The sequence below is a fragment of the Lactuca virosa genome, chromosome 6 (genome assembly GCF_052849685.1).
Source record: "Lactuca virosa cultivar CGN04683 chromosome 6, Lactuca_virosa_CGN04683_v6, whole genome shotgun sequence".
Taxonomy (NCBI): Eukaryota; Viridiplantae; Streptophyta; class Magnoliopsida; order Asterales; family Asteraceae; genus Lactuca; species Lactuca virosa.
The window spans coordinates 58,966,383-59,028,963 of NC_136431.1; the positions used below are offsets into that span (position 1 = coordinate 58,966,383).

At 38.6% G+C, this 62,581-nt stretch overlaps 1 protein-coding gene and 1 long non-coding RNA gene across 2 annotated transcripts; both read left to right on the forward strand.

Annotated features, from left to right (window-relative positions):
- The first annotated feature begins 16,452 nt into the window (after positions 1–16,452).
- On the forward strand, positions 16,453–17,577 carry LOC145118647 (uncharacterized). Its single transcript, XR_013713391.1, has 3 exons — positions 16,453–16,554; positions 16,967–17,030; positions 17,451–17,577. It is a non-coding gene; the product is annotated as an uncharacterized LOC145118647 (long non-coding RNA).
- Positions 17,578–33,103: 15,526 nt separating this feature from the next.
- Positions 33,104–36,977, forward strand: LOC145119591 (R-linalool synthase QH1, chloroplastic-like). The gene is made up of 7 exons (XM_079055268.1): positions 33,104–33,318; positions 33,387–33,657; positions 33,812–34,184; positions 34,292–34,510; positions 34,633–34,771; positions 35,975–36,223; positions 36,562–36,977. The coding sequence occupies exons 1-7, from the start codon at positions 33,106–33,108 to the stop codon at positions 36,859–36,861; spliced, it is 1,764 nt and encodes a 587-aa protein (XP_078911394.1). The 5' UTR covers positions 33,104–33,105; the 3' UTR covers positions 36,862–36,977.
- The last annotated feature ends 25,604 nt before the right edge of the window (positions 36,978–62,581 follow it).

The window sequence follows — 62,581 nt, forward strand, 5'->3', positions numbered from 1 at the left end:
TGGGAAACCTGGTGAGTACATAGGGTTTTCAACCCACAATAATATAATAATTATGTTTAAACAATCAAACAATCAACTCAATTCCCCATCCCCATTATCTTCTTTACTCTTAAGGATCTACCCTAAGAGTCGTCTATCATGCATTCGTTCATTCCGTAGTCCCTTGCTTCCAGGGTTATAGGACTGGCACTAAATCCATAGCTGCCAATGCTCGTTCGTAAAGCACTAATTCCATAGCTGCTATAGTTTGTTCATCGGGTACTAAATCCATAGCTACTGGTGTTTATCTAATAGGTACTAAGTCCATAGCTACCAATTCCTAACAGGTACTAAGTCCATAGCTACCCGTGTTTATCTAATAGGTACTAAGGCCATAGCTACCAGTGTCTAACAGGCACTAAGTCCATAGCTACCAGTGTTTGTCCAATAGGCACTAAGTCTATAGCTGCCAATGTTTACTCACATCATCTTTTATCTCTCATCATTCATCTACCCATGTCATACCCAACATATTTGTAGATATAAAATACATATACAGTTTAAATCGTTTAAAACCTGTATAAAAACGTTCATCCAGCATAGACAGCAAGTATTCAGATAATATGCACACATAGCATGTAGTTTATATAAAATAATTCATATTTATGTGTAAGATGAAAGTAACTATGCACTCACTTGATTAGGTGGTGATTCCGAACTCAGGCGGTGCTTCGTTATCTCAAAACAATTTTCCTCGACAAAACCTAGTATCAATACCACTAGGGTTTAGTTTTTAACGTTAACCGCGACTAATTAATAGTCTAGCTATTATTACTATTATATAAGCGTTAAATAACACTCAATATAACTCATAATAATAGCCCAAATAATTATTTTAAGGTCCTAATAATGTTACTATAATTAAATAAAAGCTATATTAAATATAGTATAGGCATAGCTCACTTACAACGGGTTTTTATTAAAAACCGGGCTTCGCTGGAGCAGCGTTTCCGAGCCGAAAGCTTTTCTTCTCGGAGCCGTCGGGCGCTCCAGGGGCTTTCTTCTCGTGCTAGGGAGGTTCCCTAGACTTGGGAGGGGTTTAGGGAGGTTAGAGAGAAGTTAGAGAGAGAAAGAAAGGCTTATGGTGTGAAGAAATTATGAAGAGTTCATCTCTTATTTATAGGAATTTTATAGTTAAGTAGCCTCCAAGCTTCGTCTGTATCTTTCGCGTACGAGCTCCGTTTTCTACGTTCTTTATATCCACGCATTGGTATTTACGAGTACTACAACTTTCATTTAGACCCCGTCGGCTAATTCTCCTTCTATCTCAGATTTACAAAAACTGTATCGAATTCGCGGCGCTCGAAAAGTAGAGACTAAGCTTCATCCATAACTTTAGCATACGAGCTCCGTTTTTGACGTTATTTATATCCACGCGTTGGTATTTACGAGTACTACAACTTTCATTTAGACCTCGCTGGCTAATTCTCATTCTATCTTGGATTTACAAAACTGTATCGAATTCGCCGCGCTCGAAAAGTAGAGACTAAGCTTCGTCCATAACTTTCGCATACGAGTTCCGTTTTTGACGTATTTATATCCACGCGTAGGTAAAACTAAAATCTACAACTTTCCTTTTTACTCCGTCGGCTAATTCTCTACCGATCTTAAATTTAACAGTAGGAGGTGATTACACTGTTAAATGTCCGTGTAAAATTCATAACTTTTACATACGGACTCCGTTTTCGTCTGTCTTTTTGTCGTTGAGTTCCTATTAATGAGATCTTCAACTCTCATTTAGGTCGCGTAAGCCAAAAACCGCTCGAACTAAAATTCGAGTTTCGGGTCGTGCACTACTATGCCAAATCTTAGAAAAATCATAACTTCCTCATACGAAGTCAGATTTGGGCATTCTTTTTATGGACGCTCTCGGTTTAACGTTTTCTACGACTTTCGTTTAGATCGCTAAGGCTAAAACTTGCTCTATCGTAAATTCACTATTTACGCTTCACGGTGTCGTGCCGTTTTGCTGTAAAACTTCGACGGGTCATAACTTCTTCGTTATAACTCGGATTTCGGCGTTCTTTATATGTACGGAAACCTTGAGACATATTCTACAACTTGGGTAATCTTTTGTCGAAAAGTCGTTTTCGACCCCTATTATCTCTAAATTGACTAGCCCGGATCTACGGGCGTTACACATTGTACCTTTACCAAAGGTACCTCCTTGTTATGCAGAAGCTTCATCTTCTTCTGCAGAATTGCCACTTGCCTCTCCACGTAATACAGGCGCTCATCGACCTGACTATCATCCAATGACACCACTGCATCCTCATCCAATATGCACTTTCGCAATTGTGAGACGTGAAAAGTGTTGTGAATCTAACTGAGCTCCTCCGGAAGATCCAGTCTATACGCCACCTTGCCAACCCTGGCAATAATTCGAAAGGGTCTAATGTATCGGGGACCCAACTTACCCCTCTTCCTGAAGAGAATCACACCCTTACAGGGTGAGACCTTCAGTTGTACCATGTCACCCACCTGAAACTCCAATTCAGATCGGCGCCAGACGGCGTAACTCTTCTGCCGACTCTAAGCAGTCTGCAACCGCTGCCTGATCTGTTGAATCATCTCGGTAGTCTACAGAACGACCTCGGTCTGACCCATCACCCGGTGACCAACCTCACCCCAACAGACTGGGGTACGACATCTCCGTCCATACAACAACTCAAAAGGCGGAGCACCAATGCTGGAATGAAAGCTGTTGTTGTAGGAGAACTATGCAAGAGGCAGGTAGGAGTCCCAGCTCCCACGAAAGTCAATAACACAGGCCCGCAACATATCCTCGAGGGTCTGTATGGTCTGCTCACTTTGGCCGTCTGTCTGCGGATGATAAGTTGTACTGAAATGAAGTCGCGTGCCCAGTTCCTCCTGGAACTTCTGCCAGGAACGGGAGGTGAACCGAATATCACGGTCTGAAACGATAGAGACCGGAACCCCATGGTGAGCAACGATCTCGCGAATATACACATCGGACAGCTTCTCGGCCGATGAGCTCTCCCGAATGGACAGAAAATGGGCAATCTTGGTCAATCGATCTACGATGACCCAAATAGCGTCGAAGCCCTTTGTCGTTCTCGGCAATTTGGTGATGAAGTTCATCGTGATCTGTTCCCATTTCCACATGGGGACCTCTAGAGGCTGCAGCTTTCCATGTAGCCTCTGATGCTCGGCCTTGACCATCCTGCAGGTCAATCACCTTTCGACGTACCAGGCGATCTCCCTATTCATACACGGTCACCAGTAACTCGGTCTCAGATCTCGGTACATTTTGGTGGCCCATTGGTGAATAGAGAAGCGAGACTTATAAGCCTCCTCCAGTACAATCTGTCTGACCCCACCAGACATCGGAACCCATACCCAACCCTAATGGGTCAACAATCCCCGACTATCCTGCACGAATCTGGTGTTCTCGCCCCAAATCCTCTCCAGCTTGCAGTTCTCCTGTCGTACACCCTTGGCCTGAGCTTCCCTGATCAAGCTCACAAGTGGAGAATCTACTAATATCCTCATACATGTCGTTGGAATAGAAGATCCAGCCGACTTGCGGCTCAGGACATTCGCAACAACATTCGCTTTACCCGGATGGTAAAGGATTTCGCAGTCATAATCCTTGACTACGTCCAGCCATCTGCGCTGCCATCGGCTGATCCATGATATGTCTCAAACTCTTATAGTCTGTGTATATACTACATCGGACCCCGTAGAGATAATGTCTCCAAATCTTGAGAGCGAATACCACCGCTCCCAACTCCAGATCGTGTGTGGGATATCTCGTCTCATGCAACTTCAGCTGCCGCGAAGCATAGGCTATCACCGTCCTCTCTGCATGAGGACTGCTCCCAATCCGGTGATCAATGCATCACAGAACACCACGAAATCCTCAACTCCCTCAGGGAGTGTCAAAATTGGGGCCTCGCAGAGTCTCAAATGCAGTCTGTTGCTCAGGGCCCCACCGGAAATCCACCGCATTCCTCGTCAGACGAGTGAGGGGTACTGCAATCTTGGAGAAATCATGTATGAATCTCTGATAGTACCATGCCAATCCCAAGAAGCTCCTGATATCCGAGGGAGATTTCGGAACCTCCAACTGCATAACTGCCTCGATCTTGGCCGGATCGACCAAAATCCCCTCCTGGTTAACGAGATGTCTAAGGAACTGAATCTCTCGCAACAAAAACTCACATTTCGAGAACTTGGCATACAACCGATCTCGCCTCAAGACTCCCAATAGCTTACGGATATGCTCCTCATGCTACTCTTTGGTCTTGGAATATACCAAGATATCATCTATGAACACGATGACTGAGCAATCGAGCATCAACCTGCATAATCGATTCATCAGATCCATGAATACTGTCGGCACGTTGGTGAGCCCAAGCGGCATCACCACGAACTCGTAATGTCCGTAACGAGTCTGAAACGCGGTTTTCTCCATGTCCTCCTCCCTCACCCTAACCTGATGGTACCCGGACCTCAAGTCTATCTTGGAGAACCAAGATGCTCCCTGTAGTTAATCAAAGAGATCATCAATCCGGGGAAGTAGATAACGGATCTGCACCATCAATTTGTTCAACTCCCGGTAATCGATGCACATCCGGTGTAAACCATCCTTCTTCTTGACGAAGAGAATCGGCGCTCCCCACGGAGAACTGCTCGGACGAATGAACTGCTTGCATATCAGCTCCTGTAGATTAGACGACAGCTCATGCATCTCAGGCGGTGCTAATCGGTACGACGCCTTGGCGATAGGGGCCACACCTGGCACAAGGTCGATCCTGAACTCGACCTGCTTCTCCGGAGGCACTCCGGGTAACTCCTCCGGAAAAACATCAGCGAACTCCCTGACGACTGGAACCTCTGAAACCGAGTCCTGATCTACAACTCGCATATCTACCACATACGCCAAATAACCCGCACACCCGTGTTGAATGTACTTTCGAGCCCTGGCGGCTGAGCAAAACCCTGAACCCAACCTGGTGCCCTCACCATAGATAACCAGCTCTCCCCCACTTGGGGTTCGAACTACCACATGCTGACCCTCGCAGTCGATCATGGCACCGAAGCGACTCAGCCAGTCCATACCCATTATCACACAAACTTCCCACATGGGAATCAGAATCAAGTCAATCGGAAAGGAAACCCCGAAGATCTCTAGTTCGCAACCGCGATAGACTGAAGACGCAGAAATCATGTGTTCGTTGGCGATGGAGACTCGCAACGGACACTCTAGCTCTCCTAAAGGCAAACCGAACTCCCTACTAAACGATCGAGAGACAAATAACCGACTCGCCCCCGAGTCAAACAATACCAGAGCAGGCAAGGAGTTCACTAAGAATGTACCTAACATAGGTACAACGTATAAGAGCATAAAATAAACATAATCAATAAGATAAGGGATAGGAAAACACCGGCCACCACATCTGTTGTTGTCCTTGCCTCCTCGGCCGTGAGCTGGAACGTACGTTCCCGAGCCCTCGGGGGCTCTGCTCTACCCTGGCTCCCGTCAGTGATCGTCAGTGTAGCTGGCGCGGGATCCTACGCCGGCTTGGCGGCGAGCAACGGATAGTTGGTCTTCACGTGGCCAACCTGATCACAATGGTAACAGATCCTCATACTCGGAACTGGGGCGGACTGATGGCAGTCCCTCGCACAATGCCTCTCCTTGCCACATTTGTGGCACCCACTACCAGATCGACAAACCCCAGAATGAGACTTCCCGCACTTCCTACAAGTGCGGCCGCGCTGACCTCCAGACCTGGAATTAGCGGTCTTTGACCGCATCGGCGCCGGCTGCGACTGCGCTGGGGCCTGCCTCTGCACTCTCAATTGCAGCTCAATATCAAGCTCAACCCGCCTAGCGGCCTCCTGTAGCTCCAGTAATGTATCACAACGCTGGGTATCAACAAACTGTCTGATGTCAGTCTTGAGCATGCTCAGATAACGTGTCAACTGAGCTTGCTCGGAAGCAAACTCCGTCAAAACATCACCCTCTCAGTAAACATACGGGTGATCTCCGTTATCGACTCCAATCCCTGTCTCAAATCCAAAAAACTTATATGCCAGCCGCTCTCGCTCAACCCGCGGAATGTATCCAGTACGGAACATCTCCCTAAATTGATCCTAAGTAACTGCAACAGGTTCAGAGCACACCAGACCTTCTAGTCAGTAGGACATGAGCATGTGAAAAAGCATCCCTCAATGTCAAATAGCCACCTCATGGCTATGATCAGGTCCTAAATCCCCTCGAAAGTCAGGGCCTTCGTGTTATTGAAGTCCTGGTACTGAAAAGACCGACCTGTCCCGCTACCTGCAGCTGTTATAGCTACGTAGGCTACAACGACAGCCGTCTCAGCTATGGCTGCATAGCGCTCATCGAAGTACTTGACCATGGCGGTCTTTATAGACCCACACATCTCTAGCAACTATGCCCGGAATAGTGCAGCAAACTCATCGTGTAGGATCTCCCGAATCCTAGCATCTAACTCCTCCGATCTCATCTGACATGTGGTCCCTGTCATTGCTGCTGGCCCGCCCTGACTGCCAGCTCCTGATCCTGATCCGGATCCGGTCTCAAATCGCCTCGTAGTCACCATTCTGAAAATACACCAAAAAGATATTAGATACTCCATATAATAACGGGGAACCAACTCCCAACTAAACCCTAGGGGTTGTGAGTTCCTTGCTACGGGTATGGGTCCTAAGCTTTTAGTAGTACGGGCCCATACTACTTTCCACACCTACCCATATTTTTCTCAAGGATCATCACAACACCCTAACAGTGTACATAAGCATAGGAAAACACTCAATCCTCACTCATAGAGGAAGGCTAAACATCTCACAACTGGCCGACTGACCCTACACGACTCATCCATGAAACTTCTACCAACCCTACAGCACTCGTGTATGCTATCCATACGTAACACTGGACCCTATAGACATTCGGATATCTGATCCTACCCTAAGCCCTTCATCAAACAAGAACATTAAATAAGGCCAAACCGAACATTCTCAGGGATCATACTACCTTCCACACATACCCATATCTATCTCAAGGATCATCACAACACCCTAACAGTGTATATAAGCATAGGTGAGCGCTCAATCCTCACTCCTAGAGGAAGGCTAAACATCTCACAACTGGCCGAATGACCCCGCACGACTCATCCATGAAACTTCCACCAACCCTGCAGCACTCGTGTATGCTAGCCATGCATAACGATGGACCCTATAGACATTCAAATATCTGATCCTACCCTAAGCCCTTCATCAAACAAGAACAAGAAATAAGGCCAAACCGAACATTCTCAGGCTATAAGGTCTTAGTTATGTACAACTATGATGAATACACTAAGCAACTACAGTAATGATGTCAATTTCATATAAGAAAACCGTAGGCTATCAGGCATCATATAATCAGGCAATTATATCATGTAATCCCTGAAGATCCCTAGCCTATCACTAGCATGTTGTTCTAACATATCACAATATTAAATAACCGTATGGTATTTTGGGGTCTACTTACTGGCTTCGGCTGATCGTACACTCTGCATCCTCATTTAGTATTTTGAAAACCATTGAAAATCATTTTGAAAATATTTTACTTAGTTTGAGACTGGATTCACACGAGTGTTCCTCCAATTCATTCAAACCAAGGCTCTGATACCAACTTGTAACATCCATAAAATTCATAAAAAATTTAACTTTTTCAAGCATCCAAAAGCCATTATTTATTACAAAATGTTTTCAAATTTGTTTCATATCAGAGAATCCCAGAAATCAAAATCATAAAATGTGAGGAGGTGCACTGTAATGACCGTAAAATAAATAAATAAATAAATAACTCAAATTATGTGTTATAACATGTATTTTGTCTAAATATATGTGAACTCGAGAAGTGAAATAGTAACAATTTTGATAACACAATATGCATATCAATGTATATTGCATCAAAACTAAAAATGTAGAATACTTCAGTAGGGAACTCATTATATGAAAGTAGTTGACTTAATATGAATTTGTGGATATAAAATAATCGAAATCCGAATTCATACAATGAATCTATGGAAAAATTTTAAACTTAAAGATATGATGTGTTTATTTGAGAAGAGACAAGGGACCACTAATATAATGTGGAGGATATGTTATGTCAATAGCATAGGAAGTAAATGATAAAACTTGTAAATATGGATCAAATAACTTGTGAATGTGTAACGTCATGAACAGGTGGATGGTAAACTCTTATTTGATACATCCCACGTGTTGGTAAATTAGGAAGTTACGTGTCTAGTGAAACTGCCACATATCCATGTGCAGCCGATAACTTTTTTTTTTTGTTCTAGCTCGTCAATTTCGTTTCATTTTTTTATGTAACAAAGAAATAGAGAGAGGCAGATAGGACAGACAGTAAACACTCCATCTCCTACTTCAAATTGAAAAGAGGAATACAATCAAGATTTATTGTTTTCTACTTAAGCTAAAGGTATTAAAACGTCTTTTTATTTATTTGATATTATTTAATGGATATTTGAGTTGCATAAGAAGCTTAGAATCTTATAACCAACTGCATGTTAAAAAATATATAAATAAATATATGTTTGCATATTCATCGATTAAATTATTAAACATGTCTAAGTTTAAATAAACATGTTTAATATAAATTGGAAGATTTGATCTTTTTCATCATACGTGAATATTGAAGGTTTGGAAATAGGATGCGACATATTATTTTGGAATGTATCAAGATTTTTTACTAATAAAAGTCAACATTATATTGACATACATAAGAATAATCAAGATTTAATTAGAGGAATTCTAAAGTACTAGTTAGAAGCATAATCGTTTATACACAAGCATTATAAGTTGTTGAATTATTGCAATGGATTAATTTATTAGGATCGAAGGAAAGGATTGCTCAACAGCGTGATAATAAAAGTTAATCAAACTAGCTTTCTTTAAGGTGAGTTATAAAACCTTGTAAAGTAGGAATACATGGCTTGTATGTTGTGCTTAATGAAATAAGTGCTTATTAAATTTGTTGGCACTTAGAATGTATTGTTCAATTGATTATATAGTTGTATTATGTTGTTACATAAATATTAAATAACACAAGAAAAGATAAAGAGAAAAGATATTGCAAGCTTGCCCAAGGGTCCTTATGGACTAAGATGGGACCATTTGGATGATTTGTTCTCCAGTATGGATAGCCGTGAATTATTGACGGGACCATAATATGGATAGCTGTAAATTATTTTCGGGGCCATAATATGGATAGCCGTAGTTATTGATGAGACTATATTTCGGTCGTTATGGTTTATAGTAATTTAATTATTATATTAAATTATAACTCACCAGACATGTTGTCTGATAATTGTTATGTGCCATGTGTTCCAGGTTCAGGTACAAAACCTTAGTACGAGTGATGATAGTGGCAGCAAGAGTATGGACTGGATATAGATTTTGCACATAGTAATCTTGTTGCTTTAATTATGGTTTTGATATGGTTGTACACCCGCTAATTTTCTGGGAAAAATGTTATATGGTTTTTGGAAACTCTGGTTTTTAAATGATGTTATATAATATTCTGATAAATTTCCAGAAAATAACATTATAATATATGTAAAAAGTTTTGGGTGTTACAAGTTTGTATCAGAGCTATAGTTTAAGCGAATTAGGTTTGGGCTGTCCACACCTAGGCTTAAACTGTGAGGATTGAAAAGAATCAGAGTGTGGTAGGATCATTTTCGTTAATATTAGATAGTACTCTGATTATTATAATGCTTTGTATAAGATGTTTTATGTTAATAGTAATATTTATCAAAGATATACGATGGAATTAGTTTAATAACAAGTACCATTTCAGAAGATGGTACGTACTAGAAGCGCCCCAACACACCCTCGTGAAGGCGAAGGGAGTACTGTAGGAAATCAAGGACCACAGTCAGTCACTATGGAAGCTATAAAAAGGCTTCTGGAAGAAATGAAGGAAGAGAATCGACAAGAAATGAAACGGCTGCTTGATGCACGTTTGGGACCACAAGTTCAACAACCTCCAGAAATCCATGTAATTGCACCATCGGGTGCTGGTGCACCGTCTATTGGTGGTGTACCATCTGTTGTTGGTGCACAATCTGCTATTGGTATATCCTAAGCACAAAAATCTTCTCATGTTGTTCATCTTCAAGAGAATACGAAGAAAGGTTGTTCTTTTAAATCGTTTATGGGATGTAAACCAAGTGAGTACGAAGGAAGTCATGATCCAAAAGTAACTATGAAATGGATCATTGAAACTAATCGAGTTCTTAGAGATAGTGGTTGTCGTGATGACCAAAAAGTTATTTATTCTTCCCAAATGCTTAGGGTTCAAGCCGTTATTTGGTGGGAAAGAGTATGCCAGACATTAGGAGTAGATGCAGAAGAAAACATGACTTGGGATGAGTTTGTCAAATGTATCAAAGCAAAGTATTGTGCTCCTCGTGACATTGAAAAATTGGTGGATGAATTTTTCGATTTGCAGAAGGAGAGTTAATTATAGAAGAGTATTCGAAAGAGTTTTCAGATATGTTATTGTTTTTGGGTGATGTACTCCCAACGGAGAGGGGTCGTATTAGTCGCTTTGTGAAAGGGTTACCCGCTGATTATGAGGTCAAAGTGAAGAAGGCGGAAACTCTTGATGATGCAATTGTAACGGCTCAAAATATTGAAGATATGATTAACCGAAAGGCAAGAGAGCAACGAAAAGCAGGTGAGAAACGGCCCCTGATTGAGCAAGTAACTCCAAATAAGAAAGATAGACTTTCAACTGGAAACTCAAAGTTTAAGGATTCTCCAAAATGTAAAAAGTGTGGAAAATCATATCGGGGCAAGTGTCGGGTAGGTAGTGATGCGTGTTTCATGTGTGGTGATCTGAACCATAAAGCATTTGAGTGCAAAGTTAGAGACACGAAGGATGTGGAGTGTTTTTCATGCCACGAGAAAGGACATATTAGCCCAATTTTTCCAAATAAGAAAACCGAAATGAGGGCCCCTCCGGCAAACAAGAAGTTTGAACCAGTAAAAGTTAAGGCACGTACTTTCCAGTTGATAGTCGTCGAGGCCAAGGCGGCACATGACGTGGTATCAGGTACAATACTTGTAAACTCCCTAACTGCAAGTGTCTTGTTTGATTTGGGTGCTGATTATTCAGTTATATCTCATGAATTTCAAAAGAAATTTGATAACCCCTTAGTACCCTTAAACGAAATATATATAATAGAAGTAGCAACTAGAGAACATGTTACAATACGCCAGGGCTACCGAGATTGTTGTGTAGAAATAGATGGGGAAAAATTTGAGGCCAACCTATTACCAATTGGAGTAAAAGGGTTTGATGTGGTATTAGGAATGGATTGGCTCGCAAAATATCATGCGAAGGTTACATGTAACAGTAAATTAGTGTCGATAAGGGCACCAAATGGAAGAAAAATAATTATTTACAAAGAAAGAAATCATCGAATGCAAAGTGTAATCACAACGATGAAAGATCAAAAATGAATAAGAAAAGGTTGTGAGTAATTTCTGGCATATGTGCTCGATACAAGAAAAGAAAATAACAAATTTGAAGATATTGATGTTGTACAGGAATTCCTTGAAGTTTTTCCAGAAGATTTACCCGGCTTGCCACCTGAAAAGCAAGTCGAGTTCTACATCGATTTAGTACCAAGTGCTACCCTAATTGCTCAATCTTTGTATCGTTTCGCTCCTTTAGAGATGCGAGAGTTGATGTCTCAACTCCAAAAACTACTTGACAAAGGTTTTATTCGTCCAAGTTCCTCCTCGTGGGGTGCACCGGTATTATTTGTCAAAAAGAAAGACGGATCAATGCAAATGTGTATTGACTATCGTGAACTTAATAAAGTCACCATTAATAATCGGTATCCATTACCAAAGATTGATGACTTGTTTGACCAATTTCAAGGAGCAGATTATTTTTCAAAGATTGATCTTCGCACCGGATACCACCAAGTTCGTGTAAGAGAAAGTGATGCTGCAAAAACGGCATTTCGAACCCGTTATGGTCACTATGAATTTTTGGTGATGCCCTTCAGTCTTACAAATGCTCCTGCGGTGTTTATGGATCTTATGAATCAAGTCTGCAAACCATTCCTTGATAAATCGGTCATCGTGTTTATCGATGATATTCTAATCTATTCCAAGACAAAAGAAGATCATAAAAAGCATCTCCAGGAAGTATTATAGTATTGCAAGATGAGAAATTATATGCTAAATTTTCAAAATGTGAATTTTGGTTATGTGAAGTACAATTTCTTGGGCATATAGTATCTCATGCCGGAATAATGGTAGACCCCGCAAAAATCGATGCAGTGATGAAATGGGAGCCTCCAAAGACCCCTACTGAAGTTCGAAGTTTTCTTGGGCTAGCTGGATATTATCGTCCTTTTATTCAAGATTTTTCTCGTATTGCGGTACCTCTTACCAAATTGACGAGAAAAGAAACAAAATTTGATTGGGGTCGTGAACAGGAAGAAGTATTCTCGATTTTAAAGAAAAAGTTATGTGAAGCACCAATTCTTGCACTGCCTGATGGAACAGAAGACTTTTTTGTGTACAGTGACGCTTCAACAAAAGGTCTCGGTTGTGTCTTGATGCAGCGAGAGAAAGTTATTGCATATGCCTCCCGACAGTTGAAAGAAGTTCAAACGAGATATACAACCCATGACCTAGAACTAGCGGCTATTGTTTTTGCGCTAAAGATATGGAGACATTACCTGTATGGTACGCACTTCAAGTTATACACTGATCATAAAAGTCTTCAGTATGTATTTACCCAAAAAGATTTGAATATGAGGCAAAGACGGTGGATTGAACTAATTAATGATTATGATTGTGAAATAATCTACCATGCCAGCAAGGCGAATGTAGTTGCAGATGCATTAAGCCGGAAAATACCTGAAGTCCGTATTAAAGGAAGGTCCATGAGAATAGAGTTGATATCTACTCTATTGGATCAAATCAAAATGGATCAGATAGAAGCAATGAAAACTAAAAATATTAAACAAGAAAAGCTGCAAAAAAATGTAGTATTTGGAGAAAATGAACGAGGCTTAAAGACATTTAAAGACCGAATTTGGGTTCCCGTTTTTGGGGACACTCAAAAAATGGTAATAGAAGAAGCACATAAATCTAAATATCCATTCATCCTGTGAGTACAAAGACTTACAGAGAGTTGAAATAGATGTATTGGTGGCCTAATATGAAGCAAAAAGTGGCCAAATATATATCAGAATGTTCAACATGTGCTCAAGTCAAAATTGAGCATCAGGCCCCGTATGGACAGTCAGAATCTCTTCAAATCCCAACTGGAAAATAGGATGAAATCACTATGAATTTCATCATGGGGCTACCAAGGACTAGTCAAGGACATGATGCCATTTGGGTTATTGTTGACCGCTTAACAAAAAATGTGTTGTTTTTAGCAATAAGGGAAACAACTCCTTTAGAGAAACTAGCGAAGTTATATGTCGACAAAGTCGTAATACTTCATGGAGTTCCTTTAACAATTGTATCAGGCAGAGATGCCAGATTTACTTCTAAATTTTGGCAAGCTTTACAAAAAGAATTGGGAACAAAAATCCACTTAAGTATAACATATCATCCTCAAACTGACGGTCAAAGTGAACGCACAATTCAGACTGTTGAAGACATGTTGCGAGCATGTGTTATCGATTTTAACAAAAAGTGGAACGAGCATCTTCCACTAATGGAGTTCGCCTATAATAATAGCTACCATTCGAGCATTGGAATGCCCCCATATGAGGAATTGTATGGGAGAAAATGTAGAACACCTTTGTGTTGGCTCGAAGCAGGCGAGAGAAAGCTTACAGGTCCAAAATTGGTAAGAATTACCAATGAAAAGATTAAAATCATTCAAACGCACATGAAAGCGGCTCAAGATCGACAAAGAAGTTATTCAAATTTAAAGAAAAGGCCATTTGAAATGAAACCTGGTGATTTAGTAATGTTGAAAATATCACCATGGAAAGGCGTAATGCGTTTTGGCAAAAAGGGTAAATTGAGCCCAAGGTACATCGGACCATTCAAAATATTGAAAAAGGTCGGGTCTCAAGCTTTTAAACTAGAATTACCTCCAGAGCTTCATGGAATACATGATGTATTTCATGTATGTTACTTGAAAAAGTATCTTGGAAGGGACGATAAAATTATACCATTGAAAGATGTGAAAGTGGAATATCCTAATCGATTGGTAGAAGAACCAGAAGCGATAGTTGGATCGCAAATCAGAAAGTTAAGAAATAAGGAAATTGAACTTGTGTTAGTTCAATGGAAGCATTCCTTATGTCCAAATCAAACGTGGGAGACAAAAGATGAAATAACGAAGCGTTATCATCACTCAAACCAAGGCTCTGATACCAACTTGTAACATCCATAAAATTCATAAAAATTTGAACTTTTTCAAGCATCCAAAAACCATTATTTATTACAAAATGTTTTCAAAACTGTTTCATATCATAGAATCCCATAAATGAAAATCATAAAATGTGAGGAGTTGCACTGTAATGACTGTAAAATAACTAACTAACTAAATAAATAAATAAATAAATAAATAACTCAAATTATGTGTTATAATATGTATTTTGTCTAAATATATGTGAACTCGAGAAGTGAAATAGTAACATTTTTGATAACACAATATGCATATCGATGTACATATTGCATCATAACTAAAAATGTAGAATACTTCAGTAGGGAACACATTATATGAAAGTAGTTGACTTAATATGAATTTGTGGATATAAAATAATCGAAATCTGAATTCGTACAATGAGTCTATGGATAAATTTTAAACTTAAGGATCTGATGTGTTTATTTGAGAAGAGACAAAAGACCACTAATATAATGATGTGGAGGATATGTTATGTCAATAGCATAGGAGGTGAAGGATAAACTTGTAAATATGGATCAAATAACTTGTGAACTAGAAAGGTTACCCCCGCTACGCGGGGGCCAGAAGGTTTCAATGTTGTTTCCGAATTGATAAATATGACAGACATAGAAAGTGCAAGGATGAAAAGTTCGGGCTTTGCCCCGGACAAAAAATGTAAAAGTTTTGACTGCAAGGACCAAAAGTGTGAAAATGGCTAAAGAATTAAAGGGGTAGGAATTAGCAACTTTTTAGAAAAGGAATCAAAGTTGTCAAACCGTTAAAGTTTTGTGGCCAAACTTTAAATATTAAAAGGTTCCAAAAAAATGTAAAAATATTGATTGCAAGGACCAAAAATGTCAAAATGGGTAAAGAATAATGAGCAAAGTTGTCAAAAAACATCCAAATTTAGTATTCCTAACTTCCAACAATAATACAGGGACCAATTCTGCCAAAAAAATGGGAAGTTGAATGGAACACAAACAAAAGGACATGAATAAATTAATTAAAGAAGTACAGGGACCGGATATGTAAATCAAGGGGCCAAAGCTAGACAAAGTATGTCAACTTTACTATTCATTTCTTCCACAACTTTAATATATATATATATATATATATATATATATATATATATATATATATATATATATATATATAATAATGTGTAACGTCATGAACAGGTGGATGTTAAACTCTTATTTGATACATCCCACGTGTTGGTAAATTAGGAAGTTACGTGTCTAGTGAAACCTAAGCAGTTATCGCGGTTGAAATTTCAATAGCGGTCACATGCCGCTATTTTAAATCGCAGTTATCGCGGTGGTATAGCAGTTTTTTAATATTATGTATAATTTATATTATATATTTATACAAAATTTATATATTAGATTATTAATATTATATATAATTAATATCATAAAAATCATATAAAAACATAGAATAGTCTATATACAATATTATGATATAGTAATATGGAAACTAAAAAGTGTCAAAATGTCATCGCAGTTCAAGTGGTTCATGGTTTCTAAGTACTGAAACAGACGAGAAAGGGGAGTTGTCGTTTGTTGCTTTGTAGTTTGTAATTAATTATATTTATTATTTGGACTTATTAAGACAAAAAGTGTAGTGGACTAGTTAAAAAAACAAATATTTAATATTGAAATAACGCACAATCGTTTTTTCTTTGTCAAAATATCCTAATATGTACGAAATTGTAAAAGCGGGTGTAGCGTCGCTATAGCGTTGATGAGGTTCACGGTAAATAGCGGTCAATAGCGCTGCAAATAGCGTCACCGCTATTCAAAAACACTATTTCAAAATAGCGGTTCAGTAACACCGCAAAACGCTATAGCGCCGCTATAGCGCGCTATTGATAGCATAGAGTGAAACTGCCACATATCCATATGTGCAACCGATAACTTTTTTTTGTTCTAGCTCGTCAATTTCGTTTCATCTTTTTATGTAACAAAGAAATAGAGAGAGGCAGATAGGACAGACAGTAAACACTCCATCTCCTACTTCAAATTGAAAAGAGGAATACAATCAAGATTTATTGTTTTCTACTTAAGATAAAGGTATTTAAACGTATTTATTTATTTGATATTATTTAATGGATTTTTGGGTTTCATAAGAAGCTTAGAATGTTATAAACAACTGCATGTTAAAAAAATATATAAATAAATATACGTTTGCATATTCATCGATTAAATTATTAAACATGTCTAAGTTTAAATAAACATGTTTAATATAAATTGGAGGATTTGATCTTTTTCATCAAACGTGAATATTGAATGTTTGGAAATAGGATGCGACAAATTATTTTGGAATTTATCAAGATTTTTGACTAATAAAAGTCAATATTATATTGACATACATAAGAATAATCAAGATTTAATTAGAGAAATTCTAAAGTACTAGTTAGAAGCATAATCGTTTATGCACAAGCATTATAATTTGTTGAATTATTGCAATGGTTTAATTTATTAGGATGGAAGGAAAGGATTGCTCAACAGCGCGATAATAAAAGTTAATCAAACTAGCTTTCTTTAAGGTGAGTTATAAAACCTTGTAAAGTATGAATACATGGCTTGTATGTTGTGCTTTTATTAAATTTGTTGGCACTTAGAATGTATTGTTCAATTGATTATATAGTTGTATTCTGTTGTTACATAAATATTAAATAATACAAGAAAAGATAAAGAGAAAAGATATTGCAAGCTTGCCCAAGGGTCCTTATGGACTAAGATGGGACCATTTGGATGATTTGTTCTCCGGTATGGATAGCCGTGAATTATTGACGGAACCATAATATGGATAGCCGTAAATTATTGTCGGGGCCATAATATGGATAGCCGTAGTTATTGATAAGACTATATTTCGGTCGTTATGGTTTATAGTAATTTAATTATTGTATTAAATTATAACTCACCAGACATGTTGTCTGATAATTGTTATGTGCCATGTGTTCCAGGTTCAGGTACAAAACCTTAGTACGAGTGTTGATAGTGGAAGCAAGAGTATGGACTGGATATAGATTTTGCACATAATAATCTGGTTGCTTTAATTATGGTTTTGATATGGTTGTACACGCGCTAATTTTCTGGTAAAAATGTTATATGGTTTTTGGAAACTCTAGTTTTTAAATGATGTTATATAATACTATGATAAATTTCCACAAAATAACATTATAATATATGTAAAAAGTTTTGGGTGTTACATGCACGATCAAGCCTTCGCCTTCCTGCGATCATCCGAAGTAGCTGAAACAAAATCCAAAACTGTAAGCCTGAAGCTTAGTGAGTTCCCCCAAAATACTGATACATAACAAATAACTCCTTTGGCCCTCAGCTCGCATCTGGAATGCTTAGAAGTCATCAGTATGAGTCTGGCATGCTCTCCCTGGCCCTCAGCTCATATTTGGCATACTACAGGGTTTGTTGGTTACCGCACGGAGCAGTACAACCTCAAACCTACCCACACAACATGTCGACATGTAACAGCTAAATACATATACAGATAATCAGACAATATCACAGGTAGTCCTACAGATCTACCAGACTAGCATATCAAACTAGCATGCATATCTAACTCACACTCAGCATATCAACAACTACCAGGATATCAATCCAATGGGTCGGCCTTGGTGCCTTCGACCCCTAAGTATAGTGAGGGAAACTCACCTCACAAGTAGTGCTGAACCTATCAAATCCCACCTCACAGCTCCAAAGTCAACTTCCTGTAACCACCATCTTACTAATTCCATTAAAATCCCAAATTACCGAAATACCCCCAGAAGTCAAACTTGGTCAACCATGGTCAAAGTCAAAGTGAACAGTCAAGGTCAACAGTCCATGTTGACCCAACTCGTCGAGTGCATCTACCGACTCGTCGAGTTCCTTCATATCTCAGAAGATCGTGAAGAGATCGAGACAAATCACCGAGTTGCCAGAGCAACTTGTCGAGTTCTTCAGTGTCCAGAAAACCAGGGAAAAACTCAACCAACTTGTCGAGTCATCTCATCAACTCGCCGAGTTCACTCAGTATCCAGAAAGCGGGAAACCCTATCCAACTCATCGATTTGGCTAAGCAACTCGTCGAGTTTTCCTGTTTTAACGTATTCAGCCCTTTCCAGTCGAACCCAAGTCCCCAAACTTCAGATCTAGCGCCTTAGGACTTAGATACCACGTAAAGTTGATAACTTTACGTTCATCTAAGGCATCAAAGGTATTAAATCACTCATATGAAGCTTATTATGGGTTTTAGAGTATGAAGGAGAGCCAAGACTTAATAAAGTTGGCAATTTTAAGTCCAAGGAGGCCCTAAGATGCTCAGATCTGAAGTCCTAGCTTCAAAGCATGCTCAAAACCAAGAATAACTCAAGAATAAGCTAGAAATGACCATAAACTCTCTAATGGAGAGATCTAACAAAGGAGTGATCAAGATGGCGACTTTTTACCTCCAAATGGTTGTAAAAACAGAGAAGCTCCCGGATCTAAGACCTTCTACACAATCCAACCTCTTCAAGCTTCTAGTTTCCTCCAAAAGAACATAAGATTTACTCTCCAAAGCTCCCACACACTCAAGAAAGTAATAAAGCACGGCTACGGTTTCTCTCTGGACAATAAGGTGGTGAGGGAGGACGGTGAGGGGACTCAAGGTCCTTTAAATAGGGTGTAAACCATAAAAATTAGGGTTTTCATGCACAGCCTGAACTCGTCGAGTTGGGATCCTCCAAATCGTCGAGTAGGTTCCATAATACACGCGGCCTTATTATTTTCTATACAACGAGTTGGGGCCTCTAACTCGTCGAGTAGGTCATATGTGATGTACAAAAATTCTTAAAATTTATACCTGGGAGTCGGGATGTTACAATTTTCCCCCACTTGAACTAGACTCCGTGTTCGATGTCTGCTGCGGTGAACAACTCCGGATAATGCTCCCGCATCTCAGCCTCCGGCTCCCAAGTCCACTCGGATCCCCTCCGATGCTTCCATTGTACCTTTACCAAAGGTACCTCCTTGTTATGCAGAAGCTTCACCTTCTTCTGCAGAACGGCCACTGGCTTCTCCACGTAATTCAGGCGCTCATCGACCTGAATATCATCCAATGACACCACTGCATCCTCATCCAATATGCACTTTCGCAATTGCGAGACGTGAAAACTATTGAGAATCTGACTGAGCTCCTCCAGAAGATCCAGTCTATACGCCACCTTGTGAACCCTGGAAATAATCCGAAAGGGTCCAATGTATCGGGGACCCAACTTCCCCCTCTTCTTGAAGCGAATCACACCCTTCCAGGGTGAGACCTTCAGTAGTACCATGTCACCCACCTGAAACTCCAATTCAGATCGGCACCGGTCGGCATAACTCTTTTGCTGACTTTGAGCAGTCTGCAACCGCTACCTGATCTGCTGAATCATCTCGGTAGTCTGCAGAACTACTTCGGTCCGACCCATCACCCTATGACCAACCTCACCCCAACAGACTGGGGTATGACATCTCCGTCCATACAACAACTCAAAAGGCGGAGCACCAATGCTGGAATGAAAGCTATTATTGTAGGAGAACTATGCAAGAGGTAGGTAGGTGTCCCAACTCCTAACAAAGTCAATAACGCAGGCCCACAACATATCCTCGAGGGTCACTCTGGCCGTCTGTTTACGGATGATAAGCTGTACAGAAATGTAGTCGCATGCCCCGTTCCTCGTGGAACTTCTGCCATAAACGGGAGGTGAATCGAACATCACAGTCTGAAACGATAGAGACTGGAACACCAAGGCGAGCAATGATCTCGCGAATATGCACATCGGCCAGCTTCTCGGCCGATGAGCTCTCACGAATGGGCAGAAAATGGGCACTCTTGGTCAATCGATCCACGATGACCCAAATAGCGTCGAAACCCTTTGCCGTTCTCGACAATTTGGTGATGATGTCCATCGTGATCTGTTCCTATTTCCACATGGGGACCTCTAGAGGCTGCAACTTGCTATGCGACCTTTGATGCTCGGCCTTGACCATCCTGCAGGTCAAGCACCTCTCGACGTACCAGGCGATCTCCCTATTCATACACGGCCACCAGTAACTCAATCTCAGATCTCGGTACATCTTGGTGGCCCCGGGGTGAGTAGAGAAGCGAGACTTATGAGCCTCCTCGAGTACAATCTGTCTGACCCCACCAGACATCGGAACCCATACCCGACCACAACGGGTCAACAATCCCCGACTATCCTGCACGAATCTGTTGTTCTCACCCCTAATCCTCTACAGCTTCTTGTTCTCCTGTCGTACACCCTCGACCTGAGCTTCCCTGATCAAGCTCACAAGTGGAGAATCCACTGATACCCTCATACATGTCGCTGGAACAGAAGATCCAGCCGACTTGCGGCTGAGGGCGTCCACCACAACATTCGCTTTACCCGAATGGTAAAGTATCTCGTAGTCATAATCCTTGACTACGTCCAGCCACCTGCGATGCCTCATGTTTAGGTTCGGCTGATCCATGATATGTCTCAAACTCTTGTGGTCTGTGAATATGGTATAACGGACCCCATAGAGATAATGTCTCCAAATCTTGAGAGCAAATACCACCACTCCCAACTCCAGATCGTGTGTGGTATATCTTGTCTCATGCGGCTTCAGCTGTCGCAAAGCATAGGCTATCACCCGTCCTCCCTGCATGAGGACTGCTCCCAATTCGGTGATCGATGCATCACAGAACACCACAAAATCCTCAACTCCCTCAGGGAGTGTCAAAACTGGCGCCTCGTAGAGACGCTGTCGCAGAGTCTCAAATGCAGTCTGTTGCTCAGGGCCCCACCGGAAATCCGCCCCCTTCCTCGTCAGACGAGTGAGGGGTACTGCAATCTTGGAGAAATCATGTATAAATCTCTGGTAGTACCCTGCCAATCCCAAGAAGCTCCTGATATCCGATGGAGATTTTGGAACCTCCCACTGCATAACCGCCTCGGTATTGGCCGGATCGACCAAAATCCCCTCCTGGTTAACGAGATGTCTAAGGAATTGAACCTCTCGCAACCAAAACTCACATTTCGAGAACTTGGCATACAATCGTTCTCGCCTCAAGACTCCCAACAGCTCACGGAGATGCTCCTCATGCTGCTCTCTGGTCTTGGAATATACCAAGATATCATCTATGAACACGATGACTGAGCGATCGGGCATCGACCTGCATACTCGATTCATCAGATCCATGAATACTGTCGGCGCGTTGGTGAGCCCAAACGGCATCACCACGAACTCGTAATGTCCCTAACGAGTCCGAAACGCGATCTTCTCCACGTCCTCCTCCCTCACCCTGACCTGATAGTACCCGGACCACAAGTCTATCTTGGAGAACCAAATGCTCCCTATAGCTGATCAAAGAGATCATCAATTCGGGCAAGTGGATAACGGTTCTTCACCGTTAATTTGTTCAACTCCCGATAATCGATGTACATCTGGTGTGAACCATGCTTCTTCTTGACGAAGAGAATCGACGCTCCCCATGGAGAACTTCTCGAACGAATGAGATCATCAATTCCCGCACACCTGTGCTGAATGTACTGTCGAGCCCTGGCGGCTGAGCAAAACCCTGAACCCAACTTGGTGCCCTCACCATAGATAACCAGCTCTCCCCCACTTAGGGTTCGAACTACCACATGCTGACCCTCACAGTCGATCATGGCACCGAAGCGACTCAGCCAGTCCATACCACTATCACACTAACTTCCCCCACAGGAATCAGAATCAATTCAATCGGAAAGGAAGCCCCGAAGATCTCTAGTTCGCAACCGCAATAGACTGAAGACGCAGAAATCCCGTGTTCGTTGGTGATAGAGACTCGCAACGGACACTCTATCTCTCCTAAAGGCAAACCGAACTCCCTACTAAACGATCGAGAGACAAATGACCGACTCGCCCCCGAGTCAAGCAATACCAGAGCAGGCAAGGAGTTCACTAAGAACGTACCTAACATAGGTACAACATATATGAGCATAAAATAAACATAATCAATAAGATAAGGGATAGGAACATACCGGCCACTACATCTGGTGCTGTCCTGGCCTCCTCGGCCGTGAGCTGGAACGCACGTCCCCGAGCCCTCGGGGGCTCTGCTTTACCCTGGCTCCCGTCAGTGATCCTCAATGTAGTTGGCGCGGGATCCTGCGCTGGCTTGTCGGCGTGCAACGGACAATTGACCTTCACGTGGCCAACCTGATCACAATGGTAACAGATCCTCATACTCGGAACCCGGGCGGACTGACGGCAGTCCCTCACATTATTCCCCTCCTTGCCATATTTGTGGCACCCGCTACCAGATCGACAAACCCTAGAACGAGGATTCTCACACTTCCCACAAGTGCGGTCGCGCTGACCTCCTGACCTGGAATTAGTGGTCTTGGACCGCTTCGGCGCCGGCTGTGACTGCGCCGAGGCTTGCCTCTGTTCTCTCAACTGCAGCTCAATCTCAAGTCACGCCGCCTAGCAGCCTCCTGTAGCTCCAGTAATGTATCACAACGTTGGGTAGCAACAAACTGTCTGATGTCGGTCTTGAGCATGCTCAGATAACGTGTCATATGAGCCTGCTCGGAAGCAAACTCTGGGCAAAACATCGCCCTCTCAGTAAACATACGGGTGATCTCCGTCAACGACTCCAATCCCTGTCTCAAATCCAAAAAACTTCTATGCCAGCCGCTCTCGCTCAACCCGCGGAATGTATCCAGTGCGGAACATCTCCCTGAACTGATCCTAAGTAACTGCAGCTCTCTGCTCATCAAAATACGACCCCGTCATCAATCTCCACCAGTCCTTCGCTCTGGCCTCAATAGGTTCAGAGCACACCAGACCTTATAGTCAGTAGGACATGAGCATGTCAAAAAGCATCCCTCAACGTCAGATAGCCACCTCATGGCTATGATCGGGTCCTGAATCCCATCGAAAGTTGGGGGCTTCGTGTTATCGAAGTCCCGGTACTAAAAAGCCCTACCTGTCCCCATACATGCAGCTGCTACGGCTGCGTAGGCTGCAGCAGCAGCCATCTCAGCTATGGTTGCATAGCGCTCATTGAAGTACTCGACCATGGCGGTCTTGATAGACCCAAACATCTCTGGCAACTATGCCCGGAATAGTGTTGCAACCTCATCGTGTAGGATCTCTCGAATCCTAGCATCCAACTCCTTCGATCTCATCTGACCAGTGGTACCTGTCACTGCTGCTGGCCCGTCCTGACTGCCAGCTCCTGATCCTGATGCGGATCCGGTATCAAATCGCCTCGAAGTCACCATTTTGAAAATACACCAGAAAGATATCAGATACTCCATATAATAACGGGGAACCAACTCCCAACTAAACCTTAGGGGTTGTGACTTCCTTGCTACGCGTATGGGTCTTGTGCTTTCAGTAGTACGGGCCCATACTACCTTCCACACCTAACCATATTTGTCTCAAGGATCATCACAACACCCTAACAGTGTATATAAGCATAGGCGAGCGCTCAATCCTCACTCCTAGAGGAAGGCTAAACATCCCACAACTGGCCGACTGACCCCACACGACTCATCCATGAAACTTCCACCAATCCTGCAGCACTCGTGTATGCTAGCCATACATAACGCTGAACCCTATAGACATTCGAATATCTGATCCTACCCTAAGCCCTTCATCAAACAAGAACAGGAAATAAGGCCAAACCGAACATTCTCAGGCTATAAGGTCTTAGTTATGTACAACTATGATGCATACACTAAGCAACTACAGTAATGATGTCAATTTCATATAAGAAAATCGTAGGCTATCAGACATCATATAATCAGACAATTGTATCATGCAATCCCTGAAGATCCCTAGCCTATCACTAGCATGTTGTTCTAACATATCACAATATCAAATAACCGTATGTTATTTTGGGGTCTACTTACTGGTTTCGGCTGATCGTACACTCTGCATCCTCCTTTAGTATTTTTAAAACCATTGAAAATCATTTTGAAAATATTTTCCTTAGTTTGAGACTGGATTCACATGAGTGTTCCTCCAATTCACTCAAACCAAGGCTCTGATACCAACTTGTAACATCCATAAAATTAAAAAAAAATTAACTTTTTCAAGCATCCAAAAGCCATTATTTATTACAAAATGTTTTCAAAATTGTTTCATATCAAAGAATCCCAGAAATCAAAATCATAAAATGTTAGGAGGTGCACGATCAAGCCTTCGCCTTCCTGCGATCATCCGAAGTACCTGAAACAAAATCCAAAATGGTAAGCCCGAAGCTTAGTGAGTTCCTCCAAAATACCGATACATAACAAATAGCACACATAATAACAACATGTAATGGGTTCACAGCTTTATAGACTGGATTACCCCCGAGCCCACAGTATAAGTATGGCTTGCCTTACAGGCCCACAACTCACATCTAGCTTGCTCCCGAGCCCACAGCTTAAGTCTCGCTTGCTCTCGAGCCCACAGCTTATGATTGGCTTGCCCCTTCAGTCCTAAGACTGGAATATATATGATCAACCCTCAGTGCGAGTCTGACATGCTCCCCTGGCCCTCAGCTCGCGTCTGGAATGCTTAGGAGTCCTCAGTATAAGTCTGGCATGCTCTCCCTGGCCCTCAGCTCATATCTGGCATACTCCAGGGTTTGTTGGTTACCGCACGGAGCAGTATAATCTCAACCCTACCCACACAACATGTCGACATGTAACAGCTAAATACACATACAGATAATCAGACAGTATCACAGGTAGTCCTACATATCTACCAGACTAGCATATCAAACTAGCATGCATATCTAACTCACACTCTGCATATCAACAACTACCAGGATATAAATCCAGTGGGTCGGCCTTGGTGCCTTCGACCCCTAAGTATAGTGAGGGAAACTCACCTCACAAGTAGTGCTGAACCGATCAAATCCCAACTCACAACTACGAACTCAACTGCCTGTAACCACCATATGACTAATTCCATTAAAATCACAAATTACCGAAATACCTTCAGAAGTCAAACTTGGTCAACCATGGTCAAAGTCAAAGTCAACAGTCAAGGTCAACATTCCATGTTGACCCAACTCGTCAAGTGCATCTACCGACTCGTCGAGTTCCTTCATATCTCAGAAGATCGTGAAGAGCTCGAGACAACTCGCCGAGTTTCCAGAGCAACTCGTCGAGTTCTTCAGTGTCCAGAAAACCGGGGAAAAACTCAACCAACTCGTCGAGTCATCTCATCAACTCGCCGAGTTCACTCAGTATCCAGAAAGCGGGAAACCTTATCCAACTCGTCGAGTTTTGCTGTCTTAACGTATTCAGCCCTTTCTAGTCGAATCCAAGGCCCCAAAATACAGATCTAGCACCTTAGGACTGAGATACCACGTAAAGTTGCTAACTTTACGTGCATGCAAGGCATCAAAGGGATTAAATCAATCATATGAAGCTTATTATGGGTTTTAGAGTATGAAGGAGGGCCAAGCCTTAATAAAGTTGGCAACTTTAAGTCCAAGGAGGCCCTAAGATGCTCAGATCTGAAGTCCTCGCTTCAAAGCATGCTCAAAACCAAGAATGACTCAAGAATAAGCTAGAAATGACCATAAACTCTCTAATGGAGAGATCTAACAAAGGAGTGATCAATATGGCAACTTTTTACTTCCAAATGGTTGCGAAAACAGTTAAGCTCCCGGATCTAAGGCATTCTACGCAATCCAACCTCTTCAAGCTTCTAGTTTCCTCCAAAAGAACACAAAATTTACTCTCCAAAGCTCACACACTCAAGAAAGTAATAAAGCACGACTAGGGTTTCTCTCTGGACAATAAGGTGGTGAGGGAGGCCGGTGAGGGGATTTAAGATCCTTTAAATAGGGTGCAAACCCTAAAAATTAGGGTTTTCATGCACAGCCTCAACTCGTCGAGTTGGGATCCTCCAACTCATCGAGTAGGTTCCATAATCCATGCAGCCTTATTAGTTTCTACACGACGAGTTGGGGCCTCCAACTCGTCGAGTAGGTCATATGTGATGTACAAAAATTCTTAAAATTCATACCTGGGAGTCGGGATGTTAAATCGTTGAGGGAAATTCAAGGGATCAATCGGTGGGTTTTTTAGTTTATTGGATAGTGGAGCACACGGGACGTCATTACGGGTCCGGGTACGGTTTGAAGCATTCGCCAAAGCATGGGTACATAAGGTTGTACGGGGTCCGATAGACGTCTTTAGGTGGCGAGAGGTTTGGTAGAGATCAAGGTGAAGCTGAGACAACTTCATGGTGTTTGGTTTTGGTGACTCGAGAAGTTTGGTCGGATACGGGTCGACAATCCAAAGGTGTTTCAAGTTTGGTATAAAAGTTTGGCTTTCAATTTTGACTTGGTTTAAATGTCAAGGTGGAGATTTTAGTAAAATGTGGCATTAAAACTATTTTTAGGTTCTAATATGTCAATAAAGCTATAGTGTAGGGGCCATTAGTTTAAATAGCATAAATGATCACTTTTGTCTTCATTTAGATCAGACGTATATAAAAGTTTTTTTGTGTTCATTCGCTGTATCACGCATACATACACACACATTTCAAGAACATTTAATCTTTGATCATTCATCGTTTATTTCTTCTACAATTTCTTTTTAATTATCGTTTTATGCTTCCACAAATTCGTGTATATATATATATATATATATATATATATATATATATATATATATATATATATATATATATATATATATATATGATTTAGGATCTATAAAACAAAAAAACCCTAAAAAAACATAAAAATCATAAAAATATATAAAAAAATACTTAAAAAATCACAAATATTTTTTTTTGACTTTATGTTCTTAAAATTCTCAACCTTTTATATAAATTCATTGAAATTTTTTTTGAAGAAAAAAAATCGATTTTTTAATTTTTTTTTCAGTGAAAATTTTAAAAGAGTTGCGATTTTTTGATGTATAAAGTCAAAAAAAGTTTTGTGGTCTCTAAGTATTTTTTTTTATGTATTCTTATGAGTTTTAGGGTTTTTTTGTTTTCCATTATATATATATATATATATATATATATATATATATATATATATATATATATATATATATATATATATATATATATATATAGGTTCAGGTGTTTAAAGTAATTATTGTGTTATTGTATGCATAATTGTGGGCCAATCAAAATTAAATAAAAAATTTAATAATTAAATAAATAAATAAGGTTAATTTAGTCATTTGTTTAATAACTTCCAAAAATAAACCCGTCACCATCTTTCCCTCACCCCTTGTCGCATACATTAACCCGAACCCTAGATTGGATGCTCCAGCCGCAACCTCTTCAACCGCCGCCGCCCAACCGAGATTGACCGCCTTAGCTGCTGCCGATGACGCCCTGAATAGCCGAGCATTCCTTTGCGACGCTACTACCGACGAAGCTGGAAGCCTGGAGCTGAATCTTGCACGATGTCGTCGCCTGTGACTGCAAGGATCGATGAGTTCGCGGTTACTGCCGCTTCTTCCTTCCCCGGTGATGCTGGGAGCAATCGGGACGACCGTCGGGGCTAACGAATGGACCTGGTTCGCAGCTGCGTGGTCATGAGTGATCAGAAATCCTCGAGTAAGAACATCTGATATCTCTCTATCTCATCTCCTTCACTCTTCTAGTGGATTGATGTCACGAACGACGCTGTCCCATAAATATTGACGATGCCTCTTTTTTGACTGATGAAGAACCCACCAGAAGTCTTCACAAAGGTATCGTTCTTAGTTGCTTTAAATTTTATCACATTCTGATTAATTAGGGCTATACTTCAACCCAAACCGATTGTTAGTATAGTTAAATTAGGTGTTTTTATCGTTCTCTCTATTGCAAGAACTATATTTTTTCTAAGACTACTTTGTGATTCATGTTCAATATTGTATCATAATACCTAATGTGAATTGGTTGTCTAATGTGATTGATGTACTGTAAATCAATGAAGTTTAATCCATAGGTTTAGATGAGTTTTTTGGGTTTGATTGGTTGAACACAAATCATGGTTGTTTTGGTTGCTTATTTGACAGATGAATGTTTCAACTGAATTGAAAGTTGTTTTCATGCACACCAAGTGCTCGCTAAAATGCTTCAACTGAATGGTATTTCTTCGTTTATAGTATTCTATCAGAAAAGAATGTTTTTTATGGTAATCATGAACATATTCTGTTAAAATCCCCCGAATTAATATAATTATTGGTAAATGAATTCCAGTTCTATCAGAATGGAATCACGAATTCCAATTATGTTGGAATGGAGTATGAATATTTTCTCACTAATTTATTCATTGTATTTTCTACAGAAGCTGATGCTTGAAGAACGGACCACGAAATTTGAACGACGCCTCTTAGCAACATTATTCTTTTAGAATGTATTAGTGTTTTTGTTAGATTTTGATGTTTTTTTTTCCAGATTTGAAATTTTTTTTAGTTTTATTCTTTAAAAATAAATGTAATTCTTAGCAATTGTTACATGTATTCTATAAGAATTAATGTAATTTTTGTTTTAATTCTTCAATTGATGGTTAGAGAATTTTGTTATTCTACAAGAAATTTTGTTATTTTTGAACATACTCAAACATATTTTGTCAGAATGTCCGAACTAAAAACCTTATAATTTGTAAGATCGGAATTTTAAAATTAATAGAATCTTTGATCCCTTAAAATATGCAAATTTCCTTTATTAAATCTATGTTAACTGACTAAAATACCCTTCTAGTTAAATTAGATGGTATTTTTCAATTATATTTAATTAAATAATATGTATTAATCACTTTCTTAAAATAAGTAAAATGATTGGCTCACATTTATGCATACAATAACACAATAATTACTTTGAATAGAATGACCTAAGTCTATATATATATATATATATATATATATATATATATATATATATATATATATATATATATATATATATATATATATATATATATATACTAGCCGTTTACCCGCGCCAAGCGACGGGTGCGAATAGTTTTTTTCATAAATTACTTCTTTAGGCGATTAGTTTTTTTTTTGTACAGATAGTTTAATACATCTAAACAATTAACAATAAGAATTAGGATATCAGAAACGAAATCAATAAGAATTAAATATAAAAATTGTGATTCTTTACAAATATACGTGAACACACAAATGTATTGTCAAATATCATTGAGCATTAGTTTTAATTCAATAATTCGTTTTCTTTTCGACGATTAATGTATTTTTTAACTTATTCGTTGTTTTTTTATATGTTAGAGATATGTTTTTATATGTTGGATTCATTTTGTCGCAAATAGAGCGTTTATATATCAAAATAATATATTTGAAAAATAAAATCTCCGTTGATGTAAATTAAAAAAAAAAAAAAACATTTGGCAAATAATGTTTTCCCGGATGATTACCCAAATAATTTATGTTTTATTATACATTAGTAGTTATTAAGATATATCTTATATAGGGTCAAATTCTTAAAATAAAATCAAAATAATGAGGTAAATCTTTTTTATATTTTTTATATTAATGATTATTAGGAAATATTTGATATATAGCATATATTATTATTAATCATGATATTTATATATTTAAAACATAAAGGCTAATCAATTACTTCCGATGTTTTATGGTTCAATTAGGTGATCAACAATCTAGTCTTAAATAAAAAAAATGTTTTATACGGTCAAATATTATATGAGACACAAATCTTCCATTGTAATAAGAAAAAAAAACACTTCATTAAATATGCTTCGTTTTTTAGTTTATGGATGCTTATTTTATTCTCCATCTTTTACCGACATTCTTGCATGATGAATAACAGTTGGTCCAGTATACATTATACTTTTTCACTCAACATAGTTCTTTCCTTATTGAATTTATAATAAAAAAAGACGACATTACACTTCAATTCTATTACTTTGACTAATTCGAACAACGAAACCAACCTAAAACTATAAAACCTTGAACAGACTTATAACTTGCAACATAAACCAAAAAGAGACCAATTTGCCTTGTATTCATATTTCTACACCAGAACATACAAGCACCCTTAATAGACCATTCATTTCTTCTTTTTTTACCTATCTTTTTTTTGCAACGAAATCACTCCAAGGCATAAGAACATGAGTAATTAACTTTCCATTTTTTATACTAACCAAAAAAGGCCCATTATGCCCTTTTCTAAAAATTATGCACCTGATCAACATACAACTGTATGTACAACTGTTTTTAACCGGATCTTGATAAAAACAGATCATGATATATATATATATATATATATATATATATATATATATATATATATATATATAAGAGATATTAGAAGAGAAAATACGAACAGTAAAAATTTGGAGCCAATTTGTAACTTGTTATCAAATGCTTCACTTCTTGACAAAACTCTTTGGATGTGAGTAATTATTTCCATAACCACCCTTATCAAATGACTGAAAATAAATTTACAGCTCCTCAATAACTTCCTGTCATCATAAGAAGAGATAAATCAAAACAATGCTCAGAGTAAACAATGTGATTGCAATAACAATCATAAGGAAATAAATTTACAACTGATTTAATTATACAAAAATCACATCAGGAAAATAAAGTACAAACTCTCCATTGTTAGGTCCTTTTTTATGTGAAATTTTGAGATTGCAAAATCAACATTTCTCTCATTTCATCCATCTTCTACTTCATACATTAATCTTCACACAAAGAAATGATTTTTCTATAACAATAACATTCAACTCAAACAAATTTATCATAATCAAGTAAAACATAAGGTGTTGAACCTAGCTGACTGACCATATTCAAAACTTACAAAGACTTGCAAAATGAAACTTATGTGATTTCTCCATCTACTGAAGTATATCTACTAAAGTATGGTAGTAATAGATGAAAATAATGGTTGTTACCATAAGCCAATAAATCCAGTGTGGGATTTTAATCAGTGTTGTAGTCCCCTATAACATATCTGCATAAAAAAAACATTAAAAAAAGGGGCTTATATTCTATATGGACAATCAAGTATTGATTGGGAATTCTTATCAAACACATGGTGTGCATGATGTGCCTCATGACTTCAACTTTTAACACTAAAAACATCCATAGCCTGCAGCTTGTAGATCTACTACCCCTCTTCCCATGTAGATATATAAATAAGACATTAATATTCAAGCTAAACCATGTAACAGGGAATGCAAACCTTACATTAAAAGGCTTGCCAAAATTAGTGAAAACTGGAAAAAAAACATATTAACATAGAATTGAAACATTACATCAACGATCCATCAGGCTCAAAATTTCTTCTCGTCACTACAACATAGACCTTTTTGCAGCCCCTATATCGTTGCCATAGTTTGGCAAACAATAACAAACATTACCTTCACTTTTTTTTCTCCCGAACCTATTAAAATCACAAATTATTTAAAAAATTGAACAAATTAACATAACCTTCATATTTTTGCTACTGACCTTCATTCTAAATGTGCCCAGTGATACCTGTTGCTAGAGAGAAACTTTGTTTCACTCCACATCTAAACCAAAAACTGTACATTAAAACACAAAAACACACAGCTTAGCAAACGCATACACCAAAACTAAATAACTACATAAAACTTCAAACCGATCATAAGGTCTTGAAATAACTTATAAAGAAAACAGAAAAATGTTAATATCAAACAAACCTGCAAAAACAATTCAAACACGGATGTAAAAAGTCACAAAAAAATAAAAAAAAATTGAACAAACCTGCAAAAAAAACCATGCCCTGTCCATTCTACTTCATTAGACATAAAAATAAAAGAAAAAGAGGGAGGTTTAGGGCTTGAAATCGAATCAAGAGGGAGGTTTAGGGTTTGAAATCTCAGATTACCTAGAATGTAGAGTTGAAGCCTTTTAAGATTGACAAATGAGTGATGACAGTTCAGATTTGGTGTGAAGACTGTAAATGCAGAGATTGGGTAGTGTAGTTCTGAACGGCGCATCTCATATTTGACCAATTAAAAGCATGCGATCAGTGGGAGGTTGTTGGGCGGGATAGGTTGGTGGTGAAGGTAGCCGGAGTGGGAAAGCATCAGTGCAATGGTGACATGGTTTTGGTTTTCTTAATAAAGAGAGAGAGAGAGAGATGGTGGGTTTTCTACGATGGTGGTGGCGGTGGAGCAATGACGGATCTGAGGTCCTGATTGTTGGTGTTTGTTGGTGGTTCAGAGAGAGGCGACGAATGGGTCTTGAACTTGTTCGTGGGAGGTAGATTACAAGTTGAGACGGCGGTGCGTGGTGTAAAGGGTGCCGGTTAGGGAAGTGAGAAGGAGGAGAGTAGTGGTGGTGGTTTCCTTGATTAGGGCTGTTGTAGAGGAGATTAGGGCAAGAGATAAAGGTAATACCGTGTAATAAGTATAAGATGTGATTATAAGCTTAATACTATTGTACATGATGTATGTATTGTACCTTTTAATTTTCAAGAAACATACAATATGTTTAATAATATAGTATATATATATATATATATATATATATATATATATATATATATATATATATATATATATAGAGAGAGAGAGAGAGAGAGAGAGAGACCTATATCTTAAGAATCATTATATAGACCAACTTAGTACTTTCTAAGATATCTTTCTCAATGGCTTCGATGTGCTTTTTTTATAATTCAATTCTCCGTTACAACTACAATCATAGAAAAACTAGATCTTTTCACATTTGTAAACACTTATGTTCATTACAATCGACATCAACAGTCGTCATTGCAGCTGAGTCCTTTGTTAGACGATCTGCAAATTATAAGTCATCACTATGGTCCTTTGATCAAGTTCAATCGCTCTCTAGCAAATACATAGTAAGATTCCCATTTTCTTTTATATTATGGTTGGTAGTATGTCACATTCAAGAATTTAACCTATACAGGGAGAAGAGTACACGGCAACAACACGTACTTTAAAGGAAGTTGTGAAAACGTTAATATACAATGTGGGAAATCCATTAGGCACTCTGGAGCTGGTTGATGAGTTGCAGAGACTCGGGATATCATATCATTTTGAGGATGAAATAAGTGAAGTGTTGGAGATGATTTACTACAATTACTACAAAACTCACAACAAGTGGAATAGCATGGATTTGAACGTTAAAGCACTTGGCTTTCGACTACTAAGACAACATGGTTATCAGGTTCCCCAAGGTAAATTTAATAAAGGATCCATATTCGTAGAGAATTGAATGATTCATATTCGTAAAGATTTGAAAGATTTCATTTGTGATCCCGATGCATGAGGTTTAGTTTATATTAAAACAAACATTAAATGTTTTTTTTCTTGATTTTCTTTTATATTTAGAGATATTTCTCAACTTTAAGGACAAGACTCAAAATCTAAACCCACAATTACTTGAGGATATGGTGGCAACGCTGAACTTGTACGAGGCTTCTTATCATTCATTCGAGGATGAAAGCATATTGGACGATGTTAGAGACTTCACAACCAAATATCTCCAAGAAAATTTAGAGAAACTTGATGGAAATATATCATCGTTAGTAACACATGCGTTGGAGCTTCCGTTGCATTGGAGAGTACCAAGGGTAGAGGCGAAATGGTTTATGGAAGTATATGAGAAAAGAAGCGGCATAAATCCCACATTGATAGAGCTTGCAAAACTGGATTTTAACATGGTCCAGGCTATCCACATCGAGGATTTAAAACACTCCTCAAGGTATCATATGGGTATATATAAATTATATTATCTTGACTTGTTAATTGTTATACACTACAAAATAAAGTATCATGATATATAGCTATTGTATACCCCATGAATATAAGGTGGTGGAGAAATATAAGTTGGGATAAGAAGTTGAGCTTTACTCGAGATCGGTTGGTGGAGAATTTTTTGTGGACTGTTGGTGTTAGTTACCTACCTCGCCTTAGCAATGGAAGGAGAACGTTAACTAAGGTTAATGCCATAATTACTACTATCGATGATGTCTATGATGTATTTGGTACTTTGGATGAACTTGAACAATTTACCGATGTTATCAGCAGGTAAATGCTACTATATATATGTAGACTCTTACGATACTTCAGTTACATGCTTAATTAGTTGTTTATTAACTACTATATATTTGCACAAATTTAATGAGAACTAAAGAAATTTTCTTTCATAGATGGGACCTCCATGGGATAGGAGAACTTCCAGATTATATGAAGATATGTTTCCTTGGATTCTATAACTCGATAAATGAGATTGCATATAACACCTTGACAAACACAGGATTCTTAATCCTTAAACACCTAAAGAAAGCAGTAAGTAATCCTTCTTCTTCGTAACAATATTATGTTGAGTTAATTACTAAGGGCATAACACCATGAATACCTTTTCAAATTATATTACGACATTGATCACCGATTATGTGTATAAAAGAGTCGTAAATTTACAAGATTATATTTTAGTGATCTCGGACATCACATTTTATAATTAATATTTTAACTTTTTCCCGAATAGGATATTAATTATATCCAGAAAATCTCATTTTCACATACTAAAACATTAGAAGCTACAGATCATTTTCCTAACCAAAAATCTTACCAAAAATAGATTTTGTTTTCTTGAGATCACAAATATGACACGCTTCTTTTTATTGTTTTTTAACAAAAAAAATGATAAATGGGTTTGTTCTTCCGAAAAAGGAAAGATGACACCACCTTTATATTATTTTTTAAATCCAAAATAGCAATAAAGAATTAAAGATTCTTCGTTGGGAAATGAAGAGGACACCACCCTCCGTCAGACCGTCACCCACTCTTTATTTCCTTTATTTTTTAATTTTTTAATTTTTATATTTTTTTTATGACAATTAAATATATTTCTAACTTTTAAGACTAAACGGAATGGGGTGTTAAACCTACTTGCTATGCTCGCTAGCAAGCCATGAACACCACCCCCTAGCGCTCGCTAGGGGGTCGCTATGCCTTTCTCATTATCATTTTGTCGAGATGAGAGAGTGTGTGGGTGAAATCTGATTGGTCCATAGGAGGTTGACCGGATTGCAATCCCATTTTACCTAGAAATTCCTCCTCTTTGATTTGATAAAAAAAATATTTTGGAGTGTTAAGAGTGTTACCACTCCCTATCAAATGCTAAGATTAGATGGTAAATGGAAAAAAATAAGATGACAATCAAAAAGCTAAAGTTATAAGGTTTTAGGAGTGTTACCACACCCTTAGCATAAAGAGTGATGACATATCATTGGGTTGTAAGCCTTTTGATCTTTTCTTTATTTATTAATTTGGAAAAAAAATGTTTATGAATTATTTTTGTCGTAAAATATCATTACTTAGTGAAATATGATGTCAATAACCATTGATATTACACTCCCCCTCCCTCCCCCCCCCCCCCCACCCACACACACACCCACCTGTGATTTTTGTGATTAACTGTTATTCTATTTCCTTTGTGATTTGAATCAAATCCAAATCTTTTATTCTTTTTTAATGCCAACATTGCAGTGGGAAGATTTATGCAAGTCATACCTAGTAGAAGCACAGTGGTACCATAATGGATATACACCCACACTCGAAGAGTACCTGGAAAATGCTTGTGTATCGATATCGGGTCCTGTAGTACTCATGCATGTTAACTTTTTAACATCAGTTAGCTTAACCAAAGAAATCCTACAATACCTGGATATGTCTGATAATATAGTTCGCTACTCATCACTAATCTTCCGACTTGCTGACGACCTAGGGACATCCTCGGTATGCTCTAGCATTATTCGTATTTTGACTATTTTTCTTTCAACACGTACATTAAATTTGGAAGTGTTTTCAATGGTATATAAAATAAAGACAAATTTACTCGCGGTTGGTCCTATGGTTTCCGAAAACAAATGTAGTAATGAAAATTATCAGACGCGCTACACACTATGTCTTGTGGTTTCATTTATGGCGTGGTTGGTTTTTTGAAACCATAGGGACCAAGGGCGTACGAATTTCAATAGTTGTCCTTACTACACCTGTTTTGGAAAACTACATTGACCAATCACGTAATTATGTGTAAAATAAATAAGTTAGACATTATGTTTTCTTCTTTTAAGGATGAAATGGAAAGAGGGGATATTCCAAAATCAATTCAGTGTTATATGGATGAGAGTGGTGCAACAGAAGAGGAAGCTAGAAGGTATATAAAAAAGCTAATCAATGAGACATGGAAGAAACTTAACAAGGAACGAGCATGTATTAACTCTATGTTTTTACGAGAGTTTATAGACTATGCAACAAACCTGGCTAGGATGGCACTATTCATGTATGCTAAAGGAGACGGGCATGGTTGTCCAGATGTGACTAAATCTTATGTATTATCATTGTTGTTCAATTCATATGAAGGGCAAGAATAGTTTAGAATATGTGTTTTTATTCAAAATGCAAAAGAATCCCACATTTTATGTTGCTAGAAGATGTGTGAAGGACATGGAAATTATGATATCTTAACATGTTGTTAATGTTGACGCTACTTTGCAGTTGACTTCTATGTTATCTTTATGAAAATCAAATTCAAAGAGTGATTGCACCTCATGCATTTGAAGATGATGCTTCTTGTTTTTGTTTCTCAAACATTGTACATAGGTGTAACATTCCGTTTAAAATTAGTAAATAAATAAAATAAATTAAATAAGAAAATAAACAAAATAGATAAAATAAATAAATAAATAATAAACCCTAAAACCCCGAGATGTATTTTTATATTTTATTTTACCCTAAGCCGTATTAATTAGTGGGGTGTACACCTTAGGGGTGTTAAAAGTTATATTTTTGGATACTGAAGATTAAATTGAAACATATGGACTTGGATTGAAAGGATTTTTTGGAAGCAAGGGGCTATAGGGTAAATTAGGGATTTAATTTGAAAACGTTTTGGGATAGAGGGACTGGAAGCGTCAAAATGGAATGAAGTTTAAGTTGGAGACGGAGTTTAAACCCGTCACTACCCCTCCCTTCCCCTCGTCGCATACACACCCAAAACCCTAACCCTAAATCATTTTCAGCCACCACCTTATATCCCCCTCATCTCCATAGCCGCCATCATGAACCGCCGCAGCTTCCACGGCCGACGAAGACGATATCGCGAGTTGACGTCGCGTTTGTTGGGGAGGTCGGAAGACGAAGTCCGGAGCTGTTGTCGCCGCTGTCTCTTGCTGGTAAAGGCACACCCCTTCCCAATCTCTTCGTTCTTCTATTTCTTCATCCCGTCATCTCCATTGCCTCTCCGGCGGCTGTCACGTTTTTTACAACATTCTTCTGACCACCACATGCCACCACGAGGGTGGCGGTGTTGTGTGTGTTTTTCGTGTGTGTGGATGTGTGTTTCAGTCTAGGTCGACGATTTTGTGCGTGTTTCAGTCGATAGGGCGTGTGTGGGTGTGTTTTGTTGGCCAGAAAACTTGAAGCAGCACCATGGCAGCCAACCATGGTGGTTGTCGCCTGTGTTGGCCTTTCTTGTCGCCACCAGCCACCGTGTGAGGTGGCTGTGTATGTACTTTGTGTGAATGTGTGTGCTTTAATAATGTAAGGTTGTAGGAACGATTCTTGGCCGGAAATTGAAGAAAACCCACCACCACCACCACCACTGTAAGGTGGTGGCTACCACCTCCTGTCGCCGTTCTACCACCACCAGCCGCCACTTCGGGTGGTTGTGTGTGTGTGTGGGGGATTAATGTTTCATGTGAACCGGGATACTTTGGATGGTGTTTGGACTTAAAAACTTATAAACTACCACCATTAAAAATGGTGGCTGCCGCCTCCTACCACCATGGACTGTCGCCGACCATCACTGCCCGAGGCGGTAGTGGGTGGTGTCCGGTTTATTAAACATTTAATGACTTAAGCATTTAACTTAAATTCGAGTGGCACGATTTTGGGGTTGGAAACCCTAATTAGGGTTTAGAAAACGCTAATTAGGGTTTAGAAAACCCTAATGTCAAGAAAACCCTAGTTTGGAGTTGGTCGGGACCCACGCTAAAGCTGTTAATTAAACTTTAAATAATACTTAATAATGTCCCTACAATTAACTTAATGCAATATTGGACTTAATGGATTAAGTCCTTAAGGGGTTAAGTGTGGAACACTAACCCTAGTTATCATTTTATGTGAAAAATGCTAGATTCGGGGAGCTCTATTTGGACAATGATCAGGCGCGTATTTGGGTTGTTGATTGGATTATTATTTCACCCGAGAATGAATAAGTCAAACCTTAATCAGTCCTACCCTTAGGTGATTAAGTACTTAATGGGTTAAGTGTTATTACTTAACCTTAATCGTCATTTTATGTGAAACCCTACTCGTCATTTCATGTGGGGTAGTCACTGTTGCAAGTGACTATAACATGTGATCAGGTATTGACTCCAGTATCTTCTTGTAGGTGATTGGAAGTAAGTTGAAGCTGGTAGAGTTCTTCGTTGCTATAATGGTTACCTACACGCATATCGAGGTGAGTTTCGCCTCACTATACCCGTGGGTCGAAGGCACCAATGTCGGCCCACTAGTTTTGGTTATCTGCTAGTAGAGGGATGCCCTAGGGATTGTATATACTCATGTAGGATAGACTGAGGACTCTTGATATATGCTCTCTTACCTGTTCCTTGTTTGGTTATGGTTCTAGAGTAGGGTCACATGTCCGGGTGACTATCTCACCTCTGACTATATATATACGGCCATGCATTTCTTGGATTGTTGATATTTAGTATGCTGCTATGCTATAGTGATCTGTAAGATCTGTATTCTGGTATTGAATATGTTGTTATGCTGTAGTGGTCTGTTAAATCTGTGTTCTGGTATTGAGTATGCTGCTATGTTGTAGTGAATTGTAGAACTATATGTTATATATGCTTGTTGGTTATCATCTATGGAGTGCCCTTAGGGACTATATGTGGTTATGTAGGGTAGCCTGAGAACTCTTGGTCTAGGCTTTCTTGCCTTTTCCTTGTTTGGATGTGGCTTGAGAGTAGGATCATCTGTTCGGGTGGCTATCTTACCTCTGGTTACTTATGGTTACGCATTCTATGGGGGTTAGCTGGTAGCGAGACTATATGCTGTGAGAGGATTAGTAGGTGGTAGTGAGCTATATGATTGTTGTTTGTCTGTATTATGTGCCTACTTGATCCTGATTGTCTATATGTCGACAAATTGTGTTTGGTTTGGGTTGAGGCGGCCCTTCTTTGTCCGGTAGGCCAAGATACCCGGTGTGGGCCGGCTATAAGTCGTAGGCACAAAGGCTCGGGAGGAGCGGTAAGTTGGAGGTGGTAGGCCAACAAACCCTAGGTTTTCCAGCCTAATGGCTGATCGGACCTGTTGTATATTGGTATTCCAACCGGGGTATTCCATCTCGAGGATGACTGGTCCCGGAGGTTGACTAGGCCGGGGGTATTCCAACCCGAGGGTTGACTGGACCCAACATGTTTGATTGTATATGTGATTTTTTATATGGTGGTATTTTGGGGGAAACACATTAAGCTTTATGCTTACCTAGTTGTTATTGTTTCAGGTATCATCGGTGATTGCGGGAAGGCAATGGCGGGACTGTACACACTCATCAGCAACTTGGAAGATTCTGTGTTTCGTACAATACTCTGATTTTAATAAATGTAATTTGGAATAAATGGTTTTCTTAAATAATGGATTAATAAATTGGGAATTTTACATTAATAAAAATGAAAAAAAATGGTTGTGAAAACGGGACGTTACAATAGGTTTGTGTCTTTGAATCGATGATATGAGACATCCACTATCGTAATAAATTTTAAGGCCCAAGATATTAACAAGGGTGTTCCAAATATATTTTAGGTTCGACACAAAAACAAGAAAGAGCCTTTATTATTACACTAAAAACTGTGAAAAAATGAAACATGTTTGGCAAGTTAAATACCAAAACCGACAATTGCTTTATGATGTGCATAAGCACCAAAACATAATTATTGAAATGTTTTGAGATTCCATGGTTTCGTTTTTGGTTTTAGAAAGGGTTTTTGGCACTGTAGCATAACGAAGTTTGGCCACTTTGCACATTTAGTCACTCATATATGTTTTATGCCCAATTAGTCCTTAATGTTAGGAAATACTGGCTAATTACACCCTTATGAACCCGGTAAACGGAACAACCGATTGTCTTTCTTACGTGGCATTACATTAAATAATATATTTACCTTACCTTATCCACGTAAGAAATCGAAGTCAAAATAATCACATTTATTCACACACACCACTACACTCCTTCTTTGTTCTTCATTTTTATCAGTAACCAAGAACGAAAAAACTAGGGTTCCACATGTTTTCCTTCGATAGAAGTCAGTGATCAGGCAACTAACCGATAATGTCAACCTCGAGGCCAAACCCTGATGGAGTCTACCATGTATTGGAGCTCAACTTTAAAGGTGTTTTTCTTCGAGATCCTTTCTCGTATAACCATGGTATCAAATTCACATTCAAAGATCATGATTTTTTTGGAATGACATACTCTGAGTGTATCACCTTTCTCGAACGGTTCATGCAAGAAAGTATAAACAAGTTATACTACTGTGATCCAGGTACGCCCATATTGTCTGGGATAACTGCTATTCGTAACGATGGAGATTATGGTAGTTTAATTTTTTATGCTTTTGGAGCCGATGGTTTTATTTCCCTGTATGTGGACCATGATGGTCAAGGAATAGAGGATTGGTTTGGCTCTGAGATAGAAAAAAAAGAATAAGAAGATGGTGACGATTCATGCATTGATGGTGGTGAAAATGAAGATGAAATTGATAACCTTACAGATGTGGAGGTGGACTTTAATGAGGATATACTCACTATGAATAGAACAAAGGGTGATGAGTTTATGAATAAATTATGTGTTGAAGAGGAAGAGGGAAATGATAACAACATATATGATGATGGGGGTGAATAGGAGGAAAATGTAACTCAACAACATTTGATTTTATTGAGTCAACTCCGTGGAAAAAGCAGTACCATATACTTGGTATGAGATTTAAAGATCCAATTCAATTAAAATCTATGTTATGCAACTATGTTTTTGCCAATGGGTATCAACTTTTCTTTGAGAAAAATGATAGAAACATATTGTTGGTTAAGTGTTGTAAAGGTGAGTGCACATTCAGGTTGTGGTCATCTTGGATGAGTGATGAATAAAGCTTCCAAATCAAGTCTTTAAAGCCATATCATAAATGTGCAAGGAACTACAAGTTAGGCTCAATGGTTACTTATGTTTGGATAGGGAGTCATTATACAAGATATTTCCTACTTAGACAAAAGATGATTGTAAGAAATCTTAGAACAGTTGGGTCATAGTGTTGGGTTTTGAGCATTCTAACACTCCTATGGTGTACATGCAACCCTATAAACCTTGGATCTATGTTTTCTCTATTATACATGCAAATATTAACTATTCCAAGGTTTCATCCTAACTAGCATATTATGAAGCACCTATACTACAAAGTTCTAGTTAGATGACATACCTTTTGATGTAGCTTGATGTCTTCAAGCTTTAAGAGCTTAGCCCCAATAGTGTGGAAGCCTCAAATGGAATCACAAATCACCAAAACACCTTGGAAGAACTTGAGAGAATATGTATGCACACTAAAATCGGCCCACTCTTATTTTCACACACTTGTGCCAATTTTGTGAGCCAAGGACCCCTTTATATATTATGGAGGATTAGGGTTACATCCATGTAAACCCTAATACCCATGACCTTTCATTTACATAGGATCCATGGGTTAAAAGCTCCATGGACCATCCATGAAAGCTTAGCCCAACCTAAATAAACTTGGCCCATTCCATATATATAAGAGTCCATATTTAATTAGTTCTTTTTGATCACTTAATTAATTCTAAATTAATTATTGATCAATACTAATTAAATAATATGATTCCATATTAATATATTAGAACTTATAATATATTAATATAAATCATAAATATACTATTCTCAAAAGACTATCCACATAAATTGTGCCGTTGAAGTGCAACCCAAATGGACCATGCCGGGTCGGGTCAAGTACATACCAAATATAGTTATGGACTTAGACATTAATCCAACAGTCTCCCACTTGGATAAGTCTAAAACTATTATTGAGTATGACTTCAAAACCTAACTGGCAATCGTAGCTCTTAAAGCCGTTGTCGAACTCTGACCTTGTCAATGACTTGTCCATTAGATAAGGGATCATATATTCCTCCATTCTAGATATCATATGGACTGAGACATGGATTATAATCATTCTCTCTGTCCATTTGTTGTTTCCCGATTTTCGATTTATGATGACTGACTGATTGAACAAATCAAATCAGTCCTGGCTTGGCCAAGAACTCACATGTGTCATCGCTAAATCATCGAGGGGCCCACAGATATCACTTTTATCCCGAAGGTAAAAGGAATGGATAAACTTCGACTCATATGGCTTGTTCTACTACTTGTTGAATCATACACAAAGGCACGTTTTATAACATCGAGTTACCAAATGCGTTTTCGTGCAATCAATGTATAACCAACTCATAGTAACAACTCATATCTCTAGGTTTGAAGAATATAAGATATTATCGTCTCATGATCACTCGTGATAAAATTCATGAAGTGATTCAAATGAGCGCGGGTTGAATCCAATACTCAGAACTTATGAGCACTCATGAGTGTTGTAGCACCACTTTGTCCACCAACTTGGACCTCTACAAACCAACCCATGACAGTCTTGATTCATATCTACTTCCAACATATGACCGACTGTGGATGATTTGAATAACTTAATCATTCAGGAAGAGCGACTTAGTTATTCTGGAAGTCAAAACATGCAAAGTGAAACACAAGAATAAATGAATCAAATATGGTATCAAACCCTATGAATATAAATAAACACTTTTATTTATCACCATACTGATTACTCATTATTCATTGTTTCGGTTTTATCAACTTTATACTTGAATTAAAAACACTAGTTGTCCCATGCTCCAAGCATGTACACTATGTTTTTCTTAAACAATAGCTTTGCCATACACCAAGTATGCACTCTATGTTTGTCTATGATCCTTACTTTGTGAAATAAACCAATTGAACATTATTTCAATGATTCTAATTTCACACTCCCAAATCCTTATCGAAAAAATGTGAGAATTTCAAATTCCTATCATTTATCAAAATCTGTTTAGATTTTAAACTTATATGCACTGACCCTCCTGTAATGAATATGTACAAAGTCACAAAGACTTGTCAACAGTCATTATAAGGTATTCCAATGGAGATCAACTCCATGGAAACTAAGTCTCATATTCAAAGTACATTGCTTTGGACATGCTTCTTGCATTAAGTTTTCTAATCTTACACAGATAACTTCCACCTATGGAGACAACTCCATATTCTCATTTGACTATCACTTCTGAATAAGAGATGCCTCTTTTCAGAATATGTCAATATGGTCCTTCCAAAATTAGCACTATACTTCCAACTGTCCCTGAGCAACCAATCTTTGGTAAACCTCAGATTGTCCTCGACAATTGCTTAATCATTTTAGTTATATCCAATTCTAGACCTTTTCCCTTCTTAATGCCTCTGGGCATTTGGAAAAATTTAGAAATGACAAATATTATAGCACATGCAATCGATCTTGTACCCAAAGCAAATGGTACACGATTCATGATGTCTCACATAAAGACATGATTCTAGACCAGTCTTTTGCTACAATATTTTTATTTGACATGTTTTCAAAATTTGACTATGAAGAGGGATGCCGTAATCATAATCGAATTTTGATAACGCAATATATAGAATTTCCTTAAGTTGAACCAATCCAACATGAAATTCATATATATATTCTTGACTAAAGATGATTAAGGTCTCAATCTAAGCCTTTAGAACTGAAATGAAGTATATCCTCTCCCTTAATTATAGCAAAACAACTTTTTCAATCCCTGCAGCCTCACGAATTGAAACTTTTGTTTTCTATAATTAACATTGCTAACTTGCAACACTAACAATAATTATCATGCTCCCACTAACATGATGATTATTAGCATAACACTTATGCTCCCACTAGCTTTGACATGTACTCAGAAATCAGCTGGACTTCTAGAAATCAATACTTTATTGACTTTCTTACCAAAGTTCAGATTTCTGATACGAGATGCTTTGATAAAACTTTTTCAAAATCATACACCTTTCCTTAGATAGCATGCATGTGTGTCTAAACAATTTCAGAACTATGAAAAGGGATGTCGTAATCATAGTCTCAATTGTTTAGACCTTTTGCCATCTGCTTCAAATCTACTTGGTGGAAGTGTTTCCTCACCATCATTTTCATGAATCGGAGAGAAACCTTATGACCCTTAGATTTTATGGTGTATGTGTTCTTATCCATGTGAATCGTCAAAACCATAGTCACAAGACAAGGATAATGACAAATCCAAACTCATATGGACTGAACTTATGCAATCTTAACTTCTTGCCACCTGGCAGTACAGGTCCTGCCATTGCTTCCAAGTTGTTATGCAACCAATTGAGAACTTTCAGAACTCCTATGCAAAGCCAACTTTAACTGGAATGGGCACAGAATATGTCAACACGATAGGTTATAAACCTCAAGTCGTGTGCTAGTGAAGAACCTCAGGTTTTATTCTTGATTAGTTCTTGAAATTGTTTTTAGGATCTTTAAGACTCCCACTGTCCTCTTGACATATAAGACTATCTTGCCAAATATTCAAGAGATAGTGCGGATTCTTTATCAAGACAAACACTTCACACAATTGGCCTTAGTTAGTCTTTGTTTTATCCAAAACATCACAACTTACCAATTTCAAATGTACAAGAGTAGGACACTTTTACTCTTACATTTGACAAGTGTTTTAAACCTTTCTTTAAGATATGTCACTCAAGTTACAATCTTGGAGTATGACTCTAAGAATTGTTTTGGAACGAAGTATGACTCATCTTCCTGATCTAACCATTTCAACAATTCATGACTCCTCTTCTTAGTCATAAGAATGCACTAAGATGACCTTTAGAGGACTAATTGTGATATGATTTCTAAATCATTAAGATGATCACAAACATGATACTAAAGTACTCTCCCATCTTTTTAGATTTGAGAAACTTTTATCTTTCTGCCTAATTTGATTCTTCCCATTCGTTCTGCCATATATTGAGACTTTTCCAATGTTTCAGAATTATACTTAAACTTGTAAGTATAACCATATTTACTAAACTTTAGTAAATCAAATAGTCTTAACGAGCTTTGTGGTGGACATGACCAGTGCACAAGAGTATGTACTCGATCCCTTTAGTCCTTCACTTGACTCACACATCCATGTGAACAAGTAATTAGTCTTGATTTTCCAATGCTTGAAAGTTCTCATTCATCATACTATTCAACTTGCATGATTCCAAGTTTCGGTCCAATTGAAACTTGGGCGATGAGGAACTTTCCTGATTTGGTAAATTTAGACACTACCACAAATGAAAGAATCAAATCCATTTTCCAATATTGCTGTCAGTGGAATCATATAAGCAACAATTTTCCACAAATGCCATTGTAAGGATACTTCAAATAAATAAAATTAAACAATTTTCTTTTATTTTAAAATTTTGCGGAAAAACTTATCCTTACAATCCACATGAAAAATTGTTGTTATCTATTCCTTAGCAATATATCATAACTTCTTAAGCAATTGCTCAAAATTCTGATGCGATCGAAATCCACCTTCGCGATCAGAATCAGCATATACTTCCTTTAAGATTTCTCTCTATTCTTTGATTCTTAAAACATCAACATGTGACCCAGTGACATCATGTAATGAGGATCTCAGAATAGAACTTAACAGAGTTAGATAATGGGCTCTACCTGATGTAGAGTCAAACTTATTGACTTTAACATCCTTAGGTAAATTTGGCAGCTTTGCAATCAACGCCCCTTCCTTTGGCAAAATAAACATATGGACCCTTTGGTAATGGAACTATCTCAGACTTAGCCTTTCTCTTTACCATTTGGTCAACCGGGTTGACTATGGCCAATCCCTTTCCATTGGGAAGAGAATGCTTTTTCTGGATTTCCAGTGTCACCATTGTCACTGTCCATAAAGTTTTTGGGAAGTTGATATTCTAATCAAATTTGCTTTACTATCGTTCCAAATCATTGCTGATTCAGCAGCACCAAGCAAATAGATATGATCATTAAGGTTCATGTCATAGTCTGTTTCATAGTAGTCCCAAAGGAACTCACTATGTGACTTAGAAAGCGATTGAACATCCAACTTTCTCAAGACTTTGACACCCAACTCTCCCGGCTTGTCAATATGTGACTTCATCTCTAAGATGTGATCACACATAGACCTTGCTTGCCATTAGGGCTTGAGTGACCTTGAACTTGTGGGTTAGGGAGAATAATTGGAGGAGGTGGAGGAAGAGAAGTATGACTTCCATGAGCCAAACTCGGGAAGTCATATTCATTAGGAAAGCTTGGTTTGGGAAGATCATTGTTGTCTAAAACAGACATCAACAATGGGAGAAATTCACGTAAAGTTGATTTAAGTCCTTAATATAACACCCAATATGATATATTAAGGCTAGGACCCAACAAACTATTTTATAACTTGGAAGAGGGATGCCGTAATCCAAGCTATAAAATATTTGAAGGTAGGTGAATGACGATTCACCAATTTCCACCAAGATAAACGAAATGTATTATTAGGTTTTAATTTGTTTTGAAACTCCTAGATTCTTTTGAGATTTATTGAACTTTTCAATGGCATGTTTCAATCTCGAGTGTGCCCTTCAGGTTTTGTGACTGGGATGCCGAGGATCACAAAACAAGGTGTGAAGTAACCATGCAAATATACTTGGTACCCTTAATATTTACCCCTCAATCGATGTGCCGGTTAACCACACACGCTCCAACGTTACTATGATAAACATTAAGTTACCCTTTGCCTACCTTGTTAAGTCCAGGTTAGTGTGCCGGTTAACCACACACGCTCCACTAACAGCTTAAACAAAGTGCAAAGTGTAATTTCATGGATTAGCACCTTATTCACATTTTCCTAAGTAACTAAGATTGGAAATTTATAAGTGTTTAGTTACTTAGTATTTATCATTATACTTATAATGAATGGAGAATTATAGTCCTTGTCCTACCTGTTCGGCTAACGACCCTCCACCGGTCAAGGAAGCAGTGAGTGAGAGTGGACACCCATTAAACTGCCATTTTATAGGCAGTAACCATATACCCCCCTTATAGACCGGCTTCGTGAATGAGGCCTACTAATGGTAAGATGACTTGCTCTTATACATATAATATATTAAACTTTTAATATTATAATAGTATAAGGGTGTATTTTAGACATTTAAAATACTTGGTGGTTTAATCTATTAATTAAACTAGACTTTTAATTTAATTAAACTCAAACCATATATTTATGGATTAATAATACTCTTTTAATTAAACGCTTTAATTAACTATTAATAAAGTCCATAAGAGTTAATTTGAACTATTCAACAAAACATCATAATTCCAATTATTAAACTCAAAATTAAAACCATTTAATTAATTGTTTAAGTTATGAACCCAAGAGTTTTAGAATTCAATTCTTTTTTTCATAAAAAACTCTTCTCAAATTCCAAAACTTGAGGGCAAGTTTTGTAATTCTTGAAAACCTTTGGATTCCATAACTTATGGAATTAATGGTGTTTTATGATGAAACTTTCCATGTTCCATAACTTAAGAACAAGTTATGGAATTCTTTAAAACATTAACATCAAATTTTGTAAGTCCATAAAAACTTTAAATCAAATTTTTTTTAAAAAAAAAACTTTCATATCCATAACTTATGGAAGTTTCAAAAACCCTTAAGATCACAACTTTAAAAAAAACTTTTGAGCTCCAAAATTTTATGACAAAATATGTAACTCCTTAAAACATTTAGATCAAACTTTTAAAACTAATAAAATAATCATATCATTTTATCTTTTACTAAATTTGACCTAATTCAACTCATATAACAAATGATTCAAATTTTACAAATAATTCGTTTTTCACAAAACAAGTAACTATCTTAAAATTTGACAAACGTCATGTTTTTTTTTCCTTTTTTTTCAACTTGAAAATAAAACATTTGCATCAATATAACAGAAAACAACCCATGGCTCTGATACCACTATTGGGTTTTGAGCATTCTAACACTCCTATGGTGTACATGCAACCCTATAAACCTTGGATCTATGTTTTCTCTATTATACATGCAAATATTAACTATTCCAAGGTTTCATCCTAACTAGCATATTATGAAGCACCTATACTACAAAGTTCTAGTTAGATGACATACCTTTTGATGTAGCTTGATGTCTTCAAGCTTTAAGAGCTTAGCCCCAATAGTGTGGAAGCCTCAAATGGAATCACAAATCACCAAAACACCTTGGAAGAACTTGAGAGAATATGTATGCACACTAAAATCGACCCACTCTTATTTTCACACTTGTGCCAATTTTGTGAGCCAAGGACCCCTTTATATATTATGGAGGATTAGGGTTACATCCATGTAAACCCTAATACCCATGACCTTTCATTTACATAGGATCCATGGGTTAAAAGCTTCATGGACCATCCATGAAAGCTTAGCCCAACCTAAATGAACTTGGCCCATTCCATATATATAAGAGTCCATATTTAATTAGTTCTTTTTTATCACTTAATTAATTCTAAATTAATTCTTGATCAATACTAATTAAATAATATGATTCCATATTAATATATTAGAACTTATAATATATTAATATAAATCATAAATATACTATTCTCAAAAGACTATCCATATAAATTGTGCCGGTGAAGTGCAACCCAAATGGACCATGCCGGGTCGGGTCAAGTACATACCAAATATAGTTATGGAGTTAGACATTAATCCAACACATAGAAGTTTGGTATTCATGTAAGTGTTGGTCAATACAGGAGAGCTAAGAAATATGCACTGCAACTAGTACATGGTACCCTTGTTGATAAATATGCAAAGTTATGATCATATGCAGAAGAGATTAGGAGATCAAATCCATGTAGCACTGTGAAGCTTGATGTGAATTGTATGCCATATGGAAAGAACTACTTTAGTCAGTTATATGTTTGCTTCGACGCATTGAAGAAGGAGTGGAAGGAGGGATGCAGGAAGATAATAGGTTTAGATGGTTTTTTTCTTAAAGGGATATGTAAAGGGGAGTTGCTATGTGATGTTGGAAGGGATGCCGTAACACTCGTGTTTCTAGCCTAGGCATTAATATTAAGGTGATAGTCTAGGTTAACCTTTGTAACTCATTTTGAAGAAATGAAAAAGGAATTATGTGAATTCTATGTGTTTTATGTGTTTTATGCTTAATTACTAGGAGTTAATTAATTAAGAATAAAAATGAGCGTCAAAAATAAATTTTATATAAAGCCGATATCTATTAAGAAAGTTGTAGTGGTCGTGACAAGGATTACAGATATATAAAGAATGCCGAAATCCGAGTTATAACGAAGAAGTTATGACCTGTCGAAGTTTCACGACAAAACCGGCACGGTGCTGAATGTCGTAAAACGTGAGTTTTCGATAAACTACTTTTTAGCCTTCGTTATCTAAACGAAACTCGTAGTGTTCGTTAAACCGAGAGTAGGCATAAAAAGAACACCCAAATCTGACTTCGTATGAGGAAGTTATGATTTTTCGAAGTTTCAGCTTAGCAGTAGACATCTAAAAACTCGAATTTTAGATCGAGTGATTTTTAGCCGACACGACCTAAACGAGAATCGAAGGTCTCGTAAATAGTAGCACAACGGTAAAAAGTTTGACGAAAACGGACGTCGGATGAAGAAGTTATGAATTTTTAACGGATTTCCTGTCCCGGTCTGTTAAAAATAATAATATAAAAATTAAAATCAAAATTAGCCGACGAAGTCTAAACGGCAGTTGTAGAGCGTAATTTTACCTACGCGTGCATATAAATAACGTCAAAAACGGAGCTCGTATGCAAAAGTTATGGATTTTAGAAGTTTTTGCACAAAAATCGAGAAAATTCGCATAGTCACGTTTTTGCCACGTCACCCTCGCTTAGAACGTGCCACGTGTCCGAAAGTGGTGAGTCAGGCGAGCCACGTGTCCGAGCTGCTGAGTCATCCGAGCTCCTGACCTTATCCGAAGCGGTCCAATAGCGGTGCGACATGTACCCTCTTGCACGAGACCGAACCCTCGCATGCATGCCACGGATGCCCTACTTCGGACCCTAGACCTCGGTCCAGTAAGGAGCTGCCAGCAAGCCTTCGTAGGTGCGAGCCATGTGCGATCCTTCTCTGCGAGCCTTCGGATCTTCGCCACCTGGAGGCTTCTCAGCCGTCCGATCAGAAGCTCCACCCTATAAATAGAAGGCTGCGAGCCTTCCCGGGTAACTTTGGAAATTTGCCACTTTTCACCCTAAATCTCATATTTCTTTCATATTAACATCCCCCGAAGCCCCGGTATCGATTATAACCCCCGTAATACGCCACGAAGTACCCGTGAAGCCCGGAAAATTTATCTTTTCGGTTTCGAAGCCCGACTTTTGCAGAGCTCGGTTTCTCAATAAAACTCCCGGTTTTATTAGAAACGAACGTTTTAGGAAACAAATTGCTGCCCGATTTTCATCAAAACATGTGAGTATGTAGTTACTTTCACTTTACACATATATATGAAGTATTTAGCTTAAAATACGTGCTATGTGTAAATATGTTAATTGTTTATTTGAGGTGACTGTTGAATAGATGTTTTATACAAGTTTTAAACTGTATATGTATTTTATCTACAAATATGTTGGGTAGAACATGGGTAGACAAAATAGTCGGTGGGTGTTAAATGATGAGAGGCCTCGGTGTCGGTGTTGTTGTTGGTGTTATCGGTGAAGTTGTCTAGCGGAGTATAGATGACGACCACGGACTTTCTAGACAGTCCAATGGTACACTAGCAAGTTCGCAACTTGTAGGTGTTGATGAACTAAATGTTCATTGGTGTACTCTAATCCCCCTCATGGTTGCCTTTAGGACATGTATGGCTGAGGAGTCCCCTTAGCAGTAGTGTGCAACCCGATGATATTCCTTAGGCTAAGTCCCTTGTGTTAGGTGTTTAGGGACGTAAAGTGAGGACAATGGGAATTGGGTAATCAGGGTTATTGTTGATTGGTGAACTTAATAAGTTATTATTATTATGGGCTGAAAACCCTATATGCTCACCAGGCTCCCAAGCCTGACCCACTCAGCTTTTTATGATTACAGGTAGTGGACCCCGAGCATAGTCGGAGGACGATGAGAGATTTTTGATTATAGGCCAGTAATTGTAAATAATTGTAGTAAGGCTTATAATGTCTTGTTTATGCTTTTGATATGTATCGGAACATGACATCCCGAGGTTTTGATATATATGGAAAATATATACCTTCGTAAAGAAGGGTTTTGATAAACTTTTATCATATGTTGTTTGGGGACCAGTTCCGCAACATCTTTTGAAAAGATTTCTCTGATTTTATTTTAAAAAGCATAAATTAAATCGGTCTTTTCTGGCCGAGAAATTAGGGGATGTCACAGTTGGTATCAGAGCATTAGTTTAAGCGAACTAAGAAATTGTAGGATTTCTAGACTTAAACTTAGAATGCTAAGTGATGATTGTGAGGTGAGTGTCTACCATATTTTAGACACGAGCACTAGTTTATTTTAGGAAAGGTGCCTAAAATGCCTTTATGTGCTAAATGTTATATGTTGCCATATATGCCATTATTTGTTCGGATCTATGGTCTGTTGCCGACCGGATCTGGAAACCTTATGTGTGTAGGATTCTAAGCGTATGATTACGAGATTAGAACTAACATGTAAACGTTTCGGAGTGATACGGGAATTGACATGTCTAACAAGGATAAAGACCTAAATTCGCCTTATTCGATATATAGATTGTAATGGCAAAAACTAGAAGTGGAGCGGGAAACGCAAACAGAAACCAACAACCTCAACCCCAAGTGGTGGAACAGGTGCCTATAGTAGGAGCTGCACCAGAACCCATCACTATGGCTGGAGTACGAACTATGATTCAGACCATGTTGGCTGATCAGAGGGAGGAGTTGAGGCAAATATTGCTGAACAACAGGGATGAACCTTCAGTTCCTGTTGAACAACGTGAACTAAATGACGATCGATCTGAAGAAGGGAACAACAGCAGATCGGTTGGTCATAGTGAACCGCTTGTGGTTGGGAGGAATAACCACGAGGGTAGAGTGGAGAGAAATGGGTGCAAGTATAAGGACTTTATGACTTGCAAGCCATCGACCTTCACTGGAAAAGAAGATCCTGTCGGAGTTATGGACTGGATCTCGGAAATGGAGTTGGCTTTCATGACTTGTGATTGCCAAGGCAAGTTACAAACTACCTTTGCAGTACGTCAGTTTAGGAGTAGTGCTGCTCGTTGGTGGAACACATTGGGGAAAACCCTAAGCCCGAATGAGCCATTGCAAATGAATTGGGCAGAGTTCTTGGTGCACTTTAAGCGCAAGTACTGCTCGGCCCAAATCGTACTTGAGTTAGAAAACCAATTTCTAACGTTGCAGAAGGGGAGTATGACCGTTGACGAGTATACGAATAACTTCACAGACAAAATGGAGTTTGCTTTGCGTATTGTCCCAGATGAGATGGCAAAAATTGACAGGTACGCAAAGGGACTTCCATGGGAGTATGCGGTGCCAGTACATCAGGCACTTACTTTGGAGGCAGCTATCTGGGCTGCCAAGTCTGTTGAAGATATGATCAAGGGGAGAGCCGCCAGCAAGGTTGAAGTTGGCGAAAAGAGAAAGTTTGAAGGAACGTCAGGTTCCAATAAAAAGAACAAATTCTCGAAGTCTGGTTCGAGAAAATTCGGAGGAGGAGCCGAAGCCAAGTGGTGTGACAAGTGTAAGAAGAAACATGCTGGGAAATGCATCGTGGGAGTCACTTGTTACAAGTACGGAAAGCCAGGGCATTATGCCAATGAATGCACCTTCACTAATAACGTCTCTCAGGGGTGCCATGAAGAAGGGTATATTTTGAGGGATTGCCCGAAGAAGAAAGACACAGCGAAACCCAATCTGCCACCAAAGCCGAAGGCGAGAGCCTTTCAGATGACACTCGAAGCTGCGAAAAAAGAAGTCGATGTCGCTTCAGGTACCTTTCTCGTAAACGAATTTCCTGCCCAAATTTTGTTTGATTCTGGAGCCAATTACTCCTTTATATCGCATGAATTTGGTAGAAAACTAGCTTTGCCTGTTGATAGACTAGTTAATGCTTTATTAGTCGAAATTGCTAGTGGCAAGTTTGTACCTGTTAGCCATCGTATGAAAAACATCATCATTGACTTGGATGGGAATAAGTTCCACGAGGAATTATTGCCTATCGAGTTAAATGGTTTCGACATAGTTTTAGGAATGGATTGGCTTAGCGCCAATGATGCCGAAATAATGTGTAGGAAGAAGATAGTTAAAGTAACCTGCCAGGGAAAGAGTCGTTTATGGTGTATGGAGACAAACGCAGAGTAAATTCTGGAATCATTTCCCTAATGAAAGCCAGAAAGTGTTTGGCCACGGGGTGTACATCATATTTAGCGTTCGTGATCGATGCTCAGAAGGAAAAGAAGGAGGTGTAGGATATTCCGGTGGTGTGTGATTATCCGGAAGTCTTTCTGAAGATCTTCCCGGATTGCCCCTGATCGACAAGTGGAGTTCCGTATCGACTTGTTACCAGGAACGACGCCGATAGCCAAAGCACCTTATCGATTAGCGCCAACCGAAATGAAAGAACTTATGACACAACTTCAGGAGTTATTGGACAAAGGTTTCATTCGACCTAGTTCATCACCCTGGGGAGCTCCTGTGTTATTTGTAAAGAAGAAAGACGGGAGCATGAGAATGTGCATCGATTACAGAGAGCTGAATAAAGCGACCATAAAGAACAAGTATCTATTGCCGAGGATCGATGACATGTTCGACCAGTTGCAAGGATCGAGCTATTTTTTGAAGATCGATCATAGGTCGGGGTACCATCAACTAAAGGTGAGGGGGCAGGATATCGAGAAGACCGCGTTCAGAACAAGATATGGACACTATGAATTTTTGGTTATGTCGTTCGGATTAACCAATGCCCCAGCAGCTTTCATGGATTTGATGAACAGGGTTTGTAAACCATACCTTGATAAATCCGTGATAGTATTCATAGACGATATCTTGATCTATTCGAAAAGCAAGTAGGAGCATGAGAAGCATCTGCGCAAAGTGCTAGAAGTCCTGAAAAAGGAGAAGTTGTATGCAAAGTTCTCCAAATGTGAATTTTGGATTCAAGAAGTCCAATTTTTAGGTCATGTGGTTAACCAAGATGGAATAATGGTTGACCCAGCAAAGATTGAAGCTGTGATGAAGTGGGAACAACCAAAAAGTCCCACAGAGATTCGAAGCTTTTTAGGATTAGCCGGATATTATCGCCGATTTATCCAAGGCTTTTCTTCGATCGCTACTCCATTAACAGCTTTGACCCACAAAGGAGCTACCTATGCTTGGAATGAAAAGCATAAGGAGGCCTTTGAAAAGTTAAAGAAGAGATTGTGTGAAGCACCGATTCTTTCGTTACCTGAAGGAGTTGATGACTTCGCAGTTTATAGTGATGCCTCTGGAGTTGGATTAGGATGTGTCCTGACCCAAAGGGATAAAGTGATAGCGTATGCATCGAGGCAGTTGAAAGAACATGAAAAGAACTACCCAACTCATGATCTGGAGTTGGCAGCGGTAGTGTTCGCCTTAAAGATATGGAGGAATTATCTTTATGGTACTAAGTGCAAACTTTTCACTGATCATAAGAGTCTTCAATATCTCTTTAATCAGAAGGAATTGAACATGAGACAGCGGTGCTGCCTGGAACTACTCAAGGACTACGACTGTGAGATACTTTACCACCCTGGTAAAGCAAATGTTGCTGCTGATGCTCTCAGTCGGAAGGTAAATCTTGAAAAGAGAAGGCCAAGAGCGCTGAAAATTGAAGTCGTCTCGACAATTGTGGAAAGTATAAAGAAAGCTCAGGAAGAAGCTTTGGAGAAAAATGACCAGAAGGAGGAGCGTTTGGAAAAAACATTGGTGTTTGATACAAATGGTCAAGGATTGAAGGTATTCAAAGATAGGATTTGGGTACCTAAGACGGGAGGAGTAAGAGGTCTTCTGATGGAAGAAGCTCACAAAACCATGTACTCGATTCATCCCGGCAGTACGAAAATGTATAGGGATCTAAAACCCTATTACTGGTGGCCGACGATGAAGCTCGATGTTGCTAAGTATGTGGCTGAGTGTGTAACTTGTGCTAGGGTTAAGTAACAACATCAGAAACCATATGGGAGTTTAGAACCTTTACCTGTACCCATGGGTAAATGGGAGGACATTACCATGGATTTTGTGACTAAACTGCCCAGAACAAAGAGCGGTCACGACATGATTTGGGTGGTCGTTGATCGCTTCACTAAGAGTGCGCATTTCATAGCTGCTAACGAGAAATGGTCTATGGATAAACTTACGAATTCTTACGTGAAGGAAATCGTGAGGCTACACGGTGTTCCGTTAACGATTGTATCTGATCGTGACAGCCGTTTTACCTCAAGGTTTTGGAGGAGTCTACAAGAGGAATTGGGTACCAAGTTGTGTTTGAGTACGGCTTACCATCCGCAAACTGATGGTCAGAGCGAACGAATGATTCAAACATTGGAGGATATGCTGAGAGCATGTACCCTAGAATTCCAAGGTAACTGGGATGAACACTTACCTTTAGTAGAATTCTCCTATAATAATAGTTTCCACTCAAGCATTAAGATGGCACCTTATCACGCTTTGTATGGGGAAAAGCGTTGAACGCCATCATGTTGGCTGGAAGCTGGGGAAAAGCAGTTTATGGGACCTGAAATCGTCCATCAGACTGCTGAAAAGTTGAAGGTGATAAGAGAAAGGATGTTAGTTGCTCAAGATCGTCAAAAGAGCTATGCTGACAAGAAAAGACAACCGATATCCTTTGAAGTTGGAGATTCGGTTTTACTTAAAGTCTCGCCGTGGAAGGGACTTATAAGATTTGGTAAAAGGGGAAAGTTTAGTCCAAGCTTACAAGCTAGAATTACCGGAAGAACTGGAGGGTATTCATAACACATTTCATGTGTGTTATTTGAGGAAGTTCACGGGAGATGTGCCCGACATAATTCCCATTTCTGAATTAAGGTTGGATGAAAACAAAAGGTTGATTGAAGAACCTGAGGCAATAGTTGACCGTAAGACTATGAAGTTGCGGCGCAAGATGGTTGATTTAGTGCTTTTGCGCTGGAAACATACGAATGGACCAAATCTCACCTGGGAAACGGAGAGTGACATGATGAGTCGCTACCCACAGTTGTTTGGTGATGTGTGATTCCGGGGACGGAATCATCCTAAGGGGGAGAGAATTGTAACACTCGTGTTTCTAGCCTAGGCATTAATATTAAGGTGATAGTCTAGGTTACTTTGTAACTCATTTTGAAGAAATGAAAAAGGAATTATGTGAATTCTATGTGTTTTATGTGTTTTATGCTTAATTACTAGGAGTTAATTAATTAAGAATAAAAATGAGCGTCAAAAATAAATTTTAGATAAAGCCGATATCTATTAAGAAAGTTGTAGTGGTCGTGACAAGGATTACGGATATATAAAGAATGTCGAAATCCGAGTTATAACGAAGAAGTTATGACCTGTCGAAGTTTCACGACAAAACCGGCACGGTGCTGAATGTCGTAAAAAGTGATTTTTCGATAAACTACTTTTTAGCCTTAGTGATCTAAACGAAACTCGTAGTGTTCGTTAAACCGAGAGTAGGCATAAAAAGAACACCCAAATCTGACTTCGTATGAGGAAGTTATGTTTTTTCGAAGTTTCAGCTTAGCAGTAGACAGCTAAAAACTCGAATTTTAGATCGAGTGATTTTTAGCCGACACGACCTAAACGAGAATCGAAGGTCTCGTAAATAGTAGAACAACGGTAAAAAGTCTGACGAAAACGAACGTCGGATGAAGAAGTTATGAATTTTTAACGGATTTCCTGTCCTGGTCTGTTAAAAATAATAATATAAAAATTAAATTCAAAATTAGCCGACGAAGTCTAAACGGAAGTTGTAGAGCGTAATTTTACCTACGCGTGCATATAAAGAACGTCAAAAACGGAGCTTGTATACGAAAGTTATGGATTTTAGAAGTTTTTGCACAAAAATCGAGAAAATTCGCATAGTCACGTTTTTGCCATGTCACCCTCGCTTAGAACGTGCCACGTGTCTGAAATTGGTGAGTCAGGCGAGCCACGTGTCTGAAATTGGTGAGTCAGGCGAGCCACGTGTCTGAGCTGCTGAGTCATCCGAGCTCCTGACCTTATCCGAAGCGGTCCAATAGCGGTGCGACACGTACCCTCTTGCACGAGACCGAACCCTCGCATGCATGCCACGGATGCCCTACTTCGGACCCTAGACCTCGGTCCAGTAAGGAGCTGCCAGCAAGCCTTCGTAGTTGCGAGCCATGTGCGAGCCCTCTCTGCGAGCCTTCGGATCTTCGCCACCTGGAGGCTTCTCAGCCGTCAGATCAGAAGCTCCACCCTATAAATAGAAGGCTGCGAGCCTTCCCGGGTAACTTTGGAAATTTGCTACTTTTCACCCTAAATCTCATATTTCTTTCATATTAACATCCCCCGAAGCCCCGGTATCGATTATAACCCCCGTAATACGCCACGAAGTGCCCGTGAAGCCCGGAAAATTTATCTTTTCGGTTTCAAAGCCCAACTTTTGCAGAGCTCGGTTTCTCAATAAAACTCCCGGTTTTATTAGAAACGAACGTTTTAGGAAACGAATTGCTGCCCGATTTTTATCAAAACATGTGAGTGTGTAGTTACTTTCACTTTACACATATATATGAAGTATTTAGCTTAAAATATGTGCTATGTGTAAATATGTTAATTGTTTATTTGAGGTGACTGTTGAATAGATGTTTTATACAAGTTTTAAACTGTATATGTATTTTATCTACAAATATGTTGGGTAGAACATGGGTAGACAAAATAGTCGGTGGGTGTTAAAATGATAAGAGGCCTCGGTGTCGGTGTTGTTGTTGCTGTTATCGGTGAAGTTGTCTAGCGGAGTATAGATGACGACCACGGACTTTCTAGACAGTCCAATGGTACACTAGCAAGTTCGCAACTTGTAGGTGTTGATGAACTAAATGTTCATTGGTGTACTCTAATCCCCCTCATGGTTGCCTTTAGGACATGTATGGCTGAGGAGTCCCCTTAGCAGTAGTGTGCAACCCGATGATATTCCTTAGGCTAAGTCCCTTGTGTTAGGTGTTTAGGGACGTAAAGTGAGGACAATGGGAATTGGGTAATCAGGGTTATTGTTGATTGGTGAACTTAATAAGTTATTATTATTATGGGCTGAAAACCCTATATGCTCACCAGGCTCCCAAGCCTGACCCACTCAGCTTTTTATGATTACAGGTAGTGGACCCCGAGCATAGTCGGAGGACGATGAGAGATTTTTGATTATAGGCCAGTAGTTGTAAATAACTGTAGTAAGGCCTATAATGTCTTATTTATGCTTTTGATCTGTATCGGAACATGACATCCCGAGGTTTTGATATATATGGAAAATATATACCTTCTTAAAGAAGGGTTTTGATAAACTTTTATCATATGTTGTTTGGGGACCAATTCCGCAACATCTTTTGAAAAGATTTCTCTGATTTTATTTTAAAAAGCATAAATTAAATCGGTCTTTTCTGGCCGAGAAATTAGGGGATGTCACAGATGCAAACAATAGAATTTATCCCATTGCATGTGCAATAGTGAGTGTGGAGAATAAGGAAAATTGGATGTGGTTTTTGGTTCTACTCATTGATGACTTGGGACTTAACTTAGGTTATGGATACAGTGTGATATCTGATCAATACAAGGTACTTTACTTCTTTATCCTTCATTTCCCTTTCTAGTTGCATAATTATTCTGACATAATTTACAATTTTTAACAGGGACTGATTGAGCCTATCAAAGAAATCCTTCCATATGTAGAGCACAGACAGTATGCTAAGCATATTAGCCAAAACTTGAGAAAAAGGTATAATGGTGCCCAATATGAAACCATATTCTGGAAGGCTTGTAAAGCAACAACTGAGATAGATTTTAAGATTTCCATGAAAGAACTTGAAGATCTAGACCCAAGTGTTCATAAGTATCTAATGGACAAAGACCCCAAAACATGGTTAAGAGCCTACTTTGAAACTGGAAGATGTTGTGATACTATGGAGAATGGAATGTCTGAAAGTTTCAAATATGTGATTTTTGATGCTAGGAAGAAGCAAATTATCACCATGTTGGAGGAGTTGAGGTTGTATATGATGGATATGGTGTTCAACATGAAAGCCAAGGGCCAATGATGGGGAAATCAAATTTTCCCAACAATTAGAGAGTTATTGAATGAGGTTAAGAAATTCCAAAGTCATTACCAAGTATTACCTAGTCGGTTAAAACGGTTTGAAGTAAGAGGAACTAGAGATGGTTATGAGGTAGATCTTGAAAGGAAAAATTGCTCATGCAGGCTATGGCAACTCAATGGAATTGGTTGTGTTCATTCTGTTGCAGCCATTGGTTTTCTGAATAGGGATGTAGAGTCTTATGTTGACAAAATGTTTAGTAGCATTGCCTACATGAAAGCATACAGGCATAGGTTAGCACCTATGAATGGAAGTAACTTGTGGCCAAAAACTTTGTACACACCACATTGACCTCATGTTCATAGAAAAATGCAGAGACCTACAACTAAAAGGAAAAGGGATGCAACAGAAAACCAGTCAAATAACAAACCAAAGAAGAGTACCCAAACACAAAATAATGATGTGCAGTAGAGGATATCCAAGGATGGAAAGAAACAAAAATGTAGCCTTTGTAAGGTTCAAGGAAACAACAAAAGAGCTTGTCTAGCTGCTGGAAGGCCTCCTAAAATCAATGCCAGAAGAAAAAAAGAAGTTAATTATTATTTATATTATTTGTTGTGTCTATGTTTTTTTGCTAATGTTCTATCATATAGGTGAATGAGGGTGGTGTTGAAGTCAATGATGGTGGTGATGCAGTCAATGATGGTGGTGAAGGAGGTCATAATGATAGACAAGACCATGATGAGGTGGAACTCACACCTATGGATTTTGATGCATCTGGAAATGGAGATGCAGTCAATACTGGTGGTGATGCAGACAATGTGAATGATGGTGATGATGCAATTAATGGTGGTGATGATGTAGTCAATGTGAATGATGGTAATGATATTGTAAATGATGGTGGTGATGTAGACATTGTAAATGATGGTGGTGATGTAGACATTGTAAATGATGGTGGTGATGCAGTAAATAATGGTGGTGATGCAGATATTTTGATCCATGGTGGTGATGTAGTCAATAATCATAGTGATACATTCATTGATGGTGGTATGGCAGACAATGTTAATGTTAATGAGGTGCATGTGCAAAATGAGGTGATGAAAGGACCAATTAGAACCCTATTGAATAAACTTAGAATGAAAAATTCTGAAAGGATTATCAAGTTGAAGCTGGCCAAGAGAGTAGTGATGAATATGCACCTGGGAATTCTAAATCAAAAGCTCTTGCTATAGATTAAGATGCACTTTAATTGTTGTTGATGTTAGTCTAGAACTTGGTAGTTTAAGTTTGATGTTTTGTGAACTTGGTTGTTTGTATGAACTATGTTGGGTTATGTGAACTTGGTTGTATGTTAGTAAGTGTTACATGCCATTTTATGCATATTTTAGGGTAGTTTTCATTAGCATTTAGGATCATATTTTGTACATTTTCATGTCATTTATTTAAATAATGTTCAACTCAGGTATTTTGTTAGAATTCCCGTTTGGAGCTTAAAATGGAGTTGGAACTGAAGGAGGATGTTGAGGAATGCTTGGAAGATGTTTTGGTCAAGAAACATTCGATCGAATTGATCACACGAATATAGAATCTACAATCTGAAGCTAAAGGATGTTGATGGCAGCTTTGACCCAATGTCAGTATTTTGACCATATATCATGAACCGTAACTCCAATTGACGAGATTCAAAATGATTTAAAAAGTAGACGAAATTACAGACTTCTTAGGCAAAACATGTGATTACAACACTTGTCCATGAGATCGCATGGAGCCTTTATGCGATCGCAAGTTTGGTCGCAACTTGTCTTCGAGGTTTTTTAGTGCCAAAAATTCATCCGGGAGTAAAAAATCAAAACATGCGATCGCAAATTTGCTATATGTGATCACAACTTTGCCAAAAAGTGTCGAAATAGCTTCCTACTTCATTAAAAAGGCTTGTGACGCGTTTATTTTAAAACCTGCGATCGCAACCTCAATACATGTGATCGCATGTTAACCATTTCTTGTTCCGGATGCTTCTAACTTGAGTATAAATACAACCCTCATAATCAGTTGTAATGGTTGGACGATTCCAGACAAAGAAAACCACTTCAGAATGCAATTTTCGAAGTCTTTCAGTGATTTCTGAAGATCTGAAGGCTGTGAATCATCTCACACATTTAGTTTAGAAGATTGATCAGTAAATGTTTCTTTTATCTAGTTTGATTTTGTTTTTAGTCACATCTGGCTAAACTTTAGTTTTCAGTTCTGCATAGACTAGTACTTTTCGTGTGATTAGTTTTCAGATCTGATTTTCATTTTGTATTTCTATCTGGATTTTTCAGTTTTGAGCTTAATGAATGTTTGGTTTTAAATTCTTGTTAGTTTGATCACCTAGATAGGGTTTTATCATTCCAGTTAATCAGTTAAAAGAATTTGTAATTGTTCTTGTCAACTAGTAAAATTAACAAGTATCAGATTGGTTCCGTTTTGGGATTTAACTCTGGTATAAACTGTAAAAATTGTATCTTTACGCTTCCGAGCTTGTGAGAAGTATTGGGTACTGCTAGGAATTTTACAAAGAACTTAATGCAATTTTTATGATTTAATTAAGAGCTTGTTTAATTGAATAGTAAAAAGTTA

Bases quoted from the DNA above. Each gene is read 5' to 3' on its own strand.
- LOC145119591 (XM_079055268.1), top strand. From the start codon at position 33,106: ATGGCTTCGATGTGCTTTTTTTATAATTCAATTCTCCGTTACAACTAC. The intron at 33,319-33,386 runs GTAAGATTCCCA...TAACCTATACAG, and splicing joins CGCTCTCTAGCAAATACATA to GGAGAAGAGTACACGGCAAC. The intron at 34,511-34,632 runs GTAAATGCTACT...TTTCTTTCATAG, and splicing joins TTTACCGATGTTATCAGCAG to ATGGGACCTCCATGGGATAG.